Below are 72,089 nucleotides of genomic sequence, written 5' to 3' on the forward strand. Positions count from 1 at the left end.
ACTAAGCTCTGAGCACTCCACCGTGTCTGCTTCAGTCTTCTTCACAGCCTTTGAAAAAAATTATTCTCAACCACACATTCTGCTGGGAGAAGTCTTCTCATGCTTGCCGAAAACATCCCCTTAACTCACTGGTGTGTTTGAAGCCTATTGGTTACCCTCAACCTGGTTTAGCCTGTCTTCTGAAAGTTTTTACCAGGAAGTGGCCATTGCACATGTTATAGCTTCTCGGAGACACAGTGAGAATTGGGTGACAAGTGGAAATGAAAGGTGGATGAGCAGACTTGAGAAGGTCTCTGCAAGCCTTCACAGCAGAAGTGCTATTCCTCACTATCATTAAAATTGAACATATCCATAACAACAGCAAAAATCATATGATTATATCAATAGATGTAGAACAAGCTTTGAAAAAAATGCAACACCCTTTCCTATTAAAACACTAGAAAACATTGGAATCAATGGAATCTTTCTTAAAATGACAAGTAGCATCCATCTAAAACCAAGGGCAAGGATTATGTATAATTGTGTTAAACTTGAAGCTTTTTTCTGTAAGATCAAGAGTGAATTAAGGATGTCCACTATCATCATTGCTATTCAATATTGTGCTATAAATGCTAGTTATAACAATAAGACAAGTAAAAGGAATTGAAATGTTGTGGTTTCATGATATGTTGCAGCAGAATCGTCTCAAAGAATTCAAAGTCAGACCATCTCTGATGCAAGCATAGGCATTTGTTGAGATTGACACCTCTCATGACGTGAGCTAAGTTTCAAAAGGAACCAGCAACTTTAGTGAAAGCAAGATGGATTTTTATAGAGTAAAGATGTAATTCCATAACATAAATTATAAAGAGAAAAAGGTAGGAGGGGTTTGTTAAGGAATTAAGTAATGGGGAGGAGTCCCTGCCACAGTGGGACTTCTCATGCAATTACCCACAATGCATACAGAAATACCTACATTAGGGGGCTTGTATGTATGACAATGATATTATAAGGAACCTCTATGTCAAAGTTCATCTAAAGGACAGCTTTTGCTATTACTATGCAGGTAACTACTTAGGGAAAGTCCTTTCTATTGTTTTGGGGTCCACATTCTGCTTGGGCATCCTGGTAGTGCTGCTTTCTGATTGGTTGACTACTGTGGTCTTGTCTGAGATTAGACGGATGTGGTTGTGGTTGAATGCATGGATATACCTGCTGTTTCTGTGGGAAATGTGAGGAATGGATTTGGGGGCAGTGGCTAGCTAGAGGTAGTATCTGGGATCCCATCACTTGGACATTCCTGTTGTTCCAGTGAATGATGAAACATGTGAAAAAGTTAGGATATTGAATGTGGAGACAGTGGCCAGGTAGGGGTAGTGGTTATATTGAGTCTGTGGCCAGATTATGTAGTTAAATCAGGACATACCTTCTGTTCAGTGGGACCCATAAGGAAGTTAGAATGTTGGGACTGGGGGCAGCTTTCTTAGGATTCCATCAGAAGGAGTAAAATTAGGCGAGGAGGAAACCAAACTATCACTCCTTGCAAATAATAAGATGATATACTTAGAGAACCCAGAGAATCAACTAAAAACTATTTAAAACAATCAACTTGAAATAATCAGCAAAGTTGTAGAATATAAAATAAGCCCATATAAATAATCAACCATCCTATATGCTACTGACAAAACCCAGGAGCAAGAGATGGAAGGAAAAATTCCAGTTAAAATAATTGCAGACAATATAAAATTCTTGAGAGTCTGCCTGCTAAGGTAAACCCAAGGATTTTATGAACACAATTACAAAACACTTCACACAAATAAAGACAGATCTAAACCACTCAGTCCAGATAGACATAATTAGCAATTATGGTGTTCTGGTCAGGCAGCACAAAAGGCACACTCAAATCAATGTTTGACTCTAGGAATCCTTTAGGATACTGTTTAGAAACTAATGAAAGGAGCAGGACAGGGTCAAGCTGAGAACACCCTCTAGAGTATGGAAAGGGGGCAGGAAGCTGGTTTTATACCATTAATATCTGAAGTATCTCTCCCATCCGAAGATCAGGGAACACCCAAGTACTCCTTTGTTGGTAACTGTCATCGTGTTTCTGTATTCGGGGACCATGAAAGTAGGTCTCTGAACTTGCTATGGAAAGCACACATAACCTTGTTAAGTTATTCCTTGGGGTAACTAGTTCCTACCTGACTGGCTCCATTTCCCCAAAGAATAAACTTTCTTGGTAACAACCAATGGCACCAGTTAATTCATTGTTACACCAGAGAAGAAGTGTCTCTATATTAAGTGACGAAGACCAAAAATCCTCTGCTGTAGATGGGGAAGGCTGAGGTCTACTCTCTGCCTTCCCCACAGCCCACAGCTTCTCCAGGACCTGGCCAGCAATCAATAGGTGGGCGAAATGATGTTGCTTTATTGACACCGAGAGGGACTGCTGGGTATATGAGGCAAAGGACTGGTTATGATTTTAAGTATGCTTATATAGAATGTTTAGTGAGGGAAGCCTAGATCCAGAAGTGTTGAGAAGGAGGCCAGAGAGAAGTACTATTTATTCTGTGTGTGTGTGTGTGTGTGTGTGTGTGTGTGTGTGTGTGTGTGTGTGTAGGATAGAGAGAGAGAGAGAGAGAGAGAGAGAGAGAGAGAGAGAAGCCTGGAGAAGTGGATAGAGAGTTGGCCTTGGAGTCTAAAGGATCTGGGTTCAAGTCCCTTCTCTGACATATGCTGGCTGTGTAAAACTGAGCAAATCAGTTAAAGTCTTAGTGCCGTCAGCCAACTCTCTAAGATTAAGTTTCAGAGCAATTGATGATGGTGTTGGTAGAGAGAATTTCCTCTCTGAGGTTCCTTAAACCACTGAAATTAAAAGAAAAAGTAATTATTTATGCATGCCTGTCATATGCAGGTTTATGTACACATCCATTACGTTTATATACATACATACGTACCGTACCTGAATTGATCTATTATTCTGTGCCGATAAGGAATTCTGCTTATCTGTGTATATATGCATATATACATATGTATACATGTATATATACATTCATATAATAGGTAGATGGATAGATAGATGGATAGATAGATAGACAGATAGATAGATAGACAAGCAGATGAAATCCCTACGTGATAGGTAGGTAGATAGATAGATAAAAACCTAATTCAATGTTCCTAGATCATTGGGTGAATCAAATTAAATTTCAACGACTCTCTGAAAATTTGAATTCCCACTACTTCTGAAGTAGGGTGTGGAGACACTCAAGTTTCTCAGGACATCAGGTGGGGGGGGGTCCTCAGGAATGCACAGTTTGCTAAATTTGGGATAAGTGAAAGAGATACACTATTTTGAAAGAATAGGAGGAGGCACTAGCAATTATTTGAAATATGAAAAGGGGGAAAGTGTTGTGGGCAGCTCAAAGATAAGGAAACTCTTGCTAGAATGTAAGTGGTTGTAGGGGTGATTAGAGTTTAGGAGGTATGGACATTCAATAGCTCTGTGACACTGGGCCAGTAACTTACCCTCTCTGGGCCTTAATTTCTTCAAGTGAAAAATGAAGGGGTTGAACTTGATTATGGTTAATGTTATTAGGGCTTCCAGCTTTAAATCTGCTTAATCTTGTGTTTATTATTTTACTGGTAAGAAAACTGAGCCCTGGAGAAGTGAAGAGAATTACCCAACATTATTCAGGTAGTAAGAAATAGAGAAGGTATTCAAATCTAGGTTCTCTGATATAAAATCCACGGTACTGCAGAGATTTCACAAGATAAGATTAATTAAATTATCATAGGGAAATATGTTGTCTCTCAGAAATAAAACAAATCAGTTCAAGTTGTTTGTCAGGTCCTATTGTTTTCTCTTTGTTGGGTTATGGACCCATGAGTATATGTCTATTGCTTTCTCTTGTTCTCTTTTTTCCCACGTCTCTCTAGATTCTTCTTCATGATTTTCTTTGACCATCAATCCCCTTTTCATTGATTAGAATCATTCATCTGGAAAGTATCTAGCCCCTTTAATTTAATTTAATTCAGTACAATTCAAGTCAATTGATTCAATTTTATAGTTGTCAATTAAGGCACAAGAGATTAAATATCTTGCTCATAGTTACATAGCTAATTAATAGTAGAAGCAAGACTAGAACCCAGGTATCTTGGGTCATTATCTAATGGTATCGTAAAGTTAATTGTAAAAAGGACTTTGAAAACAATCTAGTGAATTCCCTTCTTATTTTGCAGGTGAGAAAACTGAAGACCAGATGTTCCCAAATGATGTTCCCAAAGTCACACTGCTAGTAAGTGAAAGTCAGGATTTGAACTCAGGCTCTCTATGCCACACCCAGCACATTTTCCTTTTTCCATGGCACCAGGTTGCCTCTCATGTATTTTTTCTTCTGCTCCTTTGATCTATCTGACACCAAATCTCTTCATTTTAATGTGTCTCTCCTCCTTTTTAAAACCCCTCTTCTCAGTCAAGACTTGCATTCAGGTCCTAGTTTTGTCACTAACTGTGTGAAATTGGCCAAATTTCTTAATCTCTCTGCAGCTCACTTTCTGCATCTGCAAAATATGTCATAGGGTTGTTGTAAGGGACATATGTTCTTTGTGTACTATACATTTTTATATAAATGTCAGCTATGATTACTGAGTCAAACTCAGTAATTGTATCTGTTGGCTGGTGTTCTTGGATAGGACAATCCTGGTGTGATCTTTTAGCCTAACTCAAAGACTCACAACCTGCTAATGCTGTAACACTGGAGATCATTTGGGTAAGTGCCTTTATTTTACAGATAAGAAAATCTTTCTTCTGCTTGCATTTTCTTTTTCCCATGTGCTATGGCTTAAAATACCCATAATATGGTAATTTTCCTCAATCTCATTTTTTGAAGAAGAGGCAATGTCTTCCCTCCCTAGGATTAGAAACTTGATAAAATCCTACACAGAAAGGCAGCTGGGGGATATGACAATGCATCCTGAATGCTCTTGGCAGGGGTAGAAACTGACAAGCAAAGAAATGCCAAGTTTTCATTTCATTTGAGTAGGCGTGAAAGTAGTCTTATTGATCAAATTATTTCAGACCAATTTGAGCAGGTATTTTTCCCCATTAAATGAACTGAAAGTCTCATTTCCAACACCATGACCCCTAGAGACCAACTATTTTTTGTTTATCCCCAGAAGAGCTACAGGGTTGATGCCTCCCTCCTTCTCTGGTATTCTTCTTTCTCTCTGCCAAGAAAGCTCATTTTCCCCCTTCTTCTCATTCTTCCACTTTTCCTAGAGACCCAATAACATAGTTTATCTGATGCTCTGACCTTCCCTATATTATTCCCAAAGAAGATGCTCTCAGAATTTCCCTTTAATGGGACCCTATAGCCTTGGCCATGGAGAGGGGCCAGATTGAATGCTACTTCTTTGACTTCCACAGACTCCCTGGGGGCTCCTGGCCTTTTCATTAATGTCTTCATCTGGGAGAGGTGAAAATAGAAGATTATTAAGCATATGAATATTAATTAACAAGTATCCATTATGAGCATGAAGTACAATGTCTTGGTTTATTTAGTCTAACACATGCATCCAGAGGCAGGCTGGGATTATATTTCCAGACTGTTGAGATTGATAGCATAACCTTGTCTAGGCAAATACCAAAAGCCCAGAAGGTCCCACTGGATTGTATGGAAGGATATATCTCAGCACTGTAGTTGCAGGTTTTCCCCAGTGCAATACCTCCCATTAGGAGTATGGAGGTGGGGAGTTCACAATTATCACATTTACAAACTTGGCATGGTCTCAGTGCTTGAAGTGCTCTCCACTATGAATTTCCAAATGCCCTATTAGGAAGAGCAAGTAGAATTTGAATAATCTCGGTGTTCATATTGCTTCCTATCCAAAAACTACTGTTTGATTTTTTTAATGAAGTAAAAATTATTCTACTTATCAGTTACTTCCATGGTCAAAACAGGTTTTGTTTTTTTTGTTTGTTTTGGTTCCTTAACAAGAAGTGTTTCATTTTTTTTTTGCCTTGGAAGCCTTAGGGGAGACATGAAGACTTCAATAAAGTCAGCTTCTGTGAATGGTTTTCCAACCTTGTCTCCTCCAAGAAAGAGGAGAACATTCCACAAAGAATACAATAAGTGAAACTAAGATTGTTTATTTTGTCTTCTGTGTTTATCTCAGCTCTTTAGATGGAAATGGTTATTACAATAGACCAAATACCAAAGGAACCCTTATACCTATAGGGTCTTTGAAAGCAAATGAGACTCTCTGAAATGATTTTTTAAAACAAGATTCCAGTCTCATGTTTAACACTAAAAACCAAAGTGCTCTATCATCAGACATTATTTAATCACTATCTCATTATTTTAAAATGTATTTTGTGTAAAGTTTATAATATATATGTGTGTGTGTGTGTATATATACATACATATACATAATTTATAATGTATATAATCCCCAGTATATTATATAGTATTCACATATAACTTACAAATAAATACATGTAAACATGTTGGGGCTATGCTTAAAAATTTTTAGAGATGGAATGAATGCTTGGAAATTATCACTATGGGCAATGAAGAGCCAATGAGCATATTCTGAATAAAGGACTGACTTGGGCAGACCTGTGCTTTAGGTTTAAAAAAGGGAAGGAAAGGGGAGGGAGAGAAAGGAGGTAAGGAAAAAAGAGGAGAAGAAAGAAAGGAAGAAAAGAAAAGGGGGATGAAGGAGGGGATAAGGAATAGACAAAGCAGGAAGGGAAAGCAAAAGGAGGAGGAGAAGGGGTAGAGAAAGAAATGAAAATGGAGAGGAATAAAAAGGAAGAGAGAATAGGGAGAAAAGGAAAGAAAGGAGAGGGATGAAGGAATAGAGGTCTCAGGAGGGGTCTAAGGATAAAATTTTGAGGAGAATTCATTCTAAAGAGTCAGGAAGAGGCTAAGGAATCATCAAAGGATACAGAAAAAGAAAGAGCGGTAAAAGAGGTAGGTTGAAAAACATAGAAATAATAGATCTTTATGTCATACTTAAAAAATTGCAAAGTGTATTTTATACATTTGTATACATATATATTTAGATTATAGATGTTTGTACACATGCATGTACCCATATACATACACACATATGTACAATCTGTACTTCCAAGGAGCTTACATTAAATAGAGAAGAGAACAAGTCCATATAAAGATATTCTCAGAAGGGATTCTCCAGCTATGGAAATCCTCTTCTTTTAAGGCCCAACATAGGGTCAGTCTCTTCCATGAAGCCTTCTTTAAACCCTTCTCCCCCAACCCACAGTTCAAAATGATCTCCTCTGGTTCATAATTTTTATAGTACTTTGAACTTCTCCATCCTTAGGTTGCTGCATACGGATGTGAAGCAGACCTTGTAGCTGGCTAGATAACGTGAGTTATATAACTGTGCTCATTCATTAACTAAACAGGGTTGCTCAGTTCTAGAGTGGAACTTTCCAAAGCTGAGTAGATTAATTGACCCAGAAAGTTGGATTGAGTTGGGTTTAAAGAGATGATGGTGTCCAGAAGTCAAATTCTGAGGCTGACTATTGCAGGTGGGGAGAAGTAGTTTAGTGGCAGGGCTAATGGCAAGTTGCTGTGGTAGGGTCTAATTTCCTGGTGAAGTATTGCTGGCTAGGATATGAAGCATGATAAAGACCCTAAATTACACAAGAGATGTTAATCTGCAAATCTATTAGTAGAAGGACTTCCTGGATTGGCAATTTTCCACTTGATTGAAATCACAGACAAAACAAAACAAACAAAAAATCCTGAAATACAAAATTCAATTTACTATTTAGGCTGACATCATCTGAAAGATAGTAGAGGCATGTATGTATTTGTGCTGGTAGGTTGTATGCAGCTGATTAGGGTCCTAAACCTTAACAGAACTGAATAGCTGCTGGTACTATTTAATAAAAGAGGTGAACCAATTCAGAACACGAAGACCAGCAGATGGCAGCAAAGAGAAGCTCTGCAGACATTCCTGTTTCTATCCCAATGGCATCTCAAGAGGACATCAACAATTCTATAGAAAGTAAGCAATTTCAAATGAGAAAAATTCCAGCAGACACATTGCTTTTGGAGCACAAGTTGTCCTGGCAATGAGTCCTTTATAGATGCCTTTTCAAGCATGTTTCCTGGCCATGTTGCACGTTCCTTGATAGTGTGATTACAGTAAAGAGGGAGAAGGTTAGAGGCTTTCTTATAATTTATTTAATCATGTTAAATTAGTTATCTTTTGTTTTAAATTAATGTATCCTTTTTTGACTGGTAAAATAAACACTTTGATGAGGTTATAATTTTACATGAAGGCAGATCAAATAATGTCTTCAACCTGGGAGAGCTTCCAGGGGACCTACTTATAATGGGAGTCCCAGGTGCTGTCATATTGAAAGACTCTCCTATCAGAAAGATTCACAGTATTTAAGGTAAATCGTCTGTGTATCACCTATTTTGGCTGTTCATAAGCCTTATTTGAATACTTTTTTTTGGTTTCTCTATCTTTTGTTAGGGAACTGAGTTAAAGATAAATGTGTTGTAAAAAGCTGCATTAATAGAATGGAAAGGACCTTCTGATATTTCTGCTTTGTCCATTGAAACTGAGGTTCCAAGAAACACTAACTTTTATAAGACAGGTATTTTTTATGTTATACAAAAATAAATTATTGTGAGTGATCATTATAAAACTGGTTTTTAATGGTATTTGAGAAAATGTTTAATTTAGGGACTGCTTAGTATGTACCAGATGATAGGGATAAAAGGAAAAACATGAAATCGTACCTGGTGTCAAGGAGCTTGCATTCTGTCAGGGCAGGTGGTGTGTACATTTGTAAAATTTAATATGCATGTATGTACAATATAAATACAAGACAAATTTGCAGGGTGGGAGGAGACATTAGGCTCTGGAGTGATTAAGAAAGACTTTAAGTAAAATGTGGCATTAGAGCTTAACTTTGAAGGAAACTAGGGATTCTAGGAAGTAGAGGCAAGGAGAGAGTCTATTTTGACATCCTCCATCTTATATTGTATTTAATTACTTTGCAGTTATTCTCTTTATATTTATTTTGAATATACTTCTATATATACTTTCTCCCCATTAGAATGTAGTTTTTATTTCATTTTTGATATGACACAGTACCTGGAACATTAATAAGTGCTAATTGCTGATTGATTAGCTGATTCTGGGTAGTAGGAGGGGGTCTGTGCAAAGTCACAGAAAAAGGAGATGAAACATCTTATGCAAGAAACATCAAGAAAGTCAGTTTGCCTGGACCATAGAGGGAAAGAAGGGGGATAATGTATAACGAAATTGGAGGGAAACCAGATTGTAAAGGTCTTTATATTTTAAACAGAAAAGTTTGTATCTGAACCCAGAAGCATCAGGAAACTCCTGGAGTTTATTAAATAAGAGAGTAGCAAAGTTAGAACTACACTTTTGGAGAATCACTGTAGCAACTATGCGAAATGAGTGGGAGAGGAGGGAGATTTATGATGGGAAATAAAATTAGAAAGCTACTGCAATACTACAGGCAAGAGGTCGTGAGGGTTTGAATGAGGGCAGTAGTAACGTTGATGTAGAGAAGGAAACAGATTCAAGAGGTGCTGTAGAGGCATAATCAAAAAGACTTAGCAATTGAGTATATATTCAGGGTGGAGGAGAATGAGGAATTGAGAATGACTCAGGTTATAAATCTGAGCAACTAGGACAATATTGTCTTCAATAGAAATAGGGATGTTTGGAAGAGGCATGAGTTTTGGGTCAACATAATGTGAGTTCAGTTTTGGACACACTGAGTTTGACATGCCCATCAAATATCTGGTTTGCAATGCCCATTAGGCCCATGTGAAATTAGAGCTCAGGAGAGACTGGGACTGGATAAATCTGGGTCATCTGTGTAGAAACTGGAAAGGGATAGAGACTTTTCCTTAATACAGAGCCTGAAAACTATCCTAAGTGCCTTTACAAATATTATCTCACTTGAAACCCAAAACAACTCTGTGGAGCAGGTGCTAATGTTACACCCATTTTACAGCTAAGGAAACTGAGGCAAACAAAGGTTAAACAACTTACCCAGGGTCACATAACTAGTAATGTCTGAAGCAATAATTTGAACTCAGTATTTCCTAATTGCCTTTAAATTATAACATAGGGTTGTTGAAAGTAACCATAACAAAAGTGTTTTTTTTAAATAAAACTTGAGAAAATGTTTAATTTAGGAGCTGGCAGAAGGGTGCCCCTGGCTGTTTAAATTTTGACTCACCAAATATCAATCAATCAATATATTTAAGTGCCTAGTATGCACCAGATGCTAGGGATAAAAGGACAAAAATGAAATAATACCTGGCCTCAAACAAAGTCTATGGAGTAGGTGCTAATGTTAAACCCATTTTACAATTAAGGAAATGGAGGCAAACAGAGGTTGAGCAACAGGAGTTTCCTGGAGGTCTGTGTCTGAAGCTGGATTTGAACTCAGGACTTTCTACTTTACCTGTAAATTATAATTAAAGCTATTGGAATTGATGAAGCTATTGAGAGAGTATAGAGAAAGAACACTCATAGTTAGGGGCACAGGATATGGAATGGAATGAAAAATATTTATTAAGCTAACTATGTGCCAAGCACTGAGTTAAACAATGGGGATACGTATAGAAGAGTGAGATGGTCTCTGCTCTCAAAGAGTTCACCTGCTAATTAGGGGAGTTACATGTAGTAGAGTTCAGCTTGAGAAATCCTGTATGAAAGGTACAGTCAAAATGCTGTAGGAGTTTTATGATGTAAAAGATTGTTTCCTATTGGAGAGGATGAGGCAGGCATGGTGGAAAAGATCTTACTTGAGCTGGAATTTATATGTGTATCTATCTCATTAATGCTCTTTGGTAACCTACTAATTAGTTCCTGCATTGTTTTCTGTTGTGCTTATACATGAGTGACCATATTTTTCTGGATGATGGTAATAGCAATCTGCCTGGCTACATGTACAGGCCAGTGGGTGTGTGAGTGAGTTTATATCATTTGTTAGAGGATATTAACATAGGTTAGCTTGTTACCATGGTTTGAGTTAAAGAGAAAGAACTACAGGAAGTCCCAGCAGTATGATTGTTCTACATAAAATCATATATAAATTAGACATACAATTCTCCCAAACCATCTCTGTGGAACAGACCAGGCCAAGCCAATTCCTATTACACTAAAAGACAGAGATTCTCAAGTGGTAAAGCTTTCCAAAATGGCAAAATATAAATAAAATATGAAAAAGCAAGTTACTCCATAGGCTATTCAGCAAATATCAAACTTCCTTTTGAAATTATCTCTGACATTTATAGAAGTTTCCTAAAATAGAGATGGGGGAGGGAGATATGTAAATTCACTGGCTATTTTAGTAGAAAATTGGTGTAATAAATATATAAACTGAGTGCTGGGGGATCTCGGATCGACTATTAGCCTTCGTCTTGCCTTAGCTTGGCTCTCTATAAAATGGGGCCACCCCAAATTGTTTTCCTGTAATCCCACAATGGTAGTATAGATTTAGCATTTATTAGGAAAGAAGTGAGAAAACAACAAGCTGTTCCATATGTGATATTATGAATCATTTTGATATCTTTGTTTTCTTTAGTCATGTTATGAAAAATAAAGTGAAGAAATGGAGCCTGAGAATTACACCAGAGTGACAGAATTTGTCCTCACGGGGCTGTCCCAAACCCGGGAGGTGCAACTGGTCTTATTTGTTATATTTCTCTCCTTCTATCTGATAATCCTACCAGGAAATGTTCTTATTATTTTCACTATCAGATTTGATGCCCACCTGACTTCACCTATGTACTTTCTGTTGGCAAATCTAGCCTTCCTTGATATCTGGTATTCCTCTATCACAGCCCCTAAGATGCTCGTGGACTTCTTTGCAGAAAGGAAGATCATCTCCTTTGGGGGCTGCATTGCTCAGCTATTCTTCCTGCACTTTGTTGGGGCCTCTGAGATGTTCCTGCTCACAGTGATGGCTTTTGATCGTTATGCTGCCATCTGCCGACCCTTGCACTATGCCACCATCATGAACCGGCGCCTCTGTTGTGTGCTGGTGGCCTGCTCTTGGTTGGGTGGTTTTGTCCACTCCATAATCCAGGTGGCACTTATCATCCGCTTGCCATTCTGTGGACCCAATGAATTGGACAGCTATTTCTGTGATATCACACAGGTGGTCCGCATTGCCTGTGCCAACACCTTCCCAGAAGAGTTGGTGATGATCTTCAGCAGTGGGTTGATCTCTGTAGTGTGTTTCATTGCATTACTTTTGTCCTATGCCTTCCTCCTGGCCATGCTCAAGAAGCACTCAGGCTCAGGTGAAAGTACCAGCCGGGCCATGTCTACCTGCTATTCCCACATGACCATTGTGGTCTTAATGTTTGGCCCATCCATCTATATTTATGCACGTCCTTTTGATGCTTTCTCCTTAGATAAGATAGTATCTGTGTTTCACACTGTGATCTTCCCCTTACTGAATCCCATCATTTACACATTACGTAACAAGGAAGTAAAAACTGCCATGAGGAAGATGACCAATAAATACATCTTATGTAAAGAGAAGTGAGCGGTCATGAGCATCCTCCCACTGAGTTCTAGTGAGATTCCTATTTCCAGAGTAGACAGCCATTTTTGTGCTACTACCTACCTCTTTTGCCTTTTAACTAGCTTCTTTCATCTAGGGCCTTAAATTTATACAGTTTCTTTCAGTTTCTAACAAGAGAACAGAGGCATAGAGAAGAAAAGGTCTTACCTCTCAAAATGGCCAGGCAGGTTGTTTCCAAAATCTGTCACAGGATAAGACATCCACAAAATGCCATCCTGTGATATGTGCAAAGATTGATGGGGTTCTCCTTCACAACTTTCATTCTTTCCATAGTGGGATAGAAACTGAAGGCACACCTATCAAAAACCAAATGAATATAAAATCACTTAGAGCATATTGAGTAACTTTTTTTAGATATGGTTCCCCACATTCTATTGTATTGGAAGCAGGATGTGAAATTCTGTTGTTTTTCTATCATGTCTGACTCTTCAGAACTCTATTTGGGGTTTTCTTCTCAAAGATACTGGAGTGGTTTGCCATTTTGTTTCCAGTTCATTTTATAGATAAGGAAACTGAGGCAATCAGTGACTTGCCCAGGGTCACACAGTGAATACCTGAGGCCATATTTGAACCTAGGTCTTCCTGATTATAGCCCTGCCACTCTATCCACATGCCACCTAGCTGCCCAGAGACTGTCAATATAACTATACAATAAGGAGACTGATAACCTTCCCTCTCATCCTCCTTTCCTTCTCTATCTCCTTCCCTAATTAATTGCCCCAACTAGTATGATTTAAAAGATCAAAACTGCTTGAGGAAGGGACTCTGAGAGTTGATTCCTATATTATAGACCTCCAGCACTCTTCAAGAAATTTTACATTAGAATACACTATTTTTTTCCCTGCCTTATAATGTAAAAATTATGGAAACATATTTTGTATCTTCTGCTCCTTGCTTCCAAGTGAAACAAAGTTGAATGCTGCCATTGAAGCCATTGAGATACTTTCTCATACAGCTAACTTTTCAGTGGGTATGAGAAAGATCTTAAAGTATGAATTCCCACATCCCAATGAATCACTCTACTTCCCTCTCCTTGGCCCCAAGATAATTATGCTAAGCAAGACTCAGAATTAGAAATGTCGTTTAGAAGTCTTGAGTCTTTGGAAGGGTCTTCACAAAAGCTGATTGCTCATTTCAATTGAACAACTAGTTTGCGACCAATCACTTACTCAAAATGGCTGGACCAGCCTATGTGCATGAATATAGGCTTAGATTTCTGGTAAGACAAAGTGAACTGATTGTACTCTGAATAGAAAAGACTTTCCATATATTTTATATTGTGTGTATATGCACACATACATAAAATATATAGAAAGTTTGGGTATATATGCATGTACACATGAATATGTATACATATATGCACACACATGTACATATGAGTGTATACACTCATAGCTCCTATATTCTCTGCTGGAGATGAACTTTAGGGAAATATTTTGTCTCAGAGCTAATCCTATTACTTTGGCATGAATACGGTGCAGTAGAAATTATCAGGATCTCTGGGACTGCATTTCTCTGGCCATAGGCCTTATGTTACCTCAGGGACCCATGAGTCAAGTTGGAATGATGATGAATACTGTCTCATCTTTGATATGGGAATTGTCTACTATAAAGATCTGATAACTTCCTAAGATCCAAGTGGGTTGCTACAATGGTACAATTACAAGGAGGCTTTTCTTATAAGAACTGAGTGGCATAATTTGAAGCTGTGATGCCCAAGTCTCAACTTAATTTCCTTACATCTGAAAATGAAACAATATTTTTTTCTCCTTTATATTTCACTTTCAATGAGAAAATGGCATGGAAATATATCTTTTTTTAAAAAAGGTGTGCTTATTGATTATAGAAATAATAGTCGGCATCTTGGATTTTAATTCCAACTGTATCCTCAGAAAGCCTCTAGTTCAGAAATAATAACAGCTGACAATTATACAGGGGTGGCTAAGTGGCAGAGTGAATAGAGTGCCAGGCCTGAAGTCAGGAAGACACATCTTCTTGAGCTCAAATCTGGTCTCGGGCAGTTCCTAGATATATAACTCTAGGCAAGTCATTTAACCCTGTTTGCCTCAGTTTCCTCATCTGTAAAATGAGCTGGAGAAAGAAATGACAAATCACTCCAATATCTTTACCAAGAGAACCCCAAATGGGGGCAGGTAGGTGGCACAGTGCATAGAGCACTGGCCCTAAGGTCATGAGAAATTGAGTTCAAATCTGACTGTATGACCTTGGGGAAGTCATTTAATCCTGATTGCCTCAAAAACAAAGAAAAACAATGAAAACCCCAAATGGGGTCACAAAGAATTGGGCATGACTGAACAACAATGTTTTGACTCCAGCTCCAGTGCTCTATCCACTGTTCCACTTAGCTGTTGTCTTTTGTTTTCCTTTGGTAACCCATGTTTTATCCAATTTTGATGAAAACTCATTGATTGTACAGATTTTTTGAACCTTGATATCACTGTAATTTGATAGATGATATTTTGCTTAATCTCTTTCAGATAAGGACTAAGTACAATGGTATGACGAGCTACGGTTCAAGGGGAAAAACACAGTTCCAGGAACTAAAATAGGTAGAGGAGAAAGTACATGTGGTTTATTGGTTAGAGACAAATTTTGAAAAATACAAGTAGGTACAGAGAGATGATGCCAATACTGTCACTTCAATATCAACACTGTCAATTCAAAGTCCTCATGTTGATTTTCAGCCTGCTGTTATTGATAATAATGCTAATAATTTCCATTTTTTTTTTCCTAGATTTAATATTAGACTAAGATTCACTGACTACCTTTGGCATTAGATGCCGTTTATACTTCAGAAGTATTTGATTTGGAAGGAAAGTCATTTTTCTATACAGTACATAGTATGGTCTCTGTTAATGAATTAGAAAAGAAACTATTAATCATAATAACTACAACAATCCCATGAAATTCTCATAGGAAGACTTTACAAGGAGAGAAAAGGTGTTTGTTGTTCATTCATTTATTCATTCAGTCATGTCCAACTCTTCATGGGGTTTCCTCAGTCCAAACCACCGGAGTGGTTTGCCATTTCCTTCTACAGTGGATTAAAGCAAATAGAGGTTAAGGGACTTGCCCAGGGTCACACAGCTAGTCTTCCTTACTCCAGGACCAGTACTCTATCCACTGAGCCAGCTAGCTGCTGAGAGAACACATGAACACCTGAACAAAAGTAAAAATTGATTACTCTCACTACAGATTCTTCCTACTCATGCTTAGGAAGATACTCTTCTGAATACAGAAGGGAACTCGAACTTGACAAGGTTTTCCCACCACCACCAACCAGTTATTGTTTGTCTTTGGCCCTATCTGGGATTGCACATGATGTCACTACTATTCCACCCAAAGGGTTCTATATTATTCATGCATTCACTGTCACTTTATTTTGCTTCTGACAATAAAGGACTGCCTTCTCAGAATAATGATGACAGCTCATATTTATATAGCATTGAGTGGTAACAAAGTACTTAATATAGTATTTCATTTTCTTAAATTTATTATCTTCATTTGCAGTGACTTTCTTATCTTCAAAGAATTCAGAGACTTAATTGTCTTCTCTAAGTTGAGTAAGTATGTTTGCCATGTCATTATAGTAATCACAGATGAATATTAAATCCCAAAAGAAGGACTGACCCAGCAGGATACCACCAAGAATTTCAATAAATATATATTCCTTACAAAAGCATGGCCTAGGCCTTTGTCTAATGGAGTTCCAACTACCATTCTAATAACTCCCAATGCAAGTATTCTTCACGGTTGAATTATTCCCAGATGACCACAGTGCATTTTCTATCATGTCACAAGAAAGCATGATAGATTAGGAGTCTAGGGGGAAGCACTAAAGGAGAATGGCTATTTGAAAGCAAACTCACAGGCAATGTGTGGGAGCAGAACCATATCTTCAGAGCAGAGTTGATTCCTTTTATAAGAGGGCAGCAGGAGACAAATGGAGGGGTGATTATTTCTGGTCATCTTTTACATTTACTAGAAACATACTCTGAGAAAGAAATAGTAAGTAACAGAAATAGGTGAAATATTCTAATATATGTTCTATATATGAGGGGATGACTTCTGATTTAAGATGTTTTAGGATAGAGGTCAGAGTTACTGTAGAGAAAGTCTTATATGTGTGTATATAGGTTAAGTAGGTAATTGAAGTGTCATTTCAGGAGTCTTTCCTAAACGTCCCTATTTCTCTCAACTGTTGCCCTATCATTTTCTCCTGGTGCTCAGAATTCCTTTCATAGAATTTTACATCACAATCAGAACATAAAAACTGAAGACTCTGAGGCTCAGAGAAGTGGGGCTTGCCCATAGTGACCTAGTAAAGATGTATTTGACTTGCAACTTTTAGACCTAGATTTTTTGGCTCCAACTCCACTGCTTTTTCTATTTACATAAAGGGTTCTTAAACTTTTTTATGTCATACACTACTTTGGCTGTTGGAAACCTATGGACTCTTTCAGAACAATGTTTTAAAAGGCACCAAATTAAAAAAAAATCTGGAGTCAGGAGGACCCAATTTCAAATCTTGCCTTAGACACTTACTAGCTGTGTAACCCTGGGCAAATCACTTAACCCCAGTTGCCTCCCCTCAGAAGAAATTAAATCCACAAAATAAATGGAATTACAAAAGGATCCAATTGAAGTACAATTATAAAAGTAATAAAAAAAATAAGTTCATAGTCTCTAGGTTAGGAACCTCTGCAATACAGAAAAAATACTGGTAGCAAAAGTGGTACCAGTGGTAGCAGCAGCAGCAGCACATTTGTAGGTTTTTTTCTATGACCACTGAAAACCTCCCCCCTCCCCAATTGATCCAGGGCACAAAGGTAGCATCCATATGGGAAGCAGACCTCAGAGTAGGGGAGTTTGAACTTGTCTCATTACCCTTGGGAACACATTGCAAGAACCAGTTCTAGTCGATAACTAAGTGGTTGCATATGTGTCTATATGTGTAACAACTGTTTGTAACATGCTTATCCTTGCTTTCTGAATGATTGGAAAACTCTGTTGAACACTCTTTGAGACCCACAGTCACAGAATAAGGTAAAGATATGTGAATGGAAAAAGATGAGAGAAACAAAAAAAAGAGTAGAGTGAATAGAAATTAAAAGAGTGGACAGTTTCTTGTTTTAGCAACTGGGTCACACATTTGGTATGTGTCAGAGACAGGACTTGAAGACATTTTTCTAACTCCAAGGCCAGTTTGGATTCACTGCGTTGCCTCATAAATGTTGGTTATCATTATAATTTTTAAAAAAATTCACAACTATTACATCCTGGACTGCCAATATTTTATAAAGATTTCCTAGGAGTTATTTCCAATTTCTCTCTCCTTTCTCTACTCTCCATCGCCATTTTACAACATTGACATTTGGGGTCCTAATCCCTTCTTACTTTTTTCATGTTCTATAGCACATTTAAAGCTACAAATATGTCATGGAATAGAACATCATGAGTAGCACTTCTGTTTGTTAAAGGCTGTTTGGTACATATGTCAAGGCTATACCCAAAGTCTGATTGTTCCCATTATGACATGAGCTCTTTTTGTTTCGGTAACATTATTTTCTAAACCTAGAACAGAATACTATTTCCATTTATAAACCATCTATATGAAAGATTAACTATGAATTAGAGTAGTAACTAGGGTTATAGTCATGAGTTTAAACTGAGACATCTATTTCCATGGACCTAGTCTCTGACCATTTCCACCCCACTAGAAACTTGGATTCTATGCCAGGGTCTTCTGGTTCTGAAAGGTGACTTTTCACCTTAACTTGAGGTACCCAGCACTCCAAGATACTTGCAGATGCCCTTCTCACTATGGTTTTATGAAGGTTTTCTCCTTCCTCCTAGTTTCTCAATCCTCCTTCCAGAACCCATTTATATGTTTTTTTCCTCCACAAGAATGTAAGCTCCTTGATATCAGGGATTTTCTTGTTTGTTTGCTTGTGTGCTGTATCTTTAGTACTTAGATAAGTGTTTGGCACATAGTCCATGCTTAATAAGTGGTCTCTTTGTCTATCTGTCTTTCTCTCTCTGTCTCTCTCCCTGTCTTTCTCTCTCTCTGTCTCTCTCTGTCTCTGTGTCTCTCTGTCTCTCTCTCTCTCTCTGTCTCTCTCTCTCTCTGTCTTTCTATTTCTTTTGCTAACTGTTTTCCTGTTTTATGAAACTGAAAAATCTTAACACTTCGAGGGGAGAGTGGCAGAGGTTGTAGCCTTTACCTGAGTAAAATTAAGAATGGGAATGCAGGCAGAAACGTTTTGACTTTCCATTACTAATCTGCATATATTCATATACTGAATTGACCCTCGAAATCTCTCTATAAAGTAGGGTGTATGTGCATTTTACCGATCTCCATTTTATAGATGAAGAAATTAAGGCTGAGAGAGATTAAGCATTGGATAGGATATCTGAAAAGAAGGTAAAGGACAGAGCAGTACATCTTACATTTTATTGAGTCTGTAGACAATTTAGGTGGGAGTAGAGAGTCTTTGAGTTGAAGTGACTTGATCTAAGTCACATTACCTGGGTAGAAGTATGGTAATTGTAGTTAATTTTGGACTCATATCTTCTATGTACTCTGCCCATTATTATACATTGTTGTTAAAATAGAACCTAAGAAAATAGAATTTAGAGATAGAAGAGACCTTACAGGTCGATCAGTTTAATCACTTAATTTTACATATGCAGAAACTTCAGTCCAGAGATTAAGTGACTTGTCCAAGGCCATGAAAATACAACATAGAAGTGGAATCTGAACCTATATCCTCTCAGTCAGTAAAAAGTCTAGGCAGATGGTTAGGATCCAAGGAGACTAGACATACACATAAAAAAAATAAGGCAAAACAGGGAGTCAAGGATCCAAACACCAAATTTAGGAATCTGAGACTGAGAAGAGAATCAGGATGTAGGCATGCTGTATGAGCAGTAGACAAAAGGCACTGATAAGCAATTGATCTTAATAACTGGAGTAAAATTTAGTATTTATCAGGAAAGTTTTGCTCTGCAGGTGCCAGTGATAAAGTGTGGACTTCCCAAAGTCCAAGTTTAAGAAAGGTGAGGAAATACAGCTCATGAAAAGAGAATGATGTACATAGGAAAGGGAGGATTCTGACAAGATAGTGGTGGTGGTTACTCCAATCACTGAGTCTCGGAGTTTGAAGGTGACTTGTAAGTCATCAATTCTGTTTGGCATCTGATGAGAAAAGTGTTCTACTACATCTCTAAAAAGTGGATATCCAGCTATTGTTACAAGACTTCTAGTGAAAGAATACATTGACTTCTGAGAAAATAAGGCAAAACAAAATATTACAACAAAAACAAAAAAAACTATTCCACTGTTGGACAATTCTAATTTTTAGGTGCAGCTAGGGGGTGCAGTGGATAGTGTTCAATTTGGAGTCAGGAGGATGCCTGTCAAAATCCTACCTCAAACACTTACTACCTGTGTGACCCTAAGCAAGTCACTTAAATATTCTTTTTGCTTGTTTCTTTATGTATAAAATGGGGATAAGAACAAAACCTGTCTCCCTGTGTTGTTGTGAGGATAAAATGAGATAAAACTTGTAAAGCATTTTGCAACCTCAAAAGCGCTATATAAATGCTAGGTATTGTTATTATTAAGATAACAAGAAAAACATAATAATTATATATAAAAATAATAAATTCTTCCTTTGATTGAAAATCCTTTGTTAAGCTTTTAAAGTACTTCTTACTATGGCCCACGCTTTCCTTTCTAGACTTCTTAGTTCTTATAGTTTCTCATGAGCTTTTCAAACCAGGGCTACTGGCCTCCTTGCTATTCTTCTCACTGGATTCTCCATCTCCCTACTCTGACCATTTCGATTCATCTCTCATGCCTAGAACTCTCTTCCTCTTAATTCTAGATTCTCTGGTTTTCTCTAAGTGTCAGCTAAGATCTCCCCTTCTGCAAGATGCCTCTCCTGATCCCTTCCAAGGCTAATGTCTTCTCTCTGCTGTTACCTCCAATTTATTAGTATATATTTTGTTTGTACATATTTGTTTACATGTTGTCTCCTCCATTAGACTGTAAGCTTCTTGAGAAGGACTGACTCTTAGCCTTCTTTATATCCCCTGTGCTTAGCAGAGTGGCTGGTACATGATAGATGACCAGTGCTTCCTGACTGCCTCTCTATAGCTTCAGACATTGCTTCTATTTCTGTCTTTTGAGAAACAAAGAACAGAGGAATTTACCAAAGTTGGGAACCATGGTGGTAAAACATGCTTTCTATATAATACATAGAATGTCAGTGTCATTAAAATACTATTTATTATTAGGGAAAAATTACAGTACGAGAGAAAATGTGTGAATTAACTATAATAGCTTTTCATCCTTCAGTATTCTGTAGGTTGGGTAGATGGAGTTGGAGAACAACACAGTGACTGAATTCATTCTTTTGGGTCTAACTCAATCTAAAGAGATACAGCTTTTGGTCTTTGTACTGATCTTCTCATTCTACATGATCATTCTTCCTGGAAATCTTCTGATTATCATCACCATCAGATCAGATCCTGCTCTCACAGCACCTCTGTATTTCTTCCTGGGCAACCTGGCTTTCTTGGATGCTTCTTATTCTTTCATTGTAGCCCCTAAGATGCTGGTAGATTTCTTGTATGAGAAGAAGACCATCTCTTATCAAGGATGCATCACACAGCTCTTCTTCTTGCATTTCCTTGGAATAGGTGAGATGTTCCTCCTTGTGGTGATGGCTTTTGACCGCTATATTGCAATCTGCCAACCCTTACGCTATGCAACCCTCATGAACCGCCAAGTCTGCTATGTGCTGTTGCTAGCCTTGTGGGTTGGGGGTTTTGCCCACTCCATTGTGCAGGTGGCTCTCATTGTCCGTCTGCCTTTCTGTGGCCCCAACCAGCTCGACAACTTCTTCTGTGATGTCCCACAGATCATCAAGCTGGCCTGCACTGACACCTTTGTGGTGGAACTCCTGATGGTATCAAACAGTGGACTGCTCACTCTGCTATGCTTCCTGGGTTTGCTGACATCCTATGCAGTCATCCTTTTTCGGGTTAGGGGATCTTCTTCTGAGGGGAAGAGCAAGGCTTTGTCCACTTGTACCACTCATGTTATCATTGTGTTTCTAATGTTTGGACCTGCCATCTTTATTTACACCCGCCCTTTTAGGTCCTTCCCAGCTGACAAAGTGGTTGCCCTTTTTCACACTGTCATCTTTCCCTTGCTGAATCCTGTGATTTATACCCTGAGAAACCAGGAAGTAAAGGCCTCAATGAGGAAGTTGGTGAATAGGCAGGTCATTTGTGGAGTAGAATGATGAATTGGGATCACTCAGGATATCTTCAGCTGGGATTCATTTACTAACCACTATGCCCTCTACTAATTTAGTGCAGAAAGTCTAACTATTCATGGGGAGAGCACAGGTTTGTAAAAACTGGAACATACTGGAGAATGCCGTATTCATGGCTTAACTTGCTAGAATATAAAACAAAGTTAGTGGGTACTAAGACTTGGGGTGGGGAAAGAGAGAGGAAATTGATCAATTTGCTTGATAAATATGACATGCGCTCAATTCTGTGTTTCGGGGAGGACTGGCACTTCTTAAGGAGACTTTTTAAACCCTAGCTAGGAGTTTGACCTTAGCCTTCCTATTAGAAGTTAACATGACATAGTGGTAAACTTGCTATCAAGGGAACCTGTGATCAAATCCATTTTTAATGGTTACTATCTACGTAACCATGGAAAAGCTATTTCCCTTTTGCGAACCTTAGTTTCCCTATCTGTAATACAAGGATAAAACCATTAGCATCTGCTGCATGAAGTTCTGAGGATCAAACGAGACAATGTATGCAAAGCAATTTGACAACTTAAAAACAACTGTGTGCCATTTGTCCTCCTTCTCTTTTTCCTCCTCCTCATCATTATTGTTATCCTCTTATTGCCATCAGATATGAGATGGTGCCAGCTAGTTGGTAACACAGGGATTAACTTCTTGCAACTGCAAATTTGGATAAGCTGAGAATATGATGATGTTATAAGAACACAAGTGTCATATGTTAAATCTGACTTATAATCAAGAGATGAATTATATATAAAAATAAATAAAATTAAACTCACTGTGGTTAGAGATCAGTGTCTTACATTAGATGGAGTAATATCTCTTGAATCACAAGATTCATATTAAAACTCCAGGCCTACTACTTGCAATCCATATAGTGACATAGGTCAAGTCAAGTCGTTGATTTGCAAACACTCCGTGTGTCAGGCTTTTCATCTGCAAAATCATGAGGTTAGTTTAGATGCAATGAGCATTTGTTAAGTTGCATGTAGCAAGGTTATTAATGTTTTATTTTTGCTATTTGTTTCTTTATACCAAAATTGCTTCTTCATAAAATCCCCTATTGAACTTTCATTTGTAACAAAGAAAAAACAACAAGCAAAACTGATGAACAGTCAACCAACTGATGAATCGATATTTATTAAGCACTGAATTTTACCTAGTTTGGTAGCTCTAATATTTTTTACTCTGAAATAAATTCAACTAGTGTTAAAAATTGAAAAAATATATAATAATATTTAACTCTAAAAAAGACTTGCATTTCTTTATCCTATTCTTTAAATCCATATTTCTGAGCAACTTTAACAGGCTTACATAGCTTATTCTGTCAGAATTGTTAGATTGTTATGATGAGTTGTATCCTACTTTCAGACTCACAGACTAAGGTACCTGAGTTTTAAATCAACCAATTCAATCATCTCATCTTATAGATATATTTTTAAAAGGCTTAGATAGAGTTTAAAGACTTACTCAGGGTTTCTCTTTTCTTCAGAACTGGTATCTTACACTCAGCCTTCATTTTTTTCTACTACTGTACAATGGCTCTCTAGCTTTTTTTAAAACAATAAACCTTTATTAATGCTTACATGCAAGGCACTAAGATAGGTGGGGAGGATACAAAAAAATGACAAACAACAAAAACACAGCACCTGCCGTAAGGACCTTACTTGTGTAGAAGCATTATATAAAATATAATGTGGTAAAAGAAGAGACATATGGATAAAATACTCTAAAAACATTTGAGGGGAGATGTCTCTTGCACCTGGGGAATCCTTCATAGGCGGAGGTGACTCTTGAACTAACTTAGTTACTTGGCCCCTTCATTTTCTTATTTAAAGATCATAATTATATAATAAGTCAGAAATATGTCACCTCTGCCAAAATTTGCCCAGTAAGTTTAAGGATGCTTTCTTCCTGCTTCGTTCTAACTACGGATTTATTTTTAACCCTAATCCTAATAGACTATTCTGTACTGCTCACAAAATCTCAATAATCTCAACATACTTTCCCACAGTCATGCTTGTATTTCCTGCTTTTAACTACCCATTACACTCAATGAGCTCATACTTAAACCAACAGTTAAAACAATTAAACACAGAACAATGAGATTTAATAGAATTAAGCTTTCTCCTTTCAAGTCCTTGAAGCTGATTGGACCTGAGATGGTGGGGAAAGGGCTTTGAATTGAAGAATTTGTCTTGTTTCAGAAAATTTTATTTTATACATAACTTTAGTTCAAGATAGCAATACACCAAAGGTATCAGATGATAGAAAGAGCATTTCTATTTTCTTATAAGTTTGTTTGTTTGTTTGTGTATTCATTTATTTATTTATTTACTTAGTTATTTAATATTTTCAGTTTTCAGCATTGATTTTCACAAAGTTTGAATTACAAATTTTCTCCCCAGTTCTACCCTCCCCCCACTCCAAGATGGCATATATTTTGATTGCCCCATTCCCCAGTCAGCCCTCCCTTCTGTCACCCCACTCCCCTCCCATCCCCTTTTCCCTTACTTTCTTGTAGGGCAAGATAGATTTCTATACCCCATTGCCTGTATATCTTATTTCCTAGTTGCATGCAAAAACTTTTTTTTTGATCATCTGCTTTTAAAACTTTGAGTTCCAAATTCTCTCCCCTCTTCCCTCCCCACCCACCCTTCCTAAGAAGGCAAGCAATTCAACATAGGCCACATGTATATCATTATGTAAAACCCTTCCACAATCCTCATGTTGTGAAAGACTAACTATATTTTGCTCCTTCCTATCCTAACCTCCCTTGTTCAATTTTCTCCCTTGACTCTGTACCTTTTTGAAAGTTTTTTCTTTTGATTACCTCCTCCCCTTATCTGCCCTCCCTTCTATAGTCCCCACTTTTTTATCTCCTTCCTCCTTCTTTCCTGTGGGGTAAGATACCCACTTGAGTGTGTATGTTATTCCCTCCACAGGTCAAATCCGATGAGAGCAAGATTCATTCATTCCCCCTCACCTTCCCCCTCTTCCCTTCCAACAGAACAAGAGCATTTGTATTTCAAAGTTTTCCAAAGTAGAAGTATCCAATGTTGGCCTGAGTAGTTAATTTCAGGATGTCACAACTATTGAAACCATTAAAATTAGATATTCATTTTTTATTTAACTTCAATTACTCCTATTGGAGTTGAAAACTCTTTCCTCTTGATTCATGAAAAAATAAAAACATACATAAATTAGTGAAGACTCAGCTTCCCCAGTACATGTCAAGGTAGATTCCTTCAAAACCCTTGGGCATGAACAGTTTTACTTTAAAAAAAATAAACAAATGAACAAAAATCCAGACTAGAGGGAGGAACCAAGGAACTAGTGTAGATTGAGAGGAGAAAAAAAGGATATGTAATTTGTGTATCTTGTGTTCAGTCATAATCAACTCCCCTGAAATTCTCACATGCTGTCCCATGAAATCCACATGTTAAAGATGAAGAAAATGAGGTCCGGTGAAATAAATCACTTACCTAAGTCCATATCTGTGGTGAGTAGCAGAGCTAGAACATAAAATAAAGACTAGAGACTCCATATCTAATGTTGTTTTTTCAGTCATTTTCAATCATGTCTGACTCTTTGTGATCTGTTTTGAGGTTTTCTTGGCAAGGACACAAGAGTTTGCCATTTTCTTCTCTAGCTGATTTTATAGAAGAAGAGATGGAAACAAAATAGGGTTAAATGACTTGCCCAGAGTCACACAGCTAGTAAGTGTCTGAAGCTGGATTTGAACTCAGGTCTTCCTAACTCCAGGTCCAACTCTCTATCCACTGCACCACCTAGACCCAAGTACTGTGCGATTTCCTTCTCTAGTGGACTAAGGGAAACAGAGGTTAAGTGACTTGCCAGAACAATACAGCTAGTGAGTGAATGAGGCTGGATTTGAACTCAGGTCTTCCTGACTCTAGGCCCATGCTCTATCCACTGAGCCTAGCTGCCTTCATATCTAATTCTTATTTCCAATTCACTATGCTACAGAAACCTTTACACTAAAAGTCATGTTGTTCCAATTTGTTGGGTTGAAGTCTGGCCTCTGACACATGCTAGATGTGTGACCCTAGGCCAAGTCATATATCTCCCAGGACTTTAGGCAATCCTCTGAGCCCAGAAGTTGCATAGAAGTTTCTGACCAGCATTAATTGAGGGAGTTTTTTCACCTGGGAATTTCCTGTATTAATGAAATCACAGGTTAAGCCCCTAATGCCATCTTAATCTCTTTCTTAGTGATTCAGAACACTTTCATGTGTGTTGTTTAAGATTTTTATCCACAACATGAATAAAAGTATAGGTGGCATGCTTACCAGATTTGTAGATGACAATGCTTTCGGAATCTTAAAGTAGTGGAATATAGTAAAGTTTCAAAGATGTTGAGAGTCTAGCTCTGTCTCTGACATACTCATTTTGTGACCTGGGGAAAGTCATTTAACTTCTCCATAATGCTAATTAATTCTCCAAGATCATATGTTGGAGAGAGGGTGCTAATCTTCATTGGTATGAAATCACAGGTTTGATGTCCTCACTCTTCCCTCAAAAAATATCCATAGCACAATTTTCATTTGCTTCACAAGGCTATAGTATGTCTCAAATGAGATAATGTATGTCAAAGGCTTTGGAAACTTTAAAAATGACCTTCAGGTGCATTTTTTTCCATATTTCCCCGGGCTGATTCTCAAAAAGCAAATGTAATGTGTCACAGGTAAGCTGTCTGGATTTCTACCTTAACGTGGTCCGCCTAACTATGCATTCCACTAGAATGATTTTTCAACTCAGTCACCTCTATGAAAGAATGAGGCATCAGGGAAATAATTTGGGGAAGAATGTTCCTACTGTGAATAAAAGTGAATAAAAGCAAGTCATCAAGCAAAAACTTCATTTCTGATCACCGTGGTCCTTGCAGCCCTTAAATCTATGATGTTACAGTCTTTGATTCTGATTTTTATTCTGAGCCTCAAACGCACATTTTTGGGTGCCTTTGGCCATCTGTAATTGAATGTCTATACTATCATTATTTCAAAGTTCAATTGATGGTTTTCATTCTGCCAACTTAGTGATAAAATTGATAATATTACATATACATATAAGATGTAAATGTTAATTATTAGTATTAATAACATTGAAAATTTTCTCTATATCTAACATTAGGCTAAGATTATCTGCCTAATCTGGACATTGGGTGAGTTTGGACTTTAACAGCCAAAGTTATTTTTTATGAACAGGACATGGTATATTCTCAGCTATTTAAATGGAAAATAATCACCTTAATAACTCCCTTCAGATGCAATTGGAAATAATTTGATGATTTCCAATGAACTGTTAAGTATATTGTCATATTTGACCATCACAGAAATTGAGTAAGGCAGATATCATTATCCATAATTTATAAATGAGGAATTTGAAACTCAGTGAGATGAAATGATTTGTCCAAGATTACATATTTATTTTTCTGTCTTTGTCTATCAACTTTTCTATGTGTATTCATCTCTCTTGAGAGTCTGTATGTATGTGTTTTACTTCTTCCCTGATTTCGTAATGGCACTGTTATGTCATGCTATTATAAATGATTATTTCCTAAACATATTTCAATATTTTTTAGTCTTCAAAGAATTTAGGGACTTAACTCACTGTCATTTCCAAGTTGAGTAAGTATGCTTGCCATGCCATTATTCCAGTGACTGATGAAATATTAAATGTAAATAAAGGCTGACCCAGTGGGATACCATGAGGCATGTCAATAACTACATATTCCTTACTAAGATCTGGCCTAGGTCTTTGTCTAATGGGCTCAAACTGCCATTCTAATAACTCCCATTGCAAATATTCTTCAGGGTTCAGTTATCCCTAGACACCCAAAGCACATTCTCTATCACGTCCCAAGTAAGTAGGGTGGATTTAGGAATCTAAGGGGAGGAACTAAAGGAAAACAAATATTTGAAAGCAAACTCATGGTTGATCAGCATGGGATCACTGCCATGTCTTTAAAGCAGAACTGATAATTTTATATGAAAAGACCAGGTGACTCAGAGAGGTAGGAAATTTCTGATTATTCATATGAAAATATAACTGGGGGATAGGAATAGTAAATAACCAAAATGATTGAATTGGAAAGGGCTGTATGAGGGGATATTTGCTGACTTAGGATGTATTAGAATGGAGGTCAGAGTTACTGCTGGAAAGATCTTATGAATGGCTAAGTCAGTGACTGCAAATAAGGTGTGGTTTTAGGGATCCCAACCAGATGTCTCTTCCTTTGTCAACTGTTTACCTCATATATCTTAACCAGGTACTTAGGATTTTTTTCTAGTGGTCAAAACCTTTCATCCTGCAATTATAGATAAGACATCAAATGTAAATAGTTTGGACAGAGGTAGCATGTGCCAATTCATATAGAAGAATACAACATTAACATAAGATACACAAGATTCAGTGTCTTTTCATAGGAAGAAGATGGTTAAAAACTGAAGATTACTGGAATTTCTGAGATGCAAATGGAGAGGAGAGGCACCAGGGGCAGGGAGAGGGAAACACAAAGAAATGAGACTTTGCATTTTAATCATTAGACTTATCAACTTATATGAGCCTCCTAACAGTCATGTCTAAAAAGGTACATATATTTTACAGACTCAATTTTACACGTGAGAAAAAAAAACCTGAGGCTCAGAGAGATTAAGAATGGGCTACCTTGGGAGTAAAGTATAATAGAGAAGAGTATTTCTTAAACTTTTTGAATCTGTAGACCATTTCACTGGGCAAAATTGTCTTTGATTCATCTACCACACTTTGCAAAGACTGGTAAACAAAAACAGGGGAAAAACTGATTGTCAAGTGAATGAGAAGACAGATAATACTTTTATTGCCATACCAAAGGGAAAAAGTGATTAAAAAAAGAATGGAGAAAAGTCAGAGAAAGTTGAGGAATGGACACGTCCTTTAGTGTGAAAAGGAAGTGAAATATGTAGAGATAATAGAAAGGAGGGAGTGATTGTACAGTAGGGTCGACAGATGGTGGTTGTAGGAAAAAAACCAGTACATCTGATATTTATATAGAGCTCAAATGTTTACAAAGCAATTTCCTCACAAGATCTTTGTATTTTGTTTTCCTCATTTTACATGTGAGAAAACTGGAGCTCAGAAAGATGGGACTTAGCCATGGTGACATAGCTATGCAGCATTTGAGTTCAGACTTGAACCCAAGTCTTCTGACTCCAACTCCAGGGTTTGTTCAACCACCACCCCACCACTACAACAGCAAAACAAGCAAACAACAACAAAAAGTGGTAGCAGAATTGGTGTCACCAGTAGTGGCAGCAGTTGACGTGTAGGTTTTCTTCTCTATGAACATAGTCACCACTTTTCTGCTTTGATTTTAACCACAGCAGAAGAGCAGCCTCTGTATGGCATGAAGACCTGGGGATAGTGGACTTGGAGTTTGTTCAACAACCCTTGGAACCAAATTATAGGGATCAGTTCTCTTTGATCTACAGGTTCTTACACACCTATCCCTGCCTATAACATATCCTTCTCCATAAAAATGTTAATAGTAATGTGGGAAGGGAGACAAGAATCGAGGCAAAGGGATCTTAGAGTGAAAGGAATGTAACTGAGTGGGCTCAAAACAGGAATAGAGGAGAGATGGCACATTCAGTTTCCAGGGACTGAGACTGTAGCTTTGCATCCTTAGAAGAAGTTTAGTTTCCACTAGGTCTCTGTCCTCTTCAGAGATGTTCTATTCAACATCACTCTCCTCACTTGTGAATTGGGCAGGTGGACCAGATGATCTCTGAAGGCTCTTCTTAGACTGACTTTCTCTAACTCTCAGATGTAGCAGGAGAGACACCAAACAAAAATCTATGCACCTTTTTGACCGTGTTTATGGGTGGAATTCCTCTCATGAAATAGCACTGTTGACAGCTGGTAACAAACGTCACTTCCTTTTGAACCATTTACTTAGTCAGAGAGAGTGAAACACATAAGTAATAGAGGTAATGAACAAGGACGAGATGAAATATAGTAAAAATTGTGCTCTCTCTCTAGCCAGGAGAACTATTTTGCTTTATAATTTAAATACTCATTAGTTATGTGACTAAGACCAGTCCCTTAGCTTCTTTTTTAAAATTTCAGTCTAATAAAAAATAAAAGAATATCTGTCTTACAGTTCTCAGATGTCATTTGTTATATAATCCCCTCCTAGTGCGAAAATACATTGTTTTTACAAATATGTATACATATATATATATATATGTGTATGTGTACATATATATGTGTGTGTATAATTATATATATATGTGTGTGTAAATTTCAAAAGCGAAAATAACTTGTGCCATTCTGAGTCCATATATGTGGAATGTTCGCTAAATGCAACATTAGCTCTTTAAAAAGGAAAAGCACAATGTTGTCTTATCTCCACCAAAAGAAGGAATAAAAATTTTCAGTTAACATGAAAATCATGTGTTGAATTCCTGCACAATCTTGCTTAATCTTCAGTTTAATTTACCCAGAATTCCTGTTCAGAGTCCTAATTTAGTCCTAATTTGTAGCTGACCACAGTGTCAGTATTATTTCTTGGCAGAATCACTTTTCCCCACATCAGGGTAGTACAGGTTCACACACATAACTATAGGAAATAAGATATAGTAAATTAGATTTCAAAATTTCAGTTCCAAATCTCCAAGTCGATATCAACATAATTATATAGGCAGTAATCTTCAAGGAGATGCAAAAAATACACAGAGACATAGATACACACACATATTCACTGGTTTTGGAGGTCATCTTGAAGGAACACAAACACACTGATTTGAGTTACCAGAATCAGCATGTCCAACTGCCAACAACCAAGTTAATAATATGATTCCTTGCCAAAATTCCCAGGAACAGAGGTCTGTTGTTCAGGCCACTGGTGCCATAGGTCCCGGGTAAATTTCTCCTACTCTCTATTTTTTTCTCTTTAAAAAGCACCTGTTTCTTCTCTTTAGCCAGCTCTCAAAAAACAGTAACCTCTGTGTCCAGTGTCCTCTACTCCCGCCATACAGAGTGCTGGTTATTTAAGGTACTCATTGCTAGGGAAATATTGATTAGAAATGAGAATGGCTATTAAGGTGGGTGCTCAATGCCAGGGACAGAGACCTCTTCCCCGACTTTAGATTTTTTCATGGTGAGATGCTGCTGCAGGGAAGTGGGAAGATATCAAAACCATGCAGTCAATAGGTTCTCTCAAAAAAATTGTACTGAAAACACTTCCCTTTCAACAGCCTTGCTCCACCTTCCCACCACAAATCTGTGTTGGTAAGCAAAATGGGCTCTTAGCACTCAGTTCAACCAAGTGCCCTTGAAGAGTTTGGCTTTTGTTTCCTTTGATTAATTCAGTGTATTTCATTGAGTCTTACTAGGTGCTAAGCCCCAGGCCCAAACCCCTATTAGGTACTAAACCTATGTGTGTGTGAAGCTCCCAGGGTACTAAGGGCAGATGCTAACTGAAGAGCCAATCATAGGAGCCTGGGTTCTGGTCATTCAGATGATGTTTGATATTGTCTGAAATGGTATAAGAAGAGAAGACAGAGGTATTTGCTCGGGGATCTCACTCTTGGTGGCACGCTGATAAGGAGACTTCAGGCAGCTGCAGCTAACAGCCCTCCAGCTTGTAACCTGGACGTTGAGACTTTGTTATACTCTGGTGACTATGTATTGGGATTTGAATCAGAGGAGGTCTGTCTGTTGATGTTTGTAATCTGTTTGTATTTGCTCCGAAATTCAGGGTGCTGGCTTTTTCCCCTGAAATATGTGAATGATATTTGTATACTGGATTAAAGTAAGATTGTAAACCCCTTAACGTTGCTTTTCTTAGTAAAGCAGATCAAATGAACTGGGATTGTGCAGTGCTTTGGCAGTGTGCTTGTTATTGGGCTTGTGTTGGTCTTCCACCCACACAACAGCTGCTACCCAGATTGTTGAAACAAAACCCTACCACAAATAATGTAGGATGGAATTTGAGGTCTGGGTCGCTAGCTCCCCTCCCTTTACCAAAAGGGCTTCTCTTTCTGGAAGCCCAAGAATTAGTCGTCGAGTGATCTGTCTTTTGCTGTCCCAACGTCCACAGAGAATCTCAGCCTCTGGAGTCTAGATAGGGGGAAGAAAAGGATGACCAAGTGCAGGAAAGATGTCTCCAACCCTGACTCATTATCTTAGATTCAGCCTTTTGAAAGCAGCAAACACTGGTGAGTTTTCTAAAAACCATCAAATCCTCCCACATTAATACAAAAGCTACAAGAGAGTCCTTTCCCCTTCTGCTCTGGTACCAGAGTAAATGAGTTGTTCATAGCACAGTGAAGCCAATGTTTGAACAGATTTTCAGCCTTAGCCAATTTAAGTCAACACAGCACCCTTTCCTAATGAACTTTCATCCTCTCAGTAGTTGCATCCATGGCCCTTCCACTCCCCTAGCATCCTTAGCAACTGGTGTGTATATGAGCCAATATGAGACCTTTTCTAGGCACAGATCTGCCCTGGGACCAGTGACCTGGAGAAGTAACAGGAATAAAGTCCCTTCTTCAATCCTGCAAGGACTGATTTTATTTCAAAGGGAAAAGACAAATTGGCAATGTAACTCGGCTGTGAGAACAGAGCCCAAAATTGATCATTTTCTTCCACTGGCTTGCTAGGGTAATGCTCAGTGTGAGCATCCTAACATGAGAGTAGAGTAGGGACAATGGGAAGGAACACAAACCTGTCCTCTCATCCCACCCTGCTCTCTGAGCCTCTGGAACTTCCATTTCCTCATCCATAAATCAGGTAGGATACATTGTAGAATCAGAGATGGAAGGGACCTTAAATGACACTTGTGTCCAACTCCCTCATTTTATTGTTGGGGTAACTGAGAGCCAGAGAAATTAAATGACTTTCCCAAAGACACATAGGTATGTGGCAAAGGCAGGAATTGAATTAAGGTACTACACTGTACCATGCTGCTTCCTAACTACCTCCTTAGGATCGTTAAGAGAAAGGTGCTTTGTCAACCTTAAAGGGCTATTTGAAAAGTCAGGTTGAGAGTGGCTTTGTTTTTTGTTTGTTTGTTTGTCTGTTTTGTCTAGACTTGATTTTATCCATTACACTTCCAACCCTTACTACTTGTGAGACTGGACAAATCATGTGCTCCTTAGACCTCAGTTTCTTCATCTGTAAAGTGCAGGATTGCATTAGTTATCTTCTGATATCTGTTCTAGCTCTAGGTCTAGGATTCCTAGGTGAGGGAACTTTACAGTGTGCAAACACTCTTCACAAATGCAGATCAACAACTCATCTTTAAGGCTTAAAGGCCTACAGGTAAGGGGTTAAGTGATTTAAAGAGGCAGACTTTGAAAAAAAAATCTTTTCACCATTGACTATGATTTCAGGGTTCCATTCCATCATTATTCACTATGTCTTGCTAGCCTCCAAATGTTTTTTATTATAATTATTTATTAAGGTTTCCCAACTAGTGTATTCTAGAATGTCAATGTTTCGTGAAGATTTTTCCAGGCACGCTTTTTAAATAGCTTTATCATTTGTCCACATTCCATTACCAATTTCAATCATTGAAGCTTTGGAGTCCTAATCCCTTTTCTCTACCTCCATGACCTAGAGCACTTTTAAAGTTACATATGTGCCATGGAATGGAACAACATGAGAATATAACTGCAATCTGTTAAAGGTGATTTGGAGCATATGTCATAAGGCATATCTAACACCAGACTGTCCCACCAATAATTTGGGCTCTTCAAGCTTAGGCTAAGTTATTGTCTAATTCCCAAACAGAGGCTTTATAGAAGCAACATTATTTCAAAATCCAAACATACTAGATGAAGTAGGAATGATTGATCAGAGCAGCATATATGGATGTGGTTGTCATTTTAAACAAAGACATGTTTATTTGCCTACTTCTATATTCTTCCTACGTTACCTGTCCATAAGATCAAAGCTAGTGAGTGCTGGACTTGAGTTTTCCAACTCTGAGTTCAGTGATTCCCCTATTATCCTATGTTCCATTTAAAAGATATTTTAAGAAAATTGGATTTAGAGATGGAAGAGACCTTCAAAATCAAGCAGTTCAACTACTTTATTTCACATATGAGGAAACCTCAGACAAGGGAGGTTAAGTGAATGCCCTCAAGTCACATTGATACCAAGTAGGAAAAGTTGAGTTTGAATCCACATCCTTTCATTCAGTAAATGTTTAGGTAGATGGTCAGGGTCCAAGGAGGATATGTAGTTACTGAAGGGTGCCTAAGATAAGAAGTAAAGGACCTAAGCATATAATTCAGGAACCCGCGGCTGAGAAGGACATCTGAATCTAGGTATGCCAACTGATCACTAGGCACAAGGCATCAGCAAAAACTAGAATTGAAAAAGGAAGGCAAATTTAGAATTAGCTGGGAGTTTTTACTCAGCAGGTACAAATGCTAGGACATGGGCATTCTAGAGTCCATGGATATGAACAAATCAGGGAATGGATTTCTTGGTTGGTAGATAAAGGGGTAACACACAGAGAGAAGGACAGATTCGGGAAAGGCATGTGATGGGTATGATCACAGAATCTCAGAATCTGAACGAGCCTTGGAGGCCATCAAGGCTGACTCGTATCTAATGAGGGACCTCCTCTACAACATTTCCAACAAGTGCTTGCACATCTTTTTAAACACTGAGTGAAAGCAAAATCATTATTTTCCAAGACAAACTACTGCATGTTTGATCAGTTAGGGAATTACTTTTTACTCTTTCTAAAGTCAATTCACTGATTGACCATTAAGAAATGAAAGACAGAGGGGTTTATAGGTTGGGAACCAGGGTGGTAACAGAGGCTTGCTGAATAATTCCAGTATGAGGGAAAGGGTCTGAAAAAACTGTAATTTTTTTTCATTCCACAATATTCCCCAGGTTGAGCAAATGGAACAGAACAGCACAGTGACTGAATTCACCCTTTTGGGTCTAACTAAATCTCCAGAAATTCAACTCTTAGTCTTTGTATTAATCTTCTCATTCTACATGATCATTTTTCCTGGGAATCTTCTCATTATCATCACCATCAGATCAGATCCTGCTCTCACAGCACCTCTATATTTCTTCCTGGGCAACCTGGCTTTCTTGGATGCTTCTTATTCTTTCGTTGTGGCCCCCAAGATGCTGGTAGATTTCTTGTATGAGAAGAAGACCATTTCTTATCAAGGATGCATCACACAGCTCTTCTTCCTGCACTTTCTTGGAGCAGGTGAGATGTTCCTCCTTGTGGTGATGGCTTTTGACCGCTATATTGCAATCTGCCAACCCTTACGCTATGCAACCCTCATGAACCGCCAAGTCTGCTATGTGCTGTTGCTAGCCTTGTGGGTTGGGGGTTTTGCCCACTCCATTGTGCAGGTGGCTCTCATTGTCCGTCTGCCTTTCTGTGGCCCCAACCAGCTCGACAACTTCTTCTGTGATGTCCCACAGATCATCAAGCTGGCCTGCACTGACACCTTTGTGGTGGAACTCCTGATGGTATCAAACAGTGGACTGCTCACTCTGCTATGCTTCCTGGGTTTGCTGACATCCTATGCAGTCATCCTTTTTCGGGTTAGGGGATCTTCTTCTGAGGGGAAGAGCAAGGCTTTGTCCACTTGTACCACTCATGTTATCATTGTGTTTCTAATGTTTGGACCTGCTATCTTTATTTACACCCGCCCTTTTAGGTCCTTCCCAGCTGACAAAGTGGTTGCCCTTTTTCACACTGTCATCTTTCCCTTGCTGAATCCTGTGATTTATACCCTGAGAAACCAGGAAGTAAAGGCCTCAATGAGGAAGTTGGTGAATAGGCAGGTCATTTGTGGAGTAGAATGATGAATTGGGATCACTCAGGATATCTTCAGCTGGGATTCCTTCCCTACCATTATGCCTCCTATTAATTTGGGGTAGAAAACCTAATCATACAGTGCAAGGACAGAGAATTATAAAAATCAGAGTGCACTATAAGGATGCCATGCTCATTGCATTCATAGAGCCAAAAACATGACTGTGTCTTGATAAAACAAAGAGTTAGTAGACATAAAGACTTGGGAAATGGGAAAAGAGTGCATTGTCCTTATCATTTTGTTCATGCTTTTGAGAGTATTGATTTTTTAAAAATTATTTATTATTTTATTTTCCCCCAATTACCCCAATTAAAAAAATTCTAATATTCATTTTTAAAGCTTTGAGTTCCACATTCTCTCCCTTCCTCCCTCCACCCCCCACCCCATATTGAGACCACAAGCAATTAGATATAGGTTATACATATGGAATCACGCAAAACATATTTCCATATTAGGTTTTGGAAAAAAATAAAGACAATTAGAAGTATACTTCAATCTGTATTCACTCATCATCAGTTCTTTGTCTGGGGATAGATGGCATTTTTCATCATAAGTTCTTCAGAGTTATCTTGGATCATTGTACTATGAGAACAGCTAAATAATTCACATCTAGTCATCTTAAAATATTATTTTGTACACAGTACATTTCACTTTGGATCAGCTCATGTAAATCTTTCCAGGTTTTTCTCAGCACATACCGCTCATCATTTCTTATATCAAAATAGTATTCCATCATGATCACATGTCACAATTTGACCAGCCATTCCCTGATGGGCATCCCCTCAGTTTCCAATTCTTTGCCATGAGAAAGAAGTTGCTATAGATATTTTCGTATATGTAAGTCCTTTTTTTGTTTTTTTTTTCTCTTTTGGGGTACAGACCAAGTAGTGGAATTGCTAGGTCCAAGGGTTTTATGTCCCTTTGGGCATAGTTCCAAATTGCTCTAAAGAAAGGTTGAAGCTGTTCATAACTCCACCAACAATGCATTGATGTTTCATTTTTCCCACATCTTCTCCAATATTTGTCATTTTTCTTTTCTGTCCTCTTAGTCAATGTGTTAGGTATGAGGTAGTACCTCAGAATTGTTTTAGTTTGCATTTCTGCAATTGATAGTGATTTAGAGCATTATTCTTTTTTAATATCTATATATATATATACATATAATTTATTTATTTTTAGTTTTCAGCATTCACTTCCACAAGATTTTGAGTTTTGAATTTTCTCTCCTACCTTCTCCTTCCCACCCCCCAAGATGGCATACAATCTGATATAGGTTTTACTTCTACGTTCATATTAAACATATTTTCACATTAGTCAGGTTGTAAAGAAGGATTAGAACTAATAGGAAGAACCACAAGAAGGAAAAAACAAAACAAAACAACAAAAAGGAGAGCAAATAGTATGCTTCCATCTGCATTCAGATTCCATAGTTCTTTCTCTCAATCTGAATAGCATTTTTCATTTTGAGTCTTTTGCAGTTGTCTTGGATCCTTGCATTGCTGAGAAGAGCTAAGTCTATCAAGATCAGTCATTGTACAATGTGACTGTTACTGTGTACAATGTTCTCCTAGTTCTGCTCACTTCATTCAGCATCAGTTCATATAAGTCTTTCCAGGTTTTTCTGAAGTTTGCCTGATCATCATTTTGTATAGCACAATAGTATTCCATTACATTCATGTTGTTCAGTCATTGCCTAATTAATGGACATCCCCTCAATTTCTAATTGTTTGCCACCACAAAAAGAGCTTCTGTAAATATGTTTGTGCACCTGAGTCCTTTTCCTTTTTTATGATCTCTTTGGGATACAGACCTAGAAGTAGTATCGCTGGGTCAAAGGGTATCCATAATTTTATAGCCCTTTGGGCATAGTTCCAAATTTTTATCCAGAATGGTTGGATCACTTCACAACTTCACCAACAATACATTAGTGTTCCAATTTTCCCACATCTTCTCCAACATTTGTCATTTTCCTGTTTTGTCTTGTTAGCTAATCTGATAGACGTGAGGTGGTACATCAGAGTTGTTTTGATTTGCATTTCTCTAACCAATAGCCATTTAAGGCATTTTTTTTCATATGACTATGGCTAGTTCTAATTTCTTCCTCTGAAAACTGCCTGTTAATATCTTTTGACCATTTATCAATTGGGGAATGACTTGTATTCTTGTAAATTTGACTCAGTTCTCTGTATATTTTTGAAATGAGGCCTTTATCAGAGACACTGGTTGTAAAAAATTATTTCCCAGCTTTCTGCTTCCCTTCTAATCTTGATTGCATTGGCTTTGTTTGTGCAAAATATTTCAATTTAATGTAATTAAAATTATCCATTTTGCATTTCATAATATTCTCTATCTCTTGTTGGGTCATAAATTCTTCCCTTCTCCATAGATCTGAGAGGTAAACTATTCTTTGTTCTCCTAGTTTGTTTATAGTATCAGTCTTTATATCTAAATCATGTGCCTATTTTGATTCTGTCTTAGTATAGGACATAAAATGTTGGTCTATGCCTAGTTTCCCTCCTCACTAGAGTTTTGCTTTTGGCCACTGCCTCCCTCAGTCTCCTTCTCTTCTATCCACCCCATCCCTTTGCTTTCCCCTTTCCCTTCCTACTTCCCATAGGTAACTGATTATGGTATTCCCTCTTTGAGCCAAACCTAATGAGACTGAGGTTCAAATAATTCTAATTTCCCTTCCTTCTTTTCCTCTACTGTAATAGGACTTTGTGCCTCCTCATGTGATGTAATTTACTGTTGTCTGTCTCCTCCTTTTCTCTTCTCCCAGTACAATAATTTTTTGATTAGATTTTTTAAACTTGTTTAGATTTTTTTCATCACATAAAAGTCAAATTATAACCACACCCTCTGTCTATGTATATCCCTTTTAAATGGAATAATAACAGTACAGCTCTCAAGAGTTACAAGGGCCATCTTCCTTTGTAGGGACGTAAACAGTTTGCCCTTATTAATAACATGTTATTGTTTTTTTTCTTTCCTGTTTATCTTTTTATGCCTCTCCTGAGTCTTGTATTTGAAGATCAATTTTTTTGATATTTGAAGATTTTCTGCTGAGCTTGGGCTTTTTCACCAAGAAGGTTTGGAAGCCCCCTATTTCACTGCATAGCCATTTCCTTCCCTGAAAGATTATATTCAATTTCATTAGGAAATTGATCCAAGTTCCTTTGCCTTGCAGAATATCATACTCCATGCCCTCCAATCTTTTAATGTAGAAGCTGCAAGATCCTACATGATCCTGACTGTGATTCCTTGATATTTAATTTTTTTTTCTGGCTGGTTCCAGTATTTCCTCTTTGACTTGACAATTTTGGAACTTGGCTACAGTAATCTCTGACATTTTCAATTTGGGATCTCTTTTAGTAGGTGATTGGCATACTCTTTCAATGACTATTTTATCTTCTGGTTTTAGGACCTCAAGGCAATTTTCCTTAATGATTCCTGAAATATGCTCTCCAAGCTCCTTTTTTATCATGGTTTTCAGATAGACCAAAAATTTCTAAATTGTCTCTTCTGGATCTGTTTTCTAGGTCAGTTGTTTTACCAATGAGGTATTTTATGTTTTCTTCTAGTTTTTCATTCTTTTATTTCTGTTTAAGTGATTCTTGATTTCTCATAGAGTCATTAGCTTCCACTTGCTTAATTCTAATCTTTAACAAATTGTTTTCTCCTATTAGCTTTTGTACCTCCTTTTCCATTTGCCCCTTTTTTACTTTTTAAGTTCTCTTCAGTTTTGTGTCTCCTTTTCCATTTGTCCAATTCTATTTCTAAGGACTTTTTTCCTACAGTCAATTTTTTTCCTTCCTTTTCCAAGCTATTGACTTTCTCTTGTATACCTCTCATTTCTTTTCCCAATTTTTCTTCTACCCCTCTTATTTGACTTGTAAAATCCCTCTTGAAATGTTCCAAGAAGGCATTGCTTGAGAACAGTTCATATTCTCCTTTGAGGTTTCAGATGTGGATATATTGACAATGCTGTCCTCTTCTGAATTTGTGCCTTTATCTTCCCTGTCCCCATAATAAGAATCCATGGTCATTATCTATCTCTGATTTTTGTTCATGGTGTTTGCCTAATTACTGGATTTTAGAATTGAGCTCTCCTGCTACAGCATAGGGGGCACTGACCTATGCTTTTTGTGCTAGGAGCTGGGTACCTGGTCACTGGCTTTCCATGGTGGGGCCTCAGGTGCTGGCAGCTGGAAGCTGTAGGGCTCTGGGAGCTTACCTAGTGCTGAGCTGGGGTCAGCAACACTGAAGCTCATGGGGTGGGGTGGGAGAGTCTGGATCCCGGGGAGACATCTGTTCACCTGGTCCTTGCAGTTGAATGTTTGGCTACTGGAGGATGCTGACACATGTGGTGGTTGCCTGAGCTGGTGTCTATGGGTTTCCTTGCCTGTGCTGATGTTCTCAGGGGTCCTGGTGTTGCCTTTGCCTGCTCTACCACCCTGGGGCTCAGGATCTCCCCCTTAGGTGGAGCTTGCTGCTGACTTGCTGGGATGCCTCCTGTCCTGTACTGCTCCTCCTTCCTCAGAGAAAGAGAGGCCTTTCCCCTTAATTCCTTAAGCTTCTTGGGCTACAAGACTGCTATACACCATTTTTCTGATAGTTCAATTGTTCCAGGGAGAGTGAGAGCCGCTTACTTCTTACTCTGCTATCTTGGATCCTAGAAGTGGAACTTAGAGTATTTTTATATGGTTACAGATAGCTTTGATTACTTCACCAGAAAATTACTCATAATTTTTGATCATTTAAGTGAGGAATGGCTCTTATTTTTATGTATTCTATTCTATTCTCCATATATTTGAGAAATGAGGCCTTTATCAGAGAAACTTGCTTCAAAATTATTTTCACAGTTATGATTGCTAAATATGTATCCCTCCATCCTATTCTCCCTCATTTATTCTATTTTCTCTCTCCTTTAAACTTGTCCCTCCTCAAAAATTTTTTGCTTCTACCACCCCCACAATCTTCCCTCCCTTCTCTCTACCACTCCCCCCTTATCCTCTTTCCCACCTACTCCTGAGGGTAAAATAGATTTCTATTCCCAATTGAGTGTATATGTTATTCCCTCTTTGACTCAATTCTGATGAGAATAAGGTTCACTGACTCTCTCTCACTTCTTCCCATCTTCTCTTCTATGAAAGAATTTTCTTGCCTCTTTTATATGAAATAATTTACCCCATTCTGCCCCTCCCTTTCCTTTTCTCCCAGTGCATTACTCTATCTCACCCCTTAATTTTATATTTTTAGATAAAATCCCTTCATATTGAACTCCCTGTGTCCTCTGTCTATATGTACTGCTTCTATCTGTCTTAATAATGCAAAGGTTTTTATGAGTTACAAATATCACCTTCTCATATAGGAATGTAAACAATTTAACTTTATTAAGTCCCTTATGATTTCTCTTTCCTCTTTAACTTTTTATTCTATTCTTGAATCTTGTATTCAGATTTTCTATTCAACTCTGGTCTTTTCATCAAGAATGCTTGAAAGTCCTCTAGATCACTGAATGTCCATTTATTTTTTCTCCTGAAAGATTAAACTCAGTTTTTCTATGTAGGTGATTCTTGGTCAAAATTTAACACCTTTGCCCACTGGGATACCATATTACAAGCCCTCCAATGTGTGTAGAAACTGCTAAATCTGGTGTTATCCTGGCTACGGCTCCACAATACTTGAGTTGCTTTTTTCTGGCAGTTTGCAGTATTCTCTCCTTGATCTGAGAGTTCTGGAAATTGGCTATAATAATCCTGGGAGTTTCTATTTTGAGATCTCTTTCAGGAGGTTATCAGTAGATTCTTCCTATATCTATTTTATCATCTGGTTCTAGAATATCAGGGCAGTTTGCCTTGTTAATTTCTTGAAGAAAGATTTCTCGGCTATTTTTTCTCTTTGGCTTTTTGTACCTCTTTTACCATTTGGCCTATTCTGTTTTTTTAAGGTGTCATTTTCTTCATTATTTTTTGTGTCTCTTTTACCAAACTGTTGACTCATTTTTCATGATTTTCTTGCATCACTATCATGTCTACCTCTCTTAACTGATTTTGAAAGTCTTTCCATGGCCTGAGACCAATTCATGTTTTTTATTGGGGGATTTGGATGTTGGAGTTTTGACTTTGATATCTTCTGAGTGGGTGTTTTGATCTCCCTCATCACCATGGTCACTTTCTGTGGTCAGAATTTTTTCTGTTGGTCACACATTTTTCCAGTCTATTTCTTGACTTTTAACTCTTTGTTAATGTCCTTCCAGGGTGGAGGCTGCTCTATCCCAAGCTTCAAGAGTTTTGTGAAGCTGTTTTCAGAGATTCTTCTAGAGACCTGTCAGTTATCAGTTCTTCCAAAGTGATATGACCTACACAGAGGTGTATTTAGTACTCTTCTGGTCTGTGCTATGGTCTGTGATTGAACCAAAGAACTCTTTTCTGCACTGGAACTGTGACAAGGATGGCTGCTCCACTGTGGCCACAAGCTATGGTGTACTAGTGCTCCTCCTCACCTTTGGGTTGCCACCCTGGACTTCACTCCAGATCTGAATATGAGCAAAGTAACAGAGTCCTGCCCCCAGTGCCAGCAAAAGACCCCTGCAATCTCCTTCTCATCAGTTGTTCGAAGACCCCAACTATGTGTGGTCTGAGAGCTCCAGAAGCAGCTGTTGCTAATTCAATGGCTCCCAAGACCCGCTTCTGGTTTGTTTGGCCTGGCCTGTGTTGGCACAGCCTGTACTACACTGTTCTCTGTTCTCCCGTATATGTGACAGACCTTTCCTGCTGATCTTCTAAGTTGTCTTTGGCTGGAAAATTATTTCACCATGTTCTCTTGTGGGTTCTGCCACTCCAGGAATTGTTTTATGGTATCATTTAGAAGTTTTCAGAGGAGTTCTGGCAAATGCTTTGGTGAGCTGCTACCTTTTTTCCATCACCTTGGCTTGGCCTCCTGAGGTGATTGAATTCTTTATGAGACTTTAAAAATCCCAACTATTAGTTTTGGCAGTCCTACATTTGAAAATTAAAGTAAACTGAGAGACAATGGTCTGAGTATGACCAATTTATTAGTTAGGCCAACAGTAACCAATAAATTGGATCAGTCACCTCCCTCAATAACTAAAGACCCCAAGATAGAACTCACCAGTCTTAATACTTTTGGGGGGATTACAAAATTGGGTAGGTCTGGAAAACAATCCAGTTGGTTACAGGATAGACAGAATCATGAGAGTGAAGAAAACATGATTGGATATTTTAAAGAAACTGGGGTAGTATACTCATATGAGGCTAGGGACCATCGCTTTCTGACAATTAAGGAATGTCAATTGTTTTATGGAACTCATGATCATCTTGTAGATCTTGTTAGTAGACTTAAGTTAGCAGACTCCCTCCTACCTAGAAGGGTTTGTTAAGGAGGGAAGACCCTTCTTAATTGTACAAGGATAGACAAAGACAGACAATATATTTTTTGGGGGTGGGAATGATAACATGTTAACTTGTAACTTGAAACTAACTCAGAGGAAAAGTTGACTCAATTATAAAATTAATACAACATAAAAGCAGTTAAACTCAAAGAGTAGAAACCAGAGGTAATATTAATTTGATATTTTTTCTTTTTTCGAAAAAAACACAAAATTCTTTATTAATATGTATTGTGACACTCTAAGAATAAACCTGTGGCACAACAGTCTATGGCCAGTTAGCAGCTACTAGAGGGGTGGGATTCCAAGAAGGCTTTCCTTCATTTCATGTCCAACACCCATTTCCCATGGAAATATCCCATATTCTAAGATATGGAAGTGTAAAGGGGGAAACGGGCAAGCTTTTACAGACACTTATCATTTTATCCATACATATTAGATTATTACAGATTATATCATACATATTATAGTAGGTAACATTTGTCAGAAAACAGCTGACTTAAGGAGTAGACAAATGCAAAAGCCCACAGTATTTAGTTTCTTTTTTTTCTTTTTCTTTTTGGTTTTTTTTTTTTGAGAGGAGAAGGCAGGGCAATTGGGGTTAAGTGACTTGCCCAAGGTTGCACAGCTAGTAAGTGTGTCAAATGTCTGAGGTCCTCCTATCTCCAGGACCAGTGTTCTATTCACTGGCCACCTAGCTGACTGGTATTTACTTTCTTAATTAACAAAAACAAAATTGACATTTGCCCTGCTAGGGTAGCACTCAGCTTTCAATTCTCTCCCCAACTAGGCCCCCTCCATTTTGTATACTACATATAAGATTAAAAAGTGGAATACAGTTCCAGGATCATCCTGAAATATCTTTACTTGGTTTGCCCAGGCAGCTGACCTAATGCCATTCCATTGAGGGGGAAGGAGGGAAGTCACTAGGTGCATGCTCCCTTTCAACTGGCAAACAGTAATAGCTAGTGATGGGATAGCCTTGTTCCTCTTCAGGATAGCCATCCATGTTCAACTGTGTAATAGACAAGTCTCTCCCATTCATGTAGTGGAGACTTCCAGAGGTATAAATAGCATACATCTGGCCTGAGGAAATATCTGCAAACGTAAAAGTCCTCTTTCTGTCATCATCAGGTAATTTGTACAGATAGTGACATTGCAACAGTCGAGATTCTTGAAATTTCCTCAGAAATTCTCTTAAATCCATGCAATAAGAACTGCTCAGTTTTGGTGTGAAAGGTTTTGGCCTTTGAAGCAGCAGTGACTCACTCTTGTTCAGTGTGTCTTCTGCATCCTGCAGAAGGGCTGTGTCTGACATCTGAGACTTTTCTTCCAATGTTGTGGCCATTTCCCTCAGGTTGTTCCTGTGCTAGGACAGCTGGAGGCGGCTCATCCTCTTTTTCTCTCTGTTGTGGATTTCCTGCTCGGCCTCCTGTTCCTTCAGTCGCTCGAACATTTCATTCTCTTCCTCATCTAGTTCCATGAGACTGTGGACCTCCTCTTCTTCGTCACCCAGGAAGTCACTTATTTCTTGAAATTTTTCCTCAAACATTTCTCTCAACATTTCCACTTGTTCTGTCCACACAACAGCCCACGTCCGAGGTATCTTCTTCTCCTCAAGCATTAGCTTCTGAACATCTTTTAAATTTCCATTTACAACTTTCAGATTCTCCTGTAGCTTTTTCCTATAGACCTTAGCAGCCTCTTCTATGGGTTGGACGATGTGAGCCTCATGTTCCTGAGATTGTAAACAGGACACACAGAGTAGGCTTTGATCATTCATACAGAACAACTTCTTATCCTCCTGGTGTTTGTCACACTTGCCGGGTCCTTCAGGCCTCTGTTGAGATTGTTGGGGGGGACAGAAGGTTTCCTTTTCTTTGAGAGTTTTCCCCTTCTCCTTAAAATGGCATGAAAAGCTTACTGGGAGATTTCCATGCACCTGTGGCAGGAGAGGGGCACGGAAGCTTTGCTGAGACAAGATTGGCAAACACTGCGTCCACAATTGACAACCACAGGGTCTGTGAGCTGGTTGCAACAAACACTGCAGGTGAGCACATTCTGGCCACTTTCAATGATGTCTTTAGAAGCCATGATCCTTTGACAATAGAGTTGGCTGCTTCCTTCCAAGAACTCCAGTGGCAGAAGAGTGGGCTCCAAGAGTTAGCTCTGAGCAGGAAAGTAATTTTGATATTTTTAATATCTTGGCATAGTGGATGAACATGGTGCCAAGAAGAACCAGGTTCAAATCCCATCTCAGACAGTTACTAGGCATATGGAGATAGACAAGTCACTTAATCTCTGAACCTTGGTTTCCATTTCATCTTTCAAATGGAATTATTTTCCCAGTAGTCTCATACAATTGTTTGGGAGATCAAATGAGGAAAATATACATGAATCACTTTGAAAACTGTCAGCTATTATTAATGTTACCATTCATTATAATATTGTTTCCATCAAATATGAAGTACTCCCATTTAGTTGTTAACATTGCTCCTAATGTCTAGCAGCTATGTTTGGATGAACTGGACATTGAGATATGCTTTTATTAAATCTCGTTTATACATGTTATAAGCTAACATATCATTCCCTTAAATAAACTATCTTTAGTGAGTCTACTTTCGTGTGTCTGTTTTGCTGAAATCTAAAAATAATGAACTGTGGGTGGGTGTAGCCAGAATGGCCTTTGTTTTCTTTGAATGACTCAGTTTACCTCATTGAGCTTCCCTGGACGCTGGGGCTTGCTCTTCCGGGGCAGGACCAGAACTTCCTGTGTGATGAGTCATGGGGCTGGCTGAGGGGAGGTGTTAGCTCCAGAACCTGGTCTACCCTAGGGGGAGGAGCCAACTCAAGAACCAATCGGCCCTGGTCATTCGGGCGGAGCTTGATGATGTCAAAAACCCTATAAGAGGGGAGAGGACAGCTTGAAGATTCTCTTCCTTTTCCGGTTGGAGCCAGCGACAGTTACAACGACAGTTACAGAGGCAGTTACGACAGTTACGTCAGTTACAGCCACAGCGACAGACACAGCTGAAGCAGGAGCTGCCAGTAGCAGAGCTAACCTACGGGAGAAAGCTGAACAAAGACTTCAGGCCATTACAGCGACAGTTACAGCGACAGTTGGAGCCAGAGGCAGTTACAGAGGCAGTTACGACAGTTACGTCAGTTACAGACACAGCTGAGGCAGGAGCTGCCAGTAGCAGAGCTGATCTACGGGAGGAAGCTGAACAAAGACTTCAGGCCAGTGGGTAATCTTATTACCATCGAGGGGGAAGCATGATTTTGCTTTACGCAATCATGCTTCTCTGTAGCCTCCTGGTTACTCTTGCAAGGCGTACTTATTGGGCCTGGAAGATTATGATCAATATATCAAAATGGGGCTTCTGGTTCATGGGTTGGTTACTGTGGAGCCTAAATAAATGTTTTGATTCTTCTGCCTTCTACTTTGAGAGTTTCTTATATCCGGCGGTTCCGAACCTTTCAGACATGTTTATGATCCTCTTTGAGATTATAAACTCTGCCCTCCTGATACAGTGGGTCCAATTTCTGCATCTCCCACTAGGGTCCCACCCCTTAACTCTGAACACATATGAAGTTCAGTCTTGAGACATCTCAGCATCTCCAGTGAGAGGTTAAGGTATCGTTTTTCCAAATTCTCTATCTCTTTACATCCTTCACGGCAGAGCCCCATGGAGAATCACCTCATGTGTAGATCTGGCTCATGTGTAGGGTCTCCCCAAAGAGGGGGCATAGAGATGTACTATAGAGATAAGGTATATGATTGCTATTTTTTTCCTTTCTCAGGAGGTTGAGATTTTATCAAACACAAAACCATTTGTGGGATTGTTAGATTATAATTTTTACTTCACTTCAGTTCGGTATTGTCCAAATAATTTCCCTGTTGTCTATGTCTTTTGGTAAGCCAGGTCAAAGCCTGGAATTCCTCCTGTTCACAGTCATTTTCTTCAAGAAGTTGCAGTTGTAGAATATTTCTCCTATCAGTCAGGTCCAACTGAGGGGCTCAGGATCTCTGGATCTCTCCAGCTCACAAAGTTACCTCCAGGATTAGAAACTACCATTTCAGGGTGACTGCTCAGTTACCTGTATTTAAGAAATGACAAATAACCCTCCACACCCCGCCTCCCCCAAAAGACAAACCAGAAGAGGCAACCCCTAACCCAGTCTCAGGATCACTTAAGTAGCATATGTGCTTTAGATGCCATGTTGAGTTTAGTTGCCATGCTGAGAAGTTGGAGGGAAGGGAATCCACCCCCTCTCTATCTTTTCAGGGAGAAGCTTAAAGAGTACTTAATCACTTAGCATATAAGTGTAACAACAATTTTGCTTGCAGCTACTGTGGCTGTGTAAGGCCAATAACATGAGTACACAGGAGGGCTGCTAGCACAGGTCCTTTGATCTTCTTTTCTAAGGAAAGAAACTTTAAAGGGTTAACATTCTCACTTTAATCAAACATAAATATATCATTCACTTAATTCAGGGGGAAATGCTAGCATCCTGAACTTCAAAGAGAATACAAACAGAAATTACAAACATACATTATGTAAAAAGAGCAAATAACACAAACTAGTCTATCCATAGCAATACATAGTTACCAGAGAAGCACCAATATCTGCGTTTTATCAAAGCTGGGGGGCTCTTAACAATGGCTGCCCAGAGTCTAGTCTAATAAAATCACACAATACTCTTCCAGTGAGTGAAAGTCCCAAACAAAACACTAACCTTTGAGTTTATATACCCTGTTCAGGGTCACAGGGCATTATAACCATGCAACTCAAAACCATGTGAATCTTCTTCGAGTTTCACGGCAATGGGACTCAAGCCTATGTGAACTAAGCTTTCCCTTGTTTCTTAAGCAGGTCATCAAAGATTCCAAGGCTTAATCAAGGAAATAAAGGCCAGACTCATCAAAAGCACTTGATTACTTCAGCCCTCCAAAAGAGAAAACAGTAAAAAAAGCTACCAATACAACAAGTAAAAAGTGACAAAGAGCAGAAACATTCACTTGTTAAGGTCAGCTGAATTATAAGCTTTTGGTGCTCAGTGACTAAAAAGGGGATTGCTTTGTCATCTCAAAACAACAATCCCTTTCAGTGTTCCCATTTTTGTTCACAGAATATGTCCATGTAATAGGCCTGTACAGGCCATCTCTACACATGATCCATGGGTTGTAACCGAAGTGACAAAAATAAAATTTGTCAATTTAAAAACATAAAGAATAAAAGTTATAACTCTAGATACCTTGCCCATAGGTAATAGAAAGAGATCTTAAGTCCATAGTTAATAGCTATTTTAGATTTTCAAAGCACTTTCCACATTGTTTCATTTGATTACTTGACAACCCTTTGAAATAGGTGTCATTATTACTCTCTTTTCATAGATTAGGAAACTGAGTTACAGAGAGGTTAGTTGACTTGCCCAGGGTCATACAGCTAAAGTATTTGAAGCAGAATTCAAACTCAGGTCTTCCTGACCCTATGTCTAGTGCTCTACTGACAACAATCTCTCGTAGGGGGTCATGGTTGATACAGTGATGGATTTGGAGTTAGGCGGATGAATTCGATTCCTTCCTGTTACATTTATTTAGCGGTGTGACTTTGAACAAGTTAATCTTTCCTAGCTTCAGTTTCTTTCTCTGTAAAATAGGGATGATGATAGCACCTACCTCATAAGATTGTTGTGAGGATCAAATGAGATTGTCCGTGTAAAGTGCTTTGCGAAGTTTAAAGCACTACATAAAAGCAAGTTGTTGTTCTTGTTATTTCATGTCTTTACTCATACTGTCCATCAATTTATTTCAATTTCTCATCATTTCTCTCCCATAAAAATGGTTTCCTTACTGGCCATGCTGTTGTTAATCTCTCTTATTTCCAGACCATCCTTCCTATAGCTAGTTGACAAAATAATCTTCCCCATTAACAGGTCTAACCAGGTCACTCTTCCTGTTAAGGACCTTCAATGGCTCCCCACTGGCTATTGGTTAAAATGTGAATTCTTCAACTTGTAATATAAGGCATTTTAAGTGTTCCAACCTACCTTTTGACCTTTATTTCATTTTATGGCCTTTACAAATCCGAATTCCAGATAAACCGAATTATTAATTTTTTTCTTTCATCTCATCTTAAGTTCTTCTATCTTTTTGTATTTACATAGGACATATCCTGTGCCTGAAGTAGCCTTCCTACAAATCCTAGGCCAGGGGCCACTTCCTACATGAAACCTGCTGGATATCTGTAATTGGAAAAGATTACAATCACTCAAATCTTTCTGGTGCACTTTATCTATATCTTTCTTTGTCCCTATATCACTATACTTTATTTTTATACTTAGGTGTGTAATATCCCCTCTTTAGACTGTAAGTGTGTGTTCCTCATCATCTTTGTATTCCTGGCATAGTCCCTTGCACATAGTGAGCAATTAGTATGTGTTAGTTGACTATTATTGCCTTACAGAATATTTGATTTTAATATGTCAACAAGTCAAGTTAACGTGTATTTGTTAAACATCTAATGAGTTACTTCTCTAAAGTGGTTATCACATTTTAATGAAGGATCACTGGAAGTATAAGAACATCTGCCCTTTTCGTAGTAGCAAAGTACTGAAAGCTAAGGGGTTACCATCCATTTGGGAATAGTTAAACAAGTTATGGTAAATAAAAGTAAGGGAATATTTACTGCAACACAAGAAATGGCATGAACAACTCCAGAGGAACCTGGGAAGATTTCTTTGAACTGATGCAGAGGGAGATGAGCAGAACTGGGAGAACAATTTATGTAATAAAAAACAAAAATACAAAGAAAAATAACTTAAGAGAATAATTTATAACATCAGCATTGTAAAAGCAAACAACTTTGAAAGGGTTAAAAAACTCTGATTAACCATGATTCCAGAGGAATGAAAAAGAATGCTGCTCACTCGTGACAGAGAGAGTTGATAAACAAAATATGAGTAAAAATGAAATTTTTTCATGGGACCATTGTGGGAATTTGTTTTGCTTTTTGATGCTTATGTGATGCAAGCATTCTTTTCTTCCTCCCTTCCCTCTCTCCTTCCTTCTTTCCTTCCTTCTTTCTTTCTTTCCTCCTATTCAGTGGATGGGAGGGAGGAAAAATAAACACTTCATGATTAAATGAAAAGTAAAACTGAAAGTAACTGAAAAACTTTAGAGCTCTGATCAATGTAATGACAAACTATAATTCCAGAATACCAAAGATGATGCATGTTATCTACCTTCTTCTCAGAAGAAGATGGGCTTAAAATGGAGATTGAAATGTACATATTTAGATATGGACAATGTGAAAATTCATTTTGTTTCACATGCATATTTATTTTGTTGATTTTTTCTTCCTTTTTATTCCTCAGTGGGATAGTGAGAAAATAAATTCTTACTAATATGGAGAATGTTAAAAATTAAACTGTGGGGAAGAAATATAATGGCCTAACATAAAATGAGACATTTTATAATTTGGTTTTAGACACTGTGCCAGATCCATGGAGAGATAGTTGGAGGCCAAGAAGATTTCTGGTGTCCCTCACATTTAATAACTGACACTTTGACTAGTTCTTTTATAACCCTGGGAGAAGCCAGCTAAAAGTTTTAATAAATCCCACTGTGGAGTGTGTGCAGTGTTTAATCCCTGATGTCCAAAAGGTTACCATCTCCAGCCAGTTATCACTTCAAGACAGGAGTGAATATATATTCACATACCAGCATCCTGTTGCTAACCAGAAAATATTAATGTCTTCAACACGTTGGTGGTTTCTGGAGTATATGGTACTTCTAATTCTCCTTGCATAGCTGGTAGGTAGAATAGTTGACAGAAGTTTGCAAGCCATGGAAAGGGGGCTGTGGTTTATTTTGATAATCTGACAATGGAAATTTGGTCTTGAATTTGCGAGAATTATTTTTAGATATTAAATTTGAGTTTGCATGCAAGTAGAGAGCAATGATACCCATTGGGGGAAAGGATATAATCTTTCCCACCTGTCCAGGTTGAACAGATAGTGGCCTATATGGAATGCTTTGAAGGTCACCCAAAGGCTTCTTGGCCTACAAAGGTTTCCTCCTTGGCCTACCACAGTGTTGGAACTATCTCATTATTCTTTTTATCTTCAGTGCCTGGAACGGTGCTTTAGATTTTTTAAAAGAACAAATCTGTGGTTTCTCTAATATGAAGAAATGTAGGCGAAGAAACTCCTTCTAGCAGTACAAATTAACACCCATTCTGCAGATTACAGTATTAGAGTAGCCAGGGGGTATTGAGAGGTTAGGTGACTTATGAATGGTCACACAGACAATCTGTATCACAAGTGAGACTTAAACCCAAGTGTTTCTGACTCTAAGGCTGGTTACATCATGCAGTTCCTTCATATGTCCCTTGCATATTTTAGCATCTTAATTTCAGCTGAATAAGTAATCAAGCAAGGAGATGATGATTCAGACTTTTTCCTTTCATAATAGCTTAAGTATGAATTTATAAACAGAACCAAAGGATGTCAAAGGTAAAGGTAATATTATTGATGAGCTAGTTCAATATCCTGATTTTGATAGATGAAAAAACTGAGCCCCTGAGATGCAAAGTATTCTCCCCCCTACTCTTGAACCTCTCCCCCTAAAAACCACAGCCAGATATTGAGGCAGCTAAGATTGAGTGGGTAGAAAGCTGGCCTCAGAGTCAGCAATGCCCATAATTTCACTGTCAGAAAAAAAATCTCTTTATGACATTTATTTTGTGGTAACTCTAAAATAAAATTAAACAAATATTATTCAAGAGGCCATCTAGTCCCACTCATTCATTTTATAGTTGAGTAAACTGAGTCAAAAGAGGTTAAGTAACATAGCAAATAAACAATAGAGGCAGGAATTTAGCTTGTGTCCTCTGACTACATAGACAGTGCTCTTTCTACTGTATAGCTCCTTCATAAAAGGCAATGATTCTATGACTGTGATATACTTATAGCTTAGGAAAGATCCAGGTTTCATAGCATCCACACTTCATTATAAAGTTACATAATCAACCCTGTTTGGGAGTCTCAACCCATAATTGGTTCAGTTCATATGAAATGGCACCTGATCTGAGACAGAGTTGTAAAAGCACGAGGCAAAAATGTGAAGTACCTTTGTATTGTAAGCAAATATAAATATAATAAATGTAGATGCAAATAAATCAGAGGAACAAAAAATATATTTTTTAAAAATTTAAATAATTTTAAATTTAAATTTAAATTAATTATCTATCTCTTCTCAAAGAGGTGAGATCTAAGTTCCTGTTTTCTGACTCTGAATGGAACTCAGTTAATTGTGCTGACTAACTAATCCATTGGACAAAGACAACAGTATTCTATAGTACTAAGAGATCACAGAACCTGGGAAATGGTGAAAACTAGGAAAAAAATATAAAATGAAACCATTCCTTAAAATGCAAACTGATTTTGTATCCATTAGCAATAATTAATTATGTGCGTTGTGATGTAACAATTTCTGGATTTAAAGTCAGGGGATCCAGGTATGGATTTCACTTGTTACCTGAATGACCTTGGGCAAGTCACCTCCTTGGGCAGGTTTCCTTATCTATAAAATTAAGAAGTTGGACTAAATGATCTCTAAGGTCCCTTCCAGCTATAAATGTAAAGTGTTTTGGTATTTGGGGGGAGGGGAGAAAGAGAAGTAAATGCAGAAAATGTTTTTGATTTTTTGTGTTTTACTGTAGATAACATTTCATTTGAAAAAAGTTTAATTTAACAAATATTTCACAGAACATTAGAGTTCAAAGATACCCTAGAGATTGTAGTCCAATGATCTCACAGAGAATTAAGTAACTTGCTCAAGATCTCACAGTAAATAAATGGTGGAGACAAGGCTAGAGGCCAAATATTCTGTGTCCTAGTCCAATTTTTTCTTCTACAATACATCACACTTTTTCTCTCTTACATATCTGCTCTGCCTCAACTATTGTGCTGGGCATTAGAAATACAATGCTAAAATTAATTAAATAAATATTTAAAAAATTAAACTGAGCCTTTACCAAGTAGCTTATAATCTAAGAGATGAAAGATGTAGACAAATGACTATAATACAAGTTAGAAAATGACTAAGTGTACAGGAGAGTTCAAAGAGCCATTCCAGCTACTGCTAGAATTAGTTAATGGAAGAGTGATGGCTTCTACCCTAGGGGAATAAGGAGGAGGTGTCCTAAAAGAGGTAGTGCCTGAGCTAGGCCTTGAAGGAGGAAAAGGATGTAAATAAGTTGAAGAGGGAGCTGATAGTCCATTTTGTTGCATGCACAAAGGAGTAAGGGTGGGAGAGGGTACAGCAAGGATGAGTAACAGTAATGAATTTAGCTGGAGTAAGGAGAATAAGGCTAGAATGGCAGCTCAGGACCAAAATATGGAGAACCTGGAATGCCAGGAAAGATGTTCACTGTTAACTCATCATAAGATCTAAACTCTAGATCTTAATAAAATTATCTAACAAATTACTCTAATCTCTAAATAAAAGTATTTGTTCTGTGAAGTTTGGATTCAGTCAAAGGGCTGCACTTGAGGACCTAGAGGGCCACATGTGGCCTCAAAAAAGCAGGTTCCCCACCCCTGATCTAGAGCCAGAGGGACCTAGCTGATCAGTTAGTCCACTATTTTCATTGAACAGACAAGGAAACTAAGATCTAGGAAAGTTAAAGCAACTTGTCCAGGGTCACACTAGGTATAAGATAATAGAGCCAAGATTCAAACTCAGTCTTCTGACTCCAAACTGAACATCCTCTTCTCTCTTTTATTTTGAGCATCTCTACTTTTCTGTTTGCCTGTATTACTAATTATTATTTTTTGAAATTTTTTATTTGTATGCATAATTTATTTTATCTCTCATTTAAAAAATGAAAGTGTTTAGAAATATAGGTTTTTCCCCCCAAGGGGTAATTTAGTTGCATTCTATAAATTCAGTCTTATTATTATACTTTTCTTTGATTTAATTGTTTATAGTTTCTGTGATTAGTTTTTTGACTCACTCTTTGTTTAATACAGCATTATTTAATCTTCTTTTAAATCTTTGTATTTGGTTCATACTTTTTTAATCAACTGCAATCGTACTGTGTTATGCTCTCTAAAGAGTATGTTTAATATTTATGCAATTTTACACAAATTTGAATTTATTATGCCCTAGAAATTGATCATTTTATAAAGTTAAAAAGTTATATGATCATGAAAATATACATACTCCTTAAAATTCCCATCATTAATTGCTAATTGTAACATCTAGTTTTATCAACAATCTCCTTATATATCCTTTCTTCCAAACCAAAGAAAAGAAAGAAAATTGCCAAAGGTATCAACAATTCAATTTTGCTTAGAAAATGTAAAGCTAATAACTTCCCTTTCCTTTTATCTTCCCAAACAAAATCAGTTATCCTCATCTCTTTTTCTCTTGTCATTGGCCTTCTGTATATGTAATGTGTTTTGCTTAAAGTGACCTCTTAATAATCACACACTATATTCTATCACTATAATCTTAAAATCTGTAACCAGACTTTTCCCTTGAAAAAAACAGATAAGAATGAGGTTCATAAGATCCCTATTGCTCAACCACTCCTAACTTATGTGTTTCAATGATTTTCATCTATGGAGCCCAAGGTTCCAGAAATAAGTTCTTCTTCCCTAATTCTTTCATAAAGTATATTGATTCATTTTTTTTGAATATCAAACACATAGTTTGACTACTCATCCTCTTATTAACCCACAATTAGGATGGTACTTAATAGCAATCTTCTTGGAATGTGAGCAGTGGATCATCCACTTAGCAATTTGAAGTAGTTTAACTTACATTTATTTTGTTCCCACTTAATTTATATTTAAGATTGTTCAGCTGTGTTTTTCTTTATCAGGAAATAATAATTTCTGTTTATAGTAATTTTTTTTCATTCTTGGTTTGTGTTCACTTCTGGAAGATAAGTTACTTTTAGCTAAAAGCCATTTTCCTTAGTTTTTCAGCATTTCATATTCCATTCTCCCTCTTTCTTTTCTTGTTGATGATGAACAGAAGTAGAAATTTTAACTGGAGTTCCTTGTTAATTAACCTATCCATATGTTCTAATATTTTTCCTTTGACTTGGGACCTCTGGATCTTGATACTCACATTGGTGGATAAGCTCCTTTCTGTTGGTGACTTTCAATCTGTACTTTATCCTCCAATTCTAATATCTTTGGATAATTTTCCTTTACTATTTTCTGAAATATTGTATCCAACTTCTTTTGTCTTGTTATGTTCTTTTTGGAGGTCAAAATTCTCATATTATTTTTTGAGCCTTTTTTTTTCCCAAGTAAGGTATTTTTGACAATCTATAATATACATGTATTTCCAGTCTTTTCATTTAAATTTTTTAAAAAAATAATTAGCATCATCTGTGTTTTATTGTGATTTTGGAAATTTTAAAAAAATTTTTCCCAATTACCTTTTAATCCACATCAGTCACCCAGAGTGTTTTTCTTCAGTGATGAAATTAATGAGGTTTTTCTCCATAATGGGTTCTAAAATGTGGAATAAGTGCTCTGATCTGGAGGACTGCTTTCCCACATTAATTACATTCTTTAGATTTCTCTCTGGCATGTATTCTCTTATGTAACGAAAGATGTGAATTCTGGATGTAGGCCTTTCCACGTTCATTACATCCATAGGATTTCTCTCCAGTATGAGTTCTCTGATGTTGAGTCAATGTTGTGCTCCAGAAAAAGGCTTTCCCATAATCACTGCATTCAAAAGGTTTCTCTCCACTATGAATTCTGCAGTGTTGTGTAAGATCTGACTTCTCAGAGAATGCTTTCCACATATAATGTACTGATGAGGTTTTATTCTTGTATGATTTCTTCAATGTTGTGTCAGCGCTTTGTTCCAGATAAAGCCTTTCCCACAATCCATGAATTTAAAAGGTTTCTCTCCCATATGAATGCTGAAGTGTTGTATAAGATCTGACTTCTGTCTGAAGAAGTTTCCACATTCTGTGCATTCACATGGTTTCTCTCCAGTATGAATACTACTGTGCTTGGTAAGATCAGACTTCTGACAGAATGCCTTCCCACATACACTGCACTGATGAGGTCTTATTCCTGTGTGACTTCTGTGGTGCTTAGAAAGGGTAGAGCTTTGTAGGGATTTCTTCCCACATTCATTACATTCATAATGTCTCTCTCCAGTGTGAATCCTCTGATGTTGAGTTGGTGTGCTCAGGGGAAAGATTTTCCTGCAATCACTGCATTTAAAAGGTTTTTCTCTAGTGTGAATTGTGTAATATCTTGTAAGATCTGTCCTATGGTGGAAGGCCTTTCCACAGTCACTGCACTAGAAACGTTTTTCTCCATTATAAATTCTGTAGTTCTGTGTAAGATTTCTCTTATGCCAAAAGACTTTATCAAATTCATTGCATTTATAAGATTTGTTTTTACTCAGAATACCAGTATGTTGTGTATGATCCGCCTTGTGACAGGATGTCTTCCCACATTTGGTCAATTCAGAACACTTTTTTTTCCAGTATGAGTTCTCTGGCATAGAGTAAGTTATACGGGAGGAAAGAATTCTCACTTTCATGAAGTGGCCCTACAGTATGAATTCCACATTTTCTAACGTAGTCTAAATCATAACCAAAAGCTTTCGGACATTTGTTAACCTCATAATATTTCTTCTGTGAATAGATTTGATGACGTTGTCTTTGGTCTGACTCCATGGTGAAACTCCTTCTCTGGTTATCAATTTTATGGACATTCATTACTACAGATACTCCCTGTTGTGGCTCTGGACTAGAGGCTTGGCTGTATCTACTCTATTCAGAGGCTCTGACTCAATTGGCAGGGTCTGTTTGTATTACTTTTCCTTCTCTAGAAAGTTTCTCCTCATTACTCTGCTCTTTCTTTAACCTGCCATAATACTCCCAGGCTTTCCCCATTTTGGAAATGCATGGGTCATCCAACAAGGACCTTTGCTGGGATAAGTCTTCCAAAGAAACATTTAATTTTTTGGAGTTGACTCATTGGTCTGAGGCCTAGTGTTCCCATCTGGCCAGCACATTCTTAGGACACTATCCATTGGAACCCCATTGGCTTCCTGTGACTCCAGGTGAGAGATCATATACATGTTGGAATCTGTAAGGCCAAGACTGCCTAGATTCCTGCAGTTTTCCAGCATCACTTCCTAGTAAAGCTCTTTCTGGGAAGTGTCCAGGTAGCCCCGCTCCTCCCAGGTGAAGTCCACAGCTACATCCTTGAATGTCACTGATTCCTGGGTGGGCTGCTGGTGAGGAACTCGGGACCCATTCTGCACTCCTTCCTGCTCCCCACTCAGGCCTGTACCCAGGCCCCTGGGGTCCCAAGAGACTGATGCTGGAAATGCGGAGGGGTGGGGGCCCAAGGTCAGTCATGTCAGAACAGGGGATTGGGGGAGCAGGAGAGGGGAAGGTGAGGAGGAGAGGCAAGGGAAGGGAGGAGTGAGAATGGAAGAGGAGTAGGGGATTGGGAAGGCGGGGAGCAAAGGGGGAAATGAAGGGAAAAAGAGGGGAGCGAGGCCTTTTTTATTTTATCTAATATTTTGTGTTATATTATTTTTGAGTTCTATTTCTCTAGTCTTCTTTTCCTGATGTCCACTGTTTGCTTAGATCATCTAGCTTCTGTTTTAAGCTATCAATTCTCCTTAAAAGCTTTTTTTAAAGGGCTCTAACAATCTCAGCATTCTTGTGGCCATTTAATTGTCTTTTTTGAGGTTATATTTCAATCAATCTATTTCAGAATTATTCACTTCTTCTGGGATTTTATCTAGCACTCATTTACTATGTAGTACTTGATTTTATTAGAAGTATATCTTTGCATTAACATTTTTTCAGTCTCTCTGATGTTTTTCCCCTGTTTTGAACTCCTTATGCACATTTCATTTTCCCTTTTCCTAATCTTTAGATTTTGTTAAAAAAATCATTGACTTTCTAGCTGTTGAATGAAAGAAAGGCACATATTGGAGGGGCTTTCTCAGACTTCTTATATGAAGCCCAACCTTTCTGGTCTAGATGACATTGAAACATTGAAAATATTTTCTGGAATCTTTCTTCATCTTTTCCTCCTTCATACTGCGGATGACAGATAAAAGAAAAATTTTTAAAAATATCCTATCTGAGTGGGTGGGAAATCTGATTGAATTGCTCCCAAAAGGAGGCTGAGAAGCATATGCTTCCAGAGCTGTGCAGAACAGAAAGTCTAGAATTTAGAATGGGGAATGGGAGTAATGGAAGAACTTTGTGTTCTTTTTCTTCAAAAAATGATCGGGCTAGGACCCTTCCCCTCCTATTGTTACTCTTTAACTTTATTTCATTCATTTTTTGATGTTTTAAAGAGGTAATGACATACTAGGATTAGATATAGTCTCCCACTCAGCAGTCTTTCTTTCTTTAAATAACATTTTATTTTTGCCCAATTATAGGCTAAAACAATTTCATCATGTTTTTAAGTTTTGAGTTCCAAATTATACATCTTCCTTCTTCTTTCCCTCTCTCTCCCTAAAGATGGTAAGCAATCCAATATAAGTCATATATGTGCAATCATGTAAAACACTCCCATATTAGTAATTTTATATGAGAAGACTCAAACAAAAAGAATGAATGAAAGGAAGGAAGGAAGAAAGAGAGAGAAACAGAGGAAGAGAGAGAGAGAGAGAGAGAGAGAGAGAGAGAGAGAGAGAGAGAGAGAGAGGGAGAGAGAGAGAGAGAGAGAGAGAGAAAGGAAGGAAAGAAGGAAAGAAAGAAAAAAGATGGAAGGAAGGACAGAAGGAAAAAAGAAAAAGAAAGAAAGAGAAAGTATGCTTCAGTCTGTATTCAGATAATATCAGTTCTTTCTCTGGAGGTGGACAGCATGCTTCATCATGAGTAGTTGGAATTGTCCTGGATCATTGTATTGCTGAAAGTAGCTAAGTTGTTGAGAGTTCTTCATCACACAACATTGCTGCTACTATGTACAATGTTCTTCTTCTTCTGCTCACTTCACTATGCATCATTTCATGTAAGTCTTTCCACTTTTTTTCTGAAATGATTCTGCTTGTCATTTCTTATAATACAATAATATTCTATCACAGTATACCACAAGTTGTTCAGCCATTCTCCAATTGATGGGCATCCCTTTGATTTCCAATTCCTAGATACCTTAAAAAGAGCTGCTACATTTGTAATTCAAAATGTTGTGAAAATCAATGCTGAAAACCAAATATGTTAAATAAATAAATTGCATTAAAAAAAAGAGCTGCTACAAATATTTTTATACAAATATGTCCCTTTCCCTTTCTTTGGGATACAGACATAGCAGTGGTATTGGTGGATTAAAGGGCATGCACAATTTTGTAGCCTTGAGGCCATGTTTCCAAATTGCTCTACAGAATGGTTGGCCAGTTCACAACTCCACCAACAGTGCATTAGTGCCCCACATTCCCTCCAACATTTATCATTTTCCTTTTTTTCATATTAGCCAACTTGATAGGTGTGAGGTGATATCTCAGAGTTGTTTTAATTTTAATTTCTCTAATCAATAGTGATTTAGAGAATATTTTTCATAAGATTATAGAGAGCTTTGGATTCTTCATCTGAAAACTGCCTGTTCATATCCTCTGACCATTTATTAATTGGGAAATGACTTATATTCTTAAAAATTTGACTCAGTCCTCTATATATTTGAGAAAAGAGACCTTTATCAGAGATACCTGCTGCGAATCCCCCACTTTCTTGCTTTCCTTCTAATTTTGGTTGCACTAGTTTTGTTTGTGTAATTTTAAAAAAAAATTTATATAATCAAAATTATTTATTTTACATTTCATAACGCTCTCTATATCTTGTTGGTCCTAAATTCTTCCCTTATCCATAGATCTTACAGGTAAACTATTCTATGCTCTCTTATTTATTTATGATATCACCCTTTATGTATAAAGCATGTGCCCTCAGCATTCCTTCTGTAAGGGCTCCCACAGAAACTTTTGAAGAAAATCTATTAAGTTGTAGAGAGGTTGAATTTGTGCTTCACTAGAGGGAGTATTCACACTGATAAAATTATAGGTCCTAGAAACATTGAAATATTGAGATTCAGGATCTTGGAGCTTCTCAGAGGCCTTTTTTCATTACATGTAAGTTGGAGGGATTACATCAAATTGTCTCTAGGGTCCCTTACAACTTTAGATTTATGAGCTTATAATTTCTGTGGGCCTCAGTTTCTTCATCTGTAAAGTAAGAGCTTTGGTGTATGATTAAAATTACTTTCCAGATCTAATTCTACAATACTTCTCTGAAATTTTCTCCCAGATTGGACAACAACAAACAAGTCATTTAAGGTTTTTCATCTATATAATAGGGCTTATACTATCTCGAGTAACTACCTCATAGTGTTAAGTTTGGTTTTGTAATTTCTAGGATTAAGATCATTCTCTTTTGTAGAGAAAACATACAACTTGATCACTGAGCAGTTTTACCTTCTCTCTATTTTCAGTTTTTACCACCACATCTTCCCAAGAAAAGTTATCATTTTTCTAATCCTCTTTTTCTTCCCAATGCAGGTAAAAATCAAAACAATATAATATTCTTTTTTGTTTGCTTTAGCTTCTCTTACCTATTTCAGCTCATTTGGAACTTTAGTATTCTTGACAATATTTTTACTAGGCCACCCTGCCGTCTTATCTTCATCTTCCGTCACCTAGATTTGCCTCTATCTTGTGTACATTTCATTAAAAAATCTAAAATTGTTGGTGGGATTCCTGTGTTTCCGCATAGTTCTTACAACACAGATCATATCAGAAAGTAGCAGGATGCCCAGACTATGATCATATCTGTTTCTTGAACTCTTCTCTCACCAACTTCACTCTTTGACTACCTTAATTCAACTCTTTCCTGACACATAGTTAGAGACCAATTTTGGTTCATAACACACCCTTCCACCTTTGTTTGTGGCCAATATTCCCATGGTTCTATCACCTCAAAGAGAAAGGGAGCTGAGTGAAAGTGGTGGGGAAACTTGCTTTTAGCATGAGGTTAAGTAAAATGAAGTGATTTGTTTAAGCTCAGTGAGAGAACTAAGAATTGCACCAAGATTATGGCATTCATCATTTTTATTTATTCCATGCTGGTAACATTTAACTTCCCCACAGCAACAAATATTATTTTATTGTTTATTCTGAGTTTAACAAACACAAATTAAAATTACTATTTCCATATACAAAATACAAAAGAGACAGAAAATTGCACATGAAACTGTATCTTTATTATATACAGTTTGCTTTTCTGTTTAAATGTATGATTTAGTTCAACATGTAACTTTCAAAGGTGCCCTGTCTATATTTCTTCCTGAAATTCCTTGTGCTCTATATTTTAAAATGTTTCAGTATTTTTCTTTTCTTTTTTTGGGGGAGGGGGCAGCCCTATCACTACCTGCTTCTACCTTCACCTCCAATCATTGAGAATAAAAGGAAAGAAGAAAGCCATTTTAAACAATATACATAGTCAAGCAAAACAAATTCCCACAATGGTTGTGTGTCTCATTCTTTACCTTAACTCCATCTCATTTCTCTCAGGAAATGGGTAGCATGATTCATCACCAATACACTGGAATTATAGCTATTCATTTCACTGATGAGAGTTCTTAAGTACTTTAAAATTAATTTTTTCATGGCATTTTGTTATTGTAGAAATTAACTTGATTCTACTACTCAATAGAGAAATCCATAGATTTCTCTAAAACCTTTTTGTGATGCAACAATTTGCCATTATATTCATACTCTGAAATTTGTCCAGCCCTGATCTAATAGATGTTCACCTTTCCTTACTTTCATTTTTTTGGCCACTACAAAAAGAGCTGACATGGGGGGCAGAGGCAAGATGGTGGCTGGAAAGCAGGGACTTGCCTAGGGCTCTCCCCCAGGACCCTCCAAACACCCATAAAAATTGCTTTGAACAAATTCTAGAACTACAGAACCCATAAAATAGCAGAGAGAAGCAGGTATCCAGGCCAGGATACCCAGTATGGTCCCTGGGTAAGCTCTATCGCTCACGGAGCTGGAAGCGGGGCGGAGGAGAGCACAGAATGGGCTGCGCCCGGACCAACCAGATCGGGAGTGGGTGGAAAAAGCCCTAGCACCCTGAATCAGTGAGCTGCGGCAGTTACAAGACTTCTCAACCCACAAACACCAAAGGAAAGAGAGAAGGTTAGTGGGAAAATCTGCTGGGGACAGAGTGAAAGGAGTTCGTGGTTCGGCCACCACCCTGGGGGCAGCGGAATTGGTGCAGCTACAGAACTACAGCTACAGTTGCTTCTGGCCCCGGGCCCACCCAGTGGAAGGAATTAAGTGGCTGATCAGAGCAGGAGTACAGAGCCTCCTTAAGATCTGAGTCCAGGCTGGGTTGGCAGTTCTTGGGGGAGGTGAAGCGCTGGTGTGGCAGAGCTTGCTGTATAGAAATAGGTCTGAAACCAACAGCACATCCCCTCAAGTTTGGAACAAAGTACTCTCTACTCTACAAGCAGTAATACCCTGCTGAAAAACTCAAGGGTCAAGTAGTTTGTTGGGAACATGGTCAGGCAGCAAAAATGGACTCAGATTCAGACTCAGACTTTGGATTCTTTCTTTGTTGACCAAGAAGACCAAAACATACAGCCAGAAGAAGTCAACAAAGTAAAAGAGCCTACATCAAAAACCTCCAAGAAAAACATGAACTAGTTTCAGTCCATGCAAGAGCTCAAAAAGGATTTGGAAAAGCAAGTTAGAGAAGTAGAGAAAAAATTGGGAAGAGAAATGAGAGTGATTCAAAAAACCAGGAAAAAACAAATCAATGACTTGCTAAAGGAGACCCAAAAATACTGAAGAAAATAACACCTTAAAAAATAGACTATCTCAAATGGCAAAAGAGCTCCAAAAAGCCAATGAGGAGAAGAATGCCTTGAAAGGCAGAATTACCCAAATGGAAAAGGAGGTCCAAAAGACCACTGAAGAAAATACTACCTTCAAAATTATATTGGAGCAAGTGGAAGCTAGTGACTTTAAGAGAAATCAAGATATTATAAAACAGAGCCAAAGGAATGAAAAAGTAGAAGACAATGTGAAATATCTCATTGGAAATACCATTGACCTGGAAAATAGATTCAGGAGAGATAATTTTAAAATTATTGGACTACCTGAAAACCATGATCAAAAAAAGAGCCTAGACATCATCTTTCAAGAAATTATCAAGGAGAACTGCCCTGATATTCTAGAGCCAGAGGGTAAAATAGAAATAGAAGGAATCCACTGAGCACCTCCTGAAAAAGATCCCAAAAAGAAAACTCCTAGGTATATTGTCTCCACATTCCAGAGCTCCACAAAAATATTCCATTACATTCACATACCACAACTTGTTTAGCCATTTCCCAATTGATGGGCATGCCCTTGATTTCAAATTCTTTGCCACCACAAAAAGAGCTTCTATAAATATTTTTTGTACATATGGGTCCCTTTCCCACTTGTGCGATCTCTTTGGGATACAAGCCTAGAAGTGGTATTGCTGGGTCAAAGGGTATGCACTTTTTTATAGCTCTTTGGGCACGGTTTCAAATTGCTCTCCAGAATGACTTGATCAGTTCACAACTCTGCCAACAATTTAATAGTGTTCCAATTTTCCCACATCCTCTCCAGCATTTATCATTTTCCTGTTTGTCATATTGGCCAACCAAACAGGACAGAAGTAGTACCTAAGAGTTTTTTTGATCTGCATTTCTCTAAACAATAGTGATTTAGAGCATTTTTTCATATGACTATAGATATCATTAATTTCTTCCTCTGAAAACTGCCTGTTCACATCCTTTGAATATTTATGAAATGGGGAATGACTTGTATTCCTATAAATGTGACTCAGTTCCCTGCACATTTTAGAGATGAGGCCTTTATCAGAGACACTGGTTGTAAAAATTCTTTCCCGATTTTCTGCTTCCCTCCTAATCCTGGTTGCATTGGCTTTGTTTGTACAAAATTTTTCAATTTAACATAATCAAAATTATCCATTCTGTATTTCAAAATGCGGTTTCCTGTTTGGTCATAAAGTGTTTCCTTCTCCATAAATCTGGCAGGTAAACTATTCCTTGCTCTCCCAAATTGCTTATAGTATCACCCTTTATTCCAAAATCCTAAACCCATTTTGACTCTATTTTTCTATATGGAGTAAGATGTTGGTCTATGCCCAATTTCTGCCATACTATTTTCCAGTTTTCTCAGCCATTTTTTTTTTTTGTGGAATAGTGAATTCTTAACCCAGAAGCTGGACTCTTTGGGTTTATAAAAGAGCAGATTGCTATAGTTATTAACTACTGCATCTTGTGTACCTATTATATTCCACTGATCCACCACTCTGTTTCTTAACCAGTACCAAGTAGTTTTGATGACTGCTGCTTTATAATACAATTTAATATCTGGTATGGTTAGGCCTCCTTCCCTAGCATTTCTTTTCATCAATTCCCTTGATATTCTGCACATTTTGTTCTTCCAGATAAATTTTGTTATTATGTTATAGAGCTCTGTAAAATAATTTTAGCACTTTGATTGTTATGGCACTGAATAAATATATTAATTTAGGTAAAATTGTCATTTTATTATATTAGTTCGGCCTAGCCATGAGCAACTGATGTTTTCCCATTTATTTAAATCTGACTTTATTTATGTGAGAAGTGTTTTGTAATTGTGTTCATATAGTTCCTAGGTTTGTCTTGGAAGGTAGACTCCTAAATATTTATAGTGTCTACAGTAACTTTAAATGGAATTACTCTTTCTATCTCTTGTTGTTGGGCTTTGTTAGTAATACACAGGAATGCCAAGCATTTATGTGGGTTTATTTCATATCCTGCAACTTTGCTAAAGTTATTATTTCGAGGAGTTTTTTACTTGATTCTCTAGGATTCTCTAAGTAAATCATCATATCATCTGCAAAGAGTGATAGCTTAGCTTCTTCTCTGCCTATTCTAATTTCTTCAATTTCTTTTTCTTCTCTTATTACTAAAGGTAACATTTCTAGTACCAGATTGAATAATAGGGGTGCCGGTGGACATTCTTGTTTCACCCCAGATCTTACTGGGAATGCACCTTTCTTATTCTCATTACATATAACGTTTGCTGATGGCTTTATTATATGCTACTTATAATTTTAAGGAAGACTCCATTTATTCTTATGTTTTCTAGTGTTTTTAATAGGCCTGGGTGTTGTATTTTGTCAAAAGCATTTTATGCATCTATTAAGATAATCATATGGTTTTTGCCAGTTTTGTTGTTGATATGATCAATTATACTTATAGTCTTCCTGATATTGAACCAGTTTTGAATTCCTGGAATAAATCCTACTTGGTCATAGTGTATTATTCTTGTGATATTGCAATCTTTTTGCAAATATTTTATTGAAATTTTTTGCATCAATATTCATTATGGAAACTGGTTTATACTTTTCTTAGTCTGTTTTGACTCTTCCTGGTTTAGATATTAGGATCATATTTGTGTCATAAAAAAACTTGGTAGGACTCCTTCTTTGCCTATTTTCCCAAATAGTCTATACAATTTGGGAATTAATTGTTCTTTAAATGTTTTATAGAATTCACATGTAAATCCATCTGGTCCTGGAGATTTTTTCCTAGGGAGTTCATTGATGTCTTGCTCAATTTATTTTTCTAAGATGGGGTTACTTAGGTATTTTACTTCCTCTTCTGTTAATCTGTGCAATTTGTATTTTTGTAAATATTCATCCATTTCCCTAAGATTATCAAATTTATGGGCATACAATTGGGCAAAATCATTCCTAATTATTGTTTTGATTTCTTCTTCATTGAAGGTGATTTCACCATTTTAATTTTTGAAACTGTTAATTTGGTTTTCTTCTTTCTTTTTTAAAATCAAATTGGCCAATGATTTATCAGTTTTATTGGCTTTTTTTTCATAAAACCAGTTCTTAGTTTTATTTATTAATAGTTCAAGGGTTTTCTTGATTTTAATTTTTTTAATCTCTCCTTTGGTTTTCAGTAATTCTAATTTGGTATTTAATTGGGGATTTTCAATTTGTTCTTTTTCTAAATTTTTCTTTGCATGCCCAATTCATTGATCTCCTTTTTCTTTGTTTTAGTCACGTAAGCATTCAGAGATATAAAACTTCCCCTAAGCATTGCTTTTGATTCATCCCGTAAGTTTTGGTATGTTGTCTCATTACTGTCATTCTCTTGATTGTTTATATGATTTGTTCATTGACCCACTCATTCTTGAGGATTAGATTATATAGTTTCCAATTTGTTTTTAGTCTATCTTTTCATGGTCCTTTATGACAAATAATTTTTCTTGCATCATGACCTGAAAGAATACATCAACTATTTCTGCCTTTCTTCACTGGAATGTGAGTACATGGTTAATTTTTGTGTATGTGCCATGTTCCACTGAGAAAAAAGTATATTCCATTCTAGCCTTATTCAGTTTTCTCAATAGGTCTATTATATTTACTTTTTCTAAAATTCTATTCACCTCCTTAATTTCTTTCTTGTTTATTTTGAGATTAGATCTATCAAGTTCAGAGAGGGTGAGGTTAAGGCCCCCCGCCAGTATAATTTTGTTGTCTATTTCTTCCTGTAACTCTCTTAACTTTTCTTCTCAGAATCTGGATGGTGTACCACTTGGTGCATAGATGTTAAGAAATGATATTACTTCCTTGTCTATGGTGGCTTTTAGCAGGATATAGTTTCCTTTCTTATCTCTTTTAAATAGATCTATCTTTGCTTTTGCTTTGTCTGAGATTAGGATTGCTTCTACATGGTGGTTGCCTTTTTCCAGGCTTTTTAAGTGGATCTCTGCTTCTGGGGCCCATTGGGCTCTATTTGAAGCTTCTTCTGTTGGGAGCTAGGAGCCTCCTTACTGGCTTTGCATACTGTGGCCTCTAGTTTTGTCAGCTAGAAGCTAGATAGTGCTGCAGCTCACCTGGCTCTGAGATGAAGCTGATTGGTGTGTGCCACGGTTTGAGGCCCAGTGAAATCTTTCTGAGTTTCCCAGGGGTTACAGAGTGAGGTGTGAGGGAGGGCTGGTCTGGCTGCTGGAAGTCTCATCTTCCCCTACATTTGCATTATATAGCACGGGTGGTCTTAGTCATATGTCTGCGCTGGTGTCTGCCAATTCCCTTGGCTGTGCAAAGGCACAGCTGAGGTCCTGGTGTTGGCACTTGCTGGCTCCACCCCATCTGGAGCTCAGGAACTCTTGCTGGTCTGCTAAGGTGGGGCTTGCTGGGATGTTTTCCTGCATTAGCCTCCTTCTATACTGCATGAGGGGGTCTCCCTGCTTCCTGAGGTATAAGACTACCCAACCCTTACTTCTGGCTCCTCTCTTCCGGTGTTTCTTTTAGGGCAGTACTCTCTGGGTTATTCAAGGGAGGGGTGTGAGCTCTTAGAGTTTACTGGGTCATCATGGCTCCAGGGAGTTCAAGAAGGTGAGTTTCAAACCTGTAGACTGTGTGCTGATAGCTCCAGAAATAGCTGTTGCTGCTGCAGCAGGCTCTGTGCTTCTGTCTCACCTAGCTCTGACTGACTCCTGTCCTGTGCCAAGAGGCCTAGGGATCACCACCATAGCTGGTGGGCTGGGCTTGCTCACATTCCAGTATGGTACTCTGGTATGATTGGTGGTGGTTCCATGCTCCCAGTGCTCTCCCATTTGGTGCAACAGATTCCTCTCTTTACAGACTCTCCTGGCTTGGAAATTGGCCACATTCATTCTCCTCATGGATTCTACCTCTCCCAAATCTATTCAGATTCACTTCTCAAGAGGTATCTGAAAGAATTTGTGAGAAAGCTCAGATTCATCTCTGCTTTCACTCTGCCATCTTGGCTCTGCCCCCTCAGGATCATTCTTTTAAATATAGTTGTAGTTGTTTTAGTTTTTTTTTTTTTAACTCTATTCCTTTTGTTCTTTACAGGTTGCTTCATAGCTATATCTGTGAAATCAATGGAAGGAACCAATTACTCCAGGGTGTCTGAATTTGTGTTGCTGGGACTAACTGATTATCCTGAGCTCCAGGTTTTCTTCTTTGTGGTGTTTTCCATTTTTTATGTGATGACTATATTAGGCAATTTTCTCATTTTGGTTACAGTTCTATCTACCCCACAGCTTCATTCTCCGATGTATTTCTTGCTCAGCAACCTGTCTTTTATTGACATGTGTCTTTCCTCCTTTGCTACACCTAAGATGCTCATGGACTTTTTCACCCATCGTAAGACCATTTCTTTTGAAGGTTGCATCTCTCAGATCTTCTTCTTGCACCTTTTCACTGGCACTGAGATTGTCCTACTTATTTCCATGTCCTTTGATAGATACATAGCCATATGCAAACCTCTCCGATACTCAAACGTTATGAGTCAACGTGTGTGTCTTGGCCTTGTGGTGGTTTCTTGGACAGTGGGCTTCCTTCACACAGTGAGTCAGTTGGCCTTCACACTCTACTTGCCATTCTGTGGTCCTAATGTTGTAGACAGCTTCTTTTGTGACCTTCCTTTGGTCATTCAACTTGCCTGCATAGATATCTATGTCCTAGGACTCTTCATGATTTCAACCAGTGGCATGATTGCTCTGGTCAGCTTCCTGCTCTTGCTTACCTCCTACGTCATTGTCCTGATCACTATCAAGAAGCACTCCTCCAGTGGATCATCGAAGGCACTTTCTACTTGTACTGCACATTTCATAGTTGTGTTCATGTTCTTTGGACCATGCATCTTCATCTATGTATGGCCCTTTACCAATTTCCTTGTGGACAAAGTTCTCTCTGTGTTTTATACCATTTTCACACCTTTCTTGAATCCTCTTATCTATACTCTGAGGAACCAAGAAGTGAAAGCTGCCATGAGGAAAATGAGCAACCAATATATTAGTTTCCGGAAAACTGAACAGTTTCCAAGATATTCTGTACAATGAAGGAAAAGTTATCTGTGACCCAATATCATCTGTTTTCCACCTTTGGACTAATAATTATTTTCTCTGATCCAATAGTCATTCGTTAAATGCCTACTACATAACAAGGTCACTATACTAAAGCTGGAAGAGAATTAAGATAATCTTGTCTAATAATTCTATCTTAAAGATGAGAAACCTGAGATCTGTAAAGGTAAAAAGGTGGCACACTGCAGTTATAACAGTCAGGATTAAATCTATCTCCTGTTATATTTCCTTCTATGGCACCACATTGCCTCTGCTATTATCAGTTACTGTGGAAACCCAGAAACTTGGATGTTCTCATCAAAAACATTTTTATAGCATCCACCTACACAGAAGAACCAGAAACTTCACTCCTTGCAATTAATTTAAAGTTGTGACTCTTTTATGATGGAAACTTTGAATTAGTAACTCCACCAGCCTAGTATTTTAATATCTTGTCATATTCAGGGTAACAGTTTGAGACTGTGTAATTTTATGTTCACACATTGTCTAGCTGAATGACCTTGGGCAAGTGTCTGAATCTTTCTAAACCTCAAATATGTCATCGATAAAGTGGAAATAATAATGTACTACCTACTCTACAGGGCTGTTCTGAGCAAAGTGCTTTGCAAACAAAGCATTTACATAAATGTGAGCTATTATTTGAGGTTGGCAGAATCAGTACTAGCACAGAAAAGACAAGACTCAGCTTAGAATGTGATCCATGGGTGTGTACTGCAATAATTGTTTTAAAATATAAATTTGTAGAAATGCATTATTTTTTAATGTCAAAAAATCAGCTCTCCATTGGCCATAGAAATTTATTCTCTGTAGTTCCATGAATTCCAATGACGTTTCAAAGCCTCTGGTGAACAGTCATAAAACAGTCACACTTGATCAGTTCATCTTCAGAAAATTTTTAATCAACTTGTGAAGCATATTTAATAAGAAGGCAAATGGTACATTCTAAACATCCTTTTTACAACGTACTTTATGAATTCCCACCTTACTAAGCACAGACCTCTAAAATGCTGCAATGGGTTTTTTTTTTAAATTCGATTTTATTTGTAGTTCCAAATTGAGGAAGCAAGAACTCATGACAAATAAGAAATCAGGCAAAATAATTTCCGCATTAGTCATCTTTTTAAAAAAGCAAGAAAGAGAAAGAAGAAATATACTTCAATCTGTTCTCTGAGTTCATCTCTGACTTCACCTCTATCTAGAGGTGGATAACATTTTTCATTATGAATCCTTTGAAAATGTGGTACGTCAGTGTGTTGATCAGTTATTAAGTCTTTCCTAGTTGATTATCTTTACAATATTGCTGCTACTGTTTACATTGTTCTCTTGGTTCTGTTCACTTCACTTTGTATTAGTTCATGTAAGTCTTCCACGTTTTTCTGAAACCATCCTCTTCATCATTTCTAACAGCATAAGAATGTTCCATCACATTATATACCATAACTTATTTAGCCATTTTGAATTGATGGGTATCCCCTCAGTTTCCAATTCCTTGCCAATACAAAAAGAACTGTTATAACTATTTTTGTACATATAGCTCCTTTTCCTCTTCCTGAAATTCCAGTAGTATACATGTGACATTAAGGGAATTTGATGTAAAATGTATTTTGGACTATGTACATTATGCACAGTATGTTTTCAGTCTGGTAGAGACCTTAGATCAAATAGCCTAGCATCTTTCAAAGTGTGTTCTGTCAACTTGTAATATTTTACATGATACAAATAAGGGTTCTGTGAGATTCTACAGCCACAAGTATTTTTTCCTGCTAGAACAGTAAATGTGGGGGTAGCAGAAAGAGCACTGCATTTAGAGTTAGAGGATATGGATTTAAGAATCACCTCTGTTACTGCCTATCTTTCTGGATCTGGCTTTCCTCATCTATAAAATGAGGGAATTGAATCAGATGATACCTAAGTTCCCATCTTGTTCTTGAAATATGAAATGATAACCCATATTTCTAAGGCTCTTTAGTCACAGCTCTGTAGCATAGGTAATAAATTATTTTTCTTAAAAACACTAAATATATGAAAAGTTTCAATATGAAAATATGCTTAATTCTCTCTATCATAACCCCAGTTTTTTTCCTACCCAATTTATTTCAGAACTATGCCATAGTACTCCAAGATCAGCATTTTGGGGATGTCAATATATTTCAGGCTTGAAAATTTTCTGTGGACCAATCACTTTAGGAAATGGTGATATAATCTAAACTCCAAAGGGTCACACAGAGTTGGGTAGTAGTAGTAGTATCAGCACTCAGACCCAGAAAATAAACCATAATTTGGTGCTCTTTCCAAATATACCTCTGTAAAAAAATCTAAAATATACATTATTTTAAAAAGATATCCAATTTCGAAGACTGTTGAAAAGATATCACATTTGGAAAGTTTCATCTCAATCTTTGAGCATTTTAATTACTAAAATTAATTTTCAAAAATTTCCCCAAAATAATAGATGTGCCAATACATGCAGTAGCAAAATCATTACAGAACCTTTTAAATTACAATTTTCTATTGATCTAATTAACTGATTTGTTTACATGTTGCCTTGATGAAACAGATGCATTCTTGGGTTCATATAAATAGCAGTATTAAATTTTAGACTGCGTGTAGCTAGTTGGATTGACTATCCACAAAGATGGCACACTTCTGTGATCTTTCGCATATTCACAGTGAGTGCAATGATAATATTAGTAATTCTTTCTCTTTTAAGACAGCAATTGGAAGCTAGAGTGAAATGGACATACCACTGTTACAACTCTATAGTGTTTTAAACTTTTAAAATGATGTTTTCCAACATTATTGAATTTGAGACTCACAATTGGGTAAAATATTGTTTTTCCTATTTGAGAAATAAGTAGAAGAAGTTGTG

At 37.6% G+C, this 72,089-nt stretch overlaps 4 protein-coding genes and 2 pseudogenes across 4 annotated transcripts; 4 read left to right on the forward strand and 2 right to left on the reverse strand.

The window, feature by feature from the left end:
* The first annotated feature begins 11,623 nt into the window (after window positions 1–11,623).
* Window positions 11,624–12,568, forward strand: LOC118830007 (olfactory receptor 4M1). Its single transcript, XM_036736874.1, has one exon. It carries the CDS (start codon window positions 11,627–11,629, stop codon window positions 12,566–12,568), a length of 942 nt encoding a protein of 313 aa, XP_036592769.1. The 5' UTR covers window positions 11,624–11,626.
* An 8,441-nt stretch (window positions 12,569–21,009) lies between these two features.
* On the forward strand, window positions 21,010–21,942 carry LOC118829343 (olfactory receptor 4N5-like). Its single transcript, XM_036736360.1, has one exon. The coding sequence runs from the start codon at window positions 21,010–21,012 to the stop codon at window positions 21,940–21,942; it is 933 nt and encodes a 310-aa protein (XP_036592255.1).
* An 8,585-nt stretch (window positions 21,943–30,527) lies between these two features.
* LOC118829747 lies at window positions 30,528–33,582 on the reverse strand (annotated as a pseudogene).
* Window positions 33,583–34,890: 1,308 nt separating this feature from the next.
* On the forward strand, window positions 34,891–35,820 carry LOC118829314 (olfactory receptor 4N5-like). The gene has a single exon (XM_036736329.1). The coding sequence runs from the start codon at window positions 34,891–34,893 to the stop codon at window positions 35,818–35,820; it is 930 nt and encodes a 309-aa protein (XP_036592224.1).
* Window positions 35,821–44,131: 8,311 nt separating this feature from the next.
* LOC118828117 lies at window positions 44,132–45,336 on the reverse strand (annotated as a pseudogene).
* A 22,897-nt stretch (window positions 45,337–68,233) lies between these two features.
* LOC118829748 (olfactory receptor 4K2-like) lies at window positions 68,234–69,196 on the forward strand. Its single transcript, XM_036736643.1, has one exon. It carries the CDS (start codon window positions 68,234–68,236, stop codon window positions 69,194–69,196), a length of 963 nt encoding a protein of 320 aa, XP_036592538.1.
* Window positions 69,197–72,089: the final 2,893 nt, after the last annotated feature.

This window comes from Trichosurus vulpecula, chromosome 8 (genome assembly GCF_011100635.1).
Source record: "Trichosurus vulpecula isolate mTriVul1 chromosome 8, mTriVul1.pri, whole genome shotgun sequence".
NCBI classification, from domain to species: domain Eukaryota; kingdom Metazoa; phylum Chordata; class Mammalia; order Diprotodontia; family Phalangeridae; genus Trichosurus; species Trichosurus vulpecula.

Coding starts and splice junctions, on each gene's coding strand:
- LOC118829343 (XM_036736360.1), top strand. CDS start 21,010: ATGGAGTTGGAGAACAACACAGTGACTGAATTCATTCTTTTGGGTCTA.
- LOC118829748 (XM_036736643.1), top strand. CDS start 68,234: ATGGAAGGAACCAATTACTCCAGGGTGTCTGAATTTGTGTTGCTGGGA.
- LOC118829314 (XM_036736329.1), top strand. CDS start 34,891: ATGGAACAGAACAGCACAGTGACTGAATTCACCCTTTTGGGTCTAACT.
- LOC118830007 (XM_036736874.1), top strand. CDS start 11,627: ATGGAGCCTGAGAATTACACCAGAGTGACAGAATTTGTCCTCACGGGG.